At 39.9% G+C, this 72,089-nt stretch overlaps 2 protein-coding genes across 2 annotated transcripts; one reads left to right on the top strand and one right to left on the bottom strand.

The window, feature by feature from the left end:
* Positions 1-8,638: 8,638 nt before the first annotated feature.
* ajm1 (apical junction component 1 homolog) lies at positions 8,639-11,917 on the top strand (the record flags this gene model as incomplete). Its single annotated transcript, XM_080047326.1, has 1 exon — positions 8,639-11,917. One exon carries the CDS (start codon positions 8,639-8,641, stop codon positions 11,915-11,917), a length of 3,279 nt encoding a protein of 1,092 aa, XP_079903452.1.
* A 9,253-nt stretch (positions 11,918-21,170) lies between these two features.
* On the bottom strand, positions 21,171-69,127 carry mapkap1 (MAPK associated protein 1). The gene is made up of 12 exons (XM_080046910.1): positions 68,976-69,127; positions 60,522-60,980; positions 55,003-55,095; positions 54,612-54,760; positions 53,630-53,802; positions 53,365-53,541; positions 44,556-44,665; positions 32,011-32,118; positions 23,121-23,261; positions 22,819-22,956; positions 21,859-21,956; positions 21,171-21,737 (listed from the first exon to the last, which is right to left on the bottom strand). The coding sequence occupies exons 2-12, from the start codon at positions 60,805-60,807 to the stop codon at positions 21,615-21,617; spliced, it is 1,596 nt and encodes a 531-aa protein (XP_079903036.1). The 5' UTR covers positions 60,808-60,980; positions 68,976-69,127; the 3' UTR covers positions 21,171-21,614.
* Between the last annotated feature and the right edge of the window lie 2,962 nt (positions 69,128-72,089).

Raw genomic sequence — 72,089 nt, 5'->3', positions numbered from 1 at the left:
TCACTGTATGAATAAAGAGAGATTTAACATTTATATCAACATAAATAAATCACTTACTTCACCTTCAAGGAGAAAATGTGTTTAAGTAGTGATTATGATTATCGTGACTAAAATCGGCAGTGGCGGCTGCCTCCAAAATGAAAATGCAGGAAAAACCCTGGGTGTATGCTCTGACAACGTGCGCTAAATAACTTAAGTGCATTTACTCAAAGACATTATGCAAAAGTCGGCAACATGATGCGTAAATACTACACTTCCTTGATTAATGCGGATGGGTTTCACACCAGAGATTAGGGCTGCTCGATTATGGCAAAAATGATAATCACGATTGTTTTGATTGATATTGTAATCACGGTTATTAAAGACGATTATTCATTGTAGGGATGCACCAAAATGAAAATTCAGCCAATTCTTTCAACATTACATAAACAAAACTCCCAATTGTGCTCCTCAAACATAGCCTACAACTAAAAAGCCACACAAAATAAATAATCAGTAAAACCTTCGAATCTAAGAGTAAAATTAATATTTTACTAGGAATGTGATTGTGAACCATTCATTGATTTGTACTTCGACTTATAAGAGGAGGTAGGCTATGAATCTACAAAAAGATCGACTTATTGCCTTCTTTTTTTTTTGCAGTGCACATTGAGTTGCTGTAAAAAAAACTACACCACAGCTGACACCGTAATGTTCAGACTTCAGAATTTGCATCAGAGCGCTGATCATAAAAATTAGACGCTTTATTTAAACGAAGTCCATGCTTAGGTGCTGATTGTAACTTTTCGTCTGTAGACTGAAACTAACGGAGGGGGTGCGTCTCACTGTATATTTGCTCTTGTCGCGCAGATAGTTTGCCGACATGGCACAATATATTCAGGCTCGAGAAATGCAATCAGAAAGCGGAAGCCTTTCCCCTCAACAACGTTAACGTGCAGGAATCCCCGACTATCATTTTACCCGTAAAACCACAGAGCTTTTCTGCGCGGCGGCTCACACCGGCAAGTTCTCACAGTGAATGACACCGTTAAGGCTGTAACATACTCCGCGAGAAGAAAGAACAAAGTTCTCGGTGACAGAGCTGCGAGAAGAAAATGACGTCATTTCTTCTCTCAGCTCTTGTTTAGCTGTTCTCGCAGCTTGTTCTCGACACATCACCCGGGCCGAACTTTCTTCTCGCAGCTTGTCCGAGAACTATTGTGTGATTGGTCAGTCTGAAGTCAATGAGGAAAGCGAAGTGAAATCAGCTGGCGCTACTGAGTCAAATTTCCATGGTAACAATGCGCCGCGGTGAGGAGTTCGGCAGTTGAGTTCTCGTGAAGTATGTAATGTCAGACCAGAAAGAACTTCTCGCAGCTCTGTCACCGAGAACTTTGTTCTTTCTTCTCGCGGAGTATGTTACAGCCTTTACCCACCGCCATCACAGTGTCTCACTCACACCATGTTTCACCGAGTGAAACGCTGCTTCAATCGCGCAAGGCTTTTGTGCTTCGGTGTAACATCCTGGACGAGCGTTTTAACTTTATGCTGAATAAACAATTGCACTGGAATCGCTGAAAGCGACAGTGTTCGGGCGGGGGCGGGGCGGAGCGCAGGTGGAGACAGAAGGGTGCGCTGCATTTACTACACATGACCTGGCGTGCCGCACAATAACCGTTTTATTACGATTATCTTGTTTTCATGATCGAGGGAAGCCAAAATTGTAACCGAAATCGAAATTCAATTAATCGCCCAGCCCTACCAGAGATGATCCGCTCTCACTTGCAAACGGCCCCAGACCACCTCTTTCAAGCGGAACAGAGTCCGGTTGTTTAGTGCGCACCAGAGTCTCGGACTGTGTTCAAACCAAATGAAGCGTACCAAGGGCTTAAACGATCCAGGGTTAGTGCTGCAGTGTGTCCAACGCATCTCCAGTGCCACTTTGAGGATTCGGGCCACTAATCCGCTGTGGCGACCTGCCATAGCCCTGGTGCAATCCTTGCCGACTTTGATACGCTTTCTCATAGTTATAGTTCTGGTCTCCAGTGATTGACATACATTTTAAAGTGTTCCTGAGCTGCACAATCATATTCATATATGACGTACATAACCAAATTGGCCAAAGCTGCATCATCATTATAGCGAATCATTTTAAAGTGCTAAATGTGTTTTTATCGTCATCCGCCATGGCCCTTATTAGGGTTGGGCGATAATACGGTAATACCGTATACTGGGGTATCTAAAAATAGTAACGTATTCCTTTCATTACCAGCATTACCGTCATGAAAATAATGTCTGTGTAATGTGCATAGGTTTATAATAAATGCCTTAAAGGGGACATATTATGAAAAACTGATTTTTCTGGTGTTTGGGCACACTTTTTAGGTTATTGGGGTCCCTACCAGCACACACAAACTTCAAAAAGACAAATATGTCAGTTTCTTCTGGGATGGTTATTTCGAAAAAGGGGGGATTTGATGGTCTGTTCCAAAAATACACCGACTGATGACGAAATTGGTCGGTTTTCATTAACATATTATACTCCCACGGGAAAGCTTACCAGAAACTCGGCAGTTGATTGGCAAATCAAGACGCCCCCGTTGGTAACCACACACACCTGAGCCTCCACTCGCTAATGCAACAACAGAGTAGAAGCAAGCTGCAGTGTGAGCTCAACCTCAAGCTACCATCACACCCCAGCCTCCAAATTCCACTATGGCCAAGACCAAAGAGCTGTCAAAGGACACCAGAAACAAAATTGTAGACCTGCACAAGGCTGGGAAGACTGAATCTGCAATAGGTAAGCAGCTTGTTGTGAAGAAATCAACTGTGGGAGCAATTATTAGAAAATGGAAGACATACAAGACCACTGATAATCTCCCTCGATCTGGGGCTCCACGAAAGATCTCACCCCGCGGGGTCAAAATGATCACAAGAACGGTGAGCAAACATCCCAGAACCACACAGGGGGACCTAGTGAATGACCTGCAGAGAGCTGGGACCAAAGTAACAAAGGCTACCATCAGTAACACACTACGCCGCCAGGGACTCAAATCCTGCAGTGCCATACGTGTCCCCCTGCTTAAGCCAGTACATGTCCAGGCCCGTCTGAAGTTTGCTAGAGAGCATTTGGATGATCACGAAGAGGATTGGGAGAATGTCATATGGTCAGTTGAAACCAAAATAGAACTTTTTGGTAAAAACTCAACTCGTCGTGTTTGGAGGAGAAAGAACGCTGAGTTGCATCCAAAGAACACCATACCTACTGTGAAGCATGGACGACTGATCCGTGTAAAGGAAAGAATTAATGGGGCAGGGCATTGAAGATGAAACGTGGCTGGGTCTTTCAGCATGACAATGATCCGAAACACACCGCCCGGGCAACGAAGGAGTGGCTTCGTAAGAAGCATTTCAAGGTCCTGGAGTGGCCTAGCCAGTCTCCAGATCTCAACCCAATAGAAAATCTTTTTAGGGAGTTGAAAGTCCGTGTTGCCCAGTGACAGCCCCGAAAAATCACTGCTCTAGAGGAGATCTGCATGGAGGAATGGGCCAAAATACCAGCAACATTGTGTGAAAACCTTGTGAAGACTTACAGAAAACGTTTGACCTCTGTCATTGCAAACAAAGGGTATATAACAAAGTATATATATTTTTTGTCCATTAAATGTCAGGACAATCTTTACATTTAAACCTATTTGAAAAGTACATTGTAACAGTCTTCCCAACATTAAGTGTAAGATGAAACACATTGGGGTGAGTGCGATCGTTGTGCAACCCATTCAACAGATGTTTTTGCTGTTAGCTGCTTAAAAGTGCCTTCACAAAGTGCACAGTGGGCGTAAAGTAAAGCTCTTGTCCAGTAACTCCACCACAATCACTCGTTACATCATTCCTCTGCAAAGTTGATCGGACAGCTAAAGCTAGTTAGCCTAGCAGCTAAGGGGTACGAGTGGCTACAAGCCATGGCCAAAACAACAACACTTGCTTAGAGAAACTAAGTTTTTGGCCAATAAGCTGACGGATGATAGAACTCCTGTAAGTGATTTACCCTTAATTTTTTAAAAAGTTACCTCAACCTCAAAAAAGGACAAAGCTGCTTAGACTCGCTCATACTTGCGCAACACAACACTACATGGTGATGAGTTCAAGTGCTGTAGGTTCAAATTAGTATTTGACGGAGGTAACGTCATCGTGATTAGTTCAATATGAGCTCGTAAAATGGAGTGTAATGCGCAAAACTAAAACAAATAGGCTACAGCTTAAGTAGTAAATAGAAAAATTAATTATAAACATTTATAAAAATATATGTATTAATTTAAAAAAAGTAGAAAATCAAAGAAATATATATATAAAACATGTAATTACACAAAGGTAATACCGTATATAATTTGAGAAAGGTTTAAAGGTATCAAAAATTGGATACCGCTCAACCCTTGCCCTTATTCTGTGTTGAATGAAAGTGGCTACACGTATAACTTATTGGCAGACTTTTCCCCACACATGATTTTTGTCATGTCTTTGAATAATGGTAGACTCAGTTGTTTGAGGCTTACCGGCTTATAGGGGAGAACGGGGGAATGTGAGCCATCGGGTAATGTGAGACACCCCCTGTATCTAGGCAATGGAACACATTTTTGGTCATGTGAGATATATGTTTTCAAGCCCCTCTAATTTCCCCTTGGCCATGAAAGAGAGGACCTCATGGTGATGTTGTAAGCATGTTTTTTTCACAAAAATTTCTTGCTGTCAACTTAATCGATTGTTGTGCCCAAGCAAATTCATTCAGGTAGAAAAACTTCTATCATACATGTTGATGAACTACCAACATATGAAACCATGTGATGATGATAACTGAAGATTAGCCTGATTTGCTGAGAGAGGTAGTTTTTTCTCAAATTGTGGCAGTGGGGTAAAGTGAGACAAATGCTGTGGGGTAAAGTGAGACAGTGTATGTGCCCTCTTTTAATAAATCCATTATAGTTGAGGCAGCAAGGAGACTAGTTTGAATAAGACAAAAATCAATGTGGGCTGGAGGTGGGGGTTGATGGTTGAAGGGGTGTCAGCAAGGGCATGGTTTGGCACATATGTACGTGGGGGACAGGAGAGTGACCTTTAACTTCAATGGACTCTAAGTAATATCAATCAATGAATGATCCCAATAAAACAAATGCAGAAAAGTATTAATCAAAGACTCAAAAGATGGAAAATGACAGCTGGATCTAGTCCTGTGTTCTGAGTCCCAGGCTGTTCTAGCTGGTTCTGATTGTTCTTTTCCCCCAGACACTAGCTGGCTCTAAGGGTCCTGTGTTCTGACCCCCAGACTGTGTTTTAATCTAACTGGTTATATCTGTCATTTGAATGTTAATTATTGAATATGAACTATATGGTGTTTTTGATCAGTTACTTTCAAGTGTTAAGAAAATGTTTTTCTTAATTGACCAAAACCCAATGATTCTGTTACTAGTCCGACATTAGTTTTGGAATATTTGGTTTTCAATCTAGCTGTCAGGATTATAACTGTTACAACATGTGTTGTTATGGTAGTTTCAGAGTGGAAAAAGTAAGTGGATCAGTTTACCCCCTTGATTTCTATGGTCTGTCTCAGTTTACCCCACAGCTGGGGTAAACTGAGACACAAGACAACTTTTTTTAAACAATCATATTTTCACTGCCCTTTGTCATGAATACATTCTGCTAATGCCCTTTTCTAGGAAACATCCTGAATTAATGGGAAATGTGTAAATTTGACTGATAAATAATTTTAGCTCCCTTAGAGGGGAGCAAATGTAAAAAGTGTCTCACATTACCCCGTTCTCCCCTACTATGCAGAGGCTGGCACGATACAATACTTCCTGTGCTTTGGCTACATTTGTAACAGGATTAAGTCATTGACTCGGACTGCTTCATTTATCGCGTTTTCTTAGAGAAAAAAATCACTGGCTTGTCTTCAAGCACTGTGTGTTGGTCGCTAGGTGTCATTTGAGATGCGTCCGTTTCGACAAATTAATTGTTGTGAACCTCGCAACCTCTATCTTGAATTCAAAGGTAAGCTCAAATGGGTCTACAACGTTCATGAACGTGACTTATCTTTTTAAATTATATCTCAATGATCTCATATTTTAAGTAGTTTGATTTGAATTGTTGTTGTAATGTGATAGAATACATTTTTTTATAAGATGAATTATTTCCTTTTTTTTATTATTGAGATTTCCCATGAACCACTAGAGGGAGGGTGCATACCACTTGTGCCATAATAGGGAATCAGGGCTAGAGCAACACAAACCTAGAGCAACACAAACAAAAATTGTGGTGATTAAATGACCTTCACTCAATTGTTACTGCGTCAACTCTGTCAGTTGAACTCTTTCAAAATGATATTTACAAAAGTTTGCTTTGCTGCAGTTGTTACAAGATTTTAGGAAGACATCAGCCATGTCAACAACCTATTCATTCTCCATCTGCTCCAGTCTGAGCATCTGCTCAACCATTTGCGCAATCTGGGTCAGCTCCTGCAGTGCAGTGGTCTCACACAGGTTACAACAGCTTGCATTTATTATTATCATATAAACCCAGTATTGGTAACATCTTGAAATGTCATTCATTTATTAATATGTTTTTCTTGTTTAGAATCATCAGGTTTATTCTCTGTTCTGGCTGGCCACAGACAAATCCCACCAGCTCAACTGCATCTTTTAGGAATGCAGAGCGTTTCTCACTTTTCTACTGCTGCCTCTGAAATCATTTGTTAAATTCATGCCAATCACGTTTTTAATGAGTGCCATCAGGTTCACCAAATGGCATACTTCACCATTGACCAAGCTAATATATGAGTGACAGCCACCAAAAACAAAGGCTTGCCTTTTTGTAATCTTTGACATAATAGAAATCAATAAGACATTTCTGTATATTACAGAAGTAATAACAAAGTAGATTACAAAGTAAAATCTGAACACATTTTTTTTTTAAATGGAAACCAACCATTGCATACACCCTCAGTACAGAGTATATAATAACTAAATGTTTGCTTTCCTAATTCTTTTACAGCATCAGCAGTGCGGCAAATGTGCCTGTATTTTCCCGAATGGGGAAACACATTTTCTTTGGGACATGAATACTATGTCTACACTATACAGTAGTTACGGTATATTTGAAAATACATGAGTGGAGCAGACTCTCGGCTACCATAGCTTCGTGACATGTCGTGTTGTGTTTTGGTCCTCGGCTTTGGAACAATTTTGTTTATTCTGACTACTGATTTTGGATTACGGCCATTGTACTTCTGTTGACACCCAGTATATTGACTGGTTTTGAGACACTCGCTTTTGGAACATGAAACGGTTTCTTCTTAAACGATATTTGAAAGGTATCAAAAATATTCAAATTAGTGCTTTTCACTGATGACATCCTTTTCTTGTTCTTGGGGGTAATTAAAGACCCTACTGGAGACTCACCTCAGAAATGTGCAAATTAAATAGGTGGTTTGTCGGAAATAAATTATCATTAAACTTAAGTAAAACTAAAATCATGTTATTTGGTCATTGTAAAAGGAGAACTGAAATACAAGTACAGATACAGGTAGATTGTTTGGCACATTTAAAGTGTAACTAAAAATAAAGGTATTGGTGTGATAATAAATGATATAATAAGCTGGAAATCTCACGCACAAAACTTGTACACAATAAACTTTCAAGAAGCATTTCAGTACTGAGGCACAACATGTTCTGGACCACAAATCACTCGACATTATTTACTCTTAACTGGTTTTACAATATTTAAATGACTATGCAGAGGTTTGGGGCATTACTGTAGCGACTAGAGGAAGCAATCCCTCTAGCATCATGGCACTGTTAATGTTTTAGTTCAATCATTGTTATAGTGCTGCCTGTTCCTGTTTTGACTGCATTTGGATTGTTTTATGTGTTCCCAGTATCTGTGTGGTTATGGCAGCTTAACCTTTATGTGGCAACCATAACCAAGGTTCCGGTAATTATTAATGGAGTGTGGCCATGTAACGTTGATTTGATTGTCTTTAAAAATGCAGTGTATTGGACACAGGTGAACTGTTAAAACAAAAGATATTGCATAATCCTGAACATACAGTAAAGGCCCTTCCCCACCCTAAACCCAAACACATTTTCTGTTGGAAACACTGGAACTAATACTCATAATCAATAACTGACATATCAAGATGTCATTATAGGCTTCAGCCCTTTGTGATTTCTTATCCATAACGATGGCCTCATACAATTTTAACCACCAATTCAAAACCTCAATCAGAAAACACCAAAATAATTTTTATTGCACATACCTGTGACAACGTTTTCACATAAAAAACAATTGCAACAGAAAATCCTTTGACTCAATTTGCACCATAGCTATTTTGTAAGTGCCACAGCAAATCCAAAGAAAAGGTTCAATATGTTTCACAGATCAATCACATATTTTAGATTAGGTTTAATATGTCTGCCAAATCTTAGGCTAGAGACTAACTTGCTAAAAAGTAACCAAAACTGAATCCTATTTCTTCTTTCTGCATACTTTGTGTAATACATTAGTATTGCTTGGATAAATGTCACTAACCAAAATTATTTCTGCTCCTCCCCAGGCCACATCAACATTTAAGCAACTTGATGGCGGAAGCTAGAGGCGGCCCTTTAAGATGACACGCACAGACCCACCTGACATACTGGTTTCAACTGTGCATCAAGACATTAAAGTGGTCCCTATTTCTTCACACTACAAGTCCTTGCAACCCTCCAAACCATGTGATTTTATAAATTACAACACACTGGAGGACAGTAAGAGCAAATTCAATAAGAGGCACTGCCGTAACTTTGACTATAAGTCATTGGAGTACCCAAAACCATATAAATATTCAATGGAGTCCCCGTACAGGAAGGCTAACAGGCATGCCGCCAACCCAGATGTTGCCTGGAATGCCTTAGGCCGCCAGCAGAAATATCGCTTCTCTGCTCCGGACATTTTCAGCCATAGGTTAACCCCTACACCGATGCCTGCAGACATGGCCAGTGAGGTAGCTGTCCCTGAACAAAAAAAAAGGACCAGGTCAAAAAGTGCCCCTCGGGTCCAGACCAATCTCCCCCCTTTGTCTTTTGAAGGGTCTTCATCTTCGGTAAGGAAGGGCAGGGAGTCCCAAAGGGCTCCAAGAGACTCTCACTGGAGACCAGAAGTATCACCACGTAGGGAATCCTCCTATGCAGCAACTAGGGCTCATATGCATGACGTCCATCCCATTAAGTTGCAGCCTCAAATGAGTGACAGCAGTAAATATTCACCTCACTATGCTGCTGATAAGTCTGAGGATGGAGGGCTGGATAAACCAGCAACTAGTCCTCATGTCAGGTGTCGGGTGGACATCAAACCTGATGATGCAGCATTACATCATTCAGGACGAAAACAGGCTACACCTCAAGTGGACATACCCTGGCAGAGGCACCATAGTGGGGGGAGTAGGAGTCTGACTGTGCCACGGCATTTCTCTTACTGTAGGACACCAACTCCCACTGATTCCCTAGGTACAGAGGGTAGGCAAGCCTATCAATATTCCCGCAGCATGCCAAATAGTTACTTACCACCCACAGAGATTCCTTTGCAAAGAATGCCGTCATCGAGTGAATACTATGGCAGGGAACGCAGAGCTCACTCCAGTCCTAATGTGCCAACCAAGTTCTTTTATGCTGATGAACCAGGGAGATATGTCACTACTGCTCCTCCTCAACCAAGTTCGTACTTACATGATGAACGTTATACACCAGGACAAACATATCCTCCAAAAGTGCAATATGTGCAAGATCCAAGGACTCGTATGGTTCATGCTGTTGCTACAAGAGCCTACTATCCTGAGATGGATAACTATCCATACACTGTGCAAGCAGGGTATCCCAAAGCCTATGCAGCAAATGAACCAGGGTCATACATCATACAGACACCTCCAGCAAGAATATATTATGGAGAGGATCCAAGGTCTTATCAAATCCAGACTGCTCCTCCAAGGTTTTATTATTCCGGTGACATGTATGCTATGCCACCAGAGCATCATATCCCAGCAAGGGCATATTACACAGAGGGCCGGAGACATGCTAGAGTCATTCAGGCACAAACAGATGACTGGTATGGCTCAGACGCATCTGGTTATTCCACCAACCCTGCTTCTTATGTATCTCAAGTCACTCCAACCAAAGTCCGTCAAGAGCCTGTGTCAACAACCTGGTACGCCAACCCATGTATAGAACCCCAAAGAATTGGCGCAGATTCCAAATCGTACTCAAGGTCCTGGGATAACATTCTTAATTCTCGTGTGGAGAGGGAACAACCTCTTACTGTACAGCGGGGTCAGAGCTATGATGACCTTCTCGAGTCAAGGAAGCCTGCAGCAGCCAAAGGTGACAAACCAGAACCAGTGGTAGTCAATCTTTCCAGTTCACCAAGACGTTATGCAGCCTTATCAATGTCTGACAACTCATTAATTGACAATAGTCCAACTGAGACATCAAAGGGCCCTACTAGTAAACTCTGGTTTGTCACTCCTGAGATAACAATCACTGATAATGACATTCGACCAGGGAAACTCAATAAGGCTGAAGGACGATCTGCTAGTTGGGACATTCTTGACTCCAGAAGCACCGATGGTCCTGAAATGTCTCAGCATGACTTTCATAGCTCAACCAAAGAAAAGACACATGACAACGCCTCGCTACAGCAAAGCCTTGAACAACTTGACGAGCTTCTGGCAGATCTTGTGACCGATTACAAACCACCCAGTAGAAGGGCAAGTGAGGACATTCTGGATCAACTAAAGAAGTTAATTGATGAAGAAGAAGCAGTATCTCTGTCCAGAAAGAGTTCTAGAGCAGGTACAGAAGAACCAGCTCCTCTTGACAAGCAGCCAACTTCAATACGAATGAATCCCGATGCTTTTAGAGACATGGACGGAGCCAGTGATGCAATGAAGAGTACAGATGAGTGCTCCCCGGATCAAAGCCCAGATGAGGATGATACAATGATGTGCTCTAACAACAAATGCCGGAGGACAGAGACCCTGTTTAATGCTTGCCTATATTTCAAATCCTGCCACAGCTGCTACACCTACTACTGCTCTCGTAACTGTCGCAGGGAGGACTGGGACATTCATAAGGAAAGCTGCCTGTATGGACGAATTGGCAGCATATGTCGTCACATCATCAAACACTGCAGGGAGACTGTTGAAGTTCACAAAGCCTTCTCCCGCATTGCCAAAGTTGGCTTCCTTTCTCGAGGTAGAGGAGTTCTCTTCCTCGGTTTTCCAAACCCTGCATCATCCAGTCACTTCCTGCAGTATGGCCTGGATAGTCTACACATGTCTCCTACATACCTTTCCCTCCGAGAGCTTGAAAGCTTCAAGGACAACTTAGGGGAGTACTGTAAGGAGTTACAGGAAGCTGGTAAAGAGTATGACCCAAATGAATGTTTTGTCTTGAATGTATCAATTGCTGTTGGGGACCAATTGCCTGAAGGGCCTTCACCAAGGAACCATGCTCCAACTGTCCGAAAATATGCAAAGGTAGCACTGGCATCCTTCAGCCCTGAGAGAAAGGTTCACAAGAAAGAGAGTGATATGGAAACGCTGATCCTCACTCCACCCCCAGGAACAGCCGATATGGATAAAGAGGGAGAGGAAGGCAGGAAGGCCAGGGAAATCTGTTTCATCAATATACAACGGGAGTTAAGGATTCGAGGAGTTTTCCTACGCCATGAATTCCCACAGGTGTATCAGCTGCTCTGTGAGTTTGTAGAAAGTAACAGAAGGTTCACACCCACTACTATTTATCCTATTGATAAGAGGACAGGTAAACAGTTTATGTGCATGATTATGGCTGCCTCCGAGCCCAGGACGTTGGACTGGGTAGGCACCCCACATCTCCTTGATGACATAATTTAAGTGCACCTTTTGTTGTAATTATATATGTATAGAAATACATATATATTGTTACACATATTTATATTAGGATCCAATTACAAACATTTGTAGATAAGTATTTTGTTATCAAGATTATATATTCATGTCTGCTTGGTCAGTATTATTCTTTTTCAGAATATTTCCTGTCAGGTGCAGATTGAGTACAATGCATTATTTATTTTAATCTTTTTAACAAGTATACTTTGTATCCACCATAAATCATTTATTTGTATCCTGGTCATCTATTATTTGGAAAGATTCCTTTTGGTAGGGATTACCTAAACTGAAATTCTAGTATTTTTTCAAATTATTAGCACCTGTATCTTCTTTAATACTTAACTTCTTTTAAATGAATCAATTTCTGTAAGTTAGTACAACATGACTATTTTTCCTATGTACTTTAATGGTATATCAGACAGAAAACATCAAACATTATTTTCTTAGCTACGTTAATACTTTCTATGCAAAGTTGCTTCATGATTAAGAACAACATTCTTGTAGAAGAAGTTGTTTCTGGTATATTAGATAATATTATATGATATCATATTATATTATATACATTTGTAAAGAAAGTTTTTGTTTAAATTGATAGAAGATGTTGAAAGTTTTGGTGGCAACGTTAATCCTCATCATACTGTCAGTAAATAATGAAAAGTGAAAAAGAGACAGTTGTTCTACCTGGAACATTTATGACAAACAGGCACAAAGTCGTATTGTTGGTAGGGGCTATACTGGAAATAAACGTTTTTCTCTTCTGATCTGATGGTGTATTTTGGTGAATGGCTAAATTCACAAGTTATGTTATTCTACGCTGCAGAATTACTGAAGCACCACTGGACTTGAAAAACAACCTCCACGGTGGATATAAAATGGTGCCATTAAACCAGCCACACAGTAGGTGTTGGCCTGTACTGTTCAGTTCTTAACACTGTGAATATGAAGAATGATCTACTACAAAAAAAAAACTTGGTATAACATCAAGAAATCCTGCATTTTACCTATAATGCTGAAGTTGATGCGTTGTATTTTTAGATATATTTACAAATGAAAATATATTAATTAGCAGCAGGGGTTATTGTCCTTATAAAAAGGTGAGCCAGATTTGGCACAGTAGCTATATGCTTGAAGAAGACATTAGTTGTGTGTTTGTGCTGCACTAGGTTTACTACATGTGTGATCTATATTGTCCTTTTTGGTTTTAGCAAATCCAGAACCATTGAAATGCTCATTGGTTGCAGAAGTTTTAGAAACACGTATCAGTGCAACTTAGCCATGTTGCTTCATCACTCTTAATACAGTTAATTTTTTGATTTTGTTCTTGCCGTGCCCTACTTACCAAATTTCCTGCCAGCACACTGCTGATAATTTGAAAGTATTTTAATTGTATTTATCAACAGTTTAGCAGGAACATATTGTATCCAAATATAATGCCACACTATTGGTTTAAAAAAATAAAAATTCTCCCAGATTAATTCTTCCCCATATAAACGTTTTCCTTGTGATATCAGATGTGATATTAAGTTTGTAATAAACTTGAAGCAACGTATTTGAAAGAACGTGGTGTACATATTCTGTGAAAAATTGCTGGCTGCATGTGTGTCTGTTTTCTATGCTCTGATTTTACCATGAGATGGATGATAATAACTTGCTTGATGAATGGACTTGTGGAAGAGAATACTACTATGCTGTGGGGGAAAAAAATATTTTACATTTTTGTCAGTCATACAATTAAAATATCGTGTCAAAGACAATGAAAAAGAGACCTCACTAAAAAGTCTAGTAATCTTGTATTTTTTTATACTTTCATCATATGTGTCTGAGTGTGTCTATTTATAAACCATAACAAATAAAAGGAATGGAAACTCCGGGTGCTGCTTTCTGCTCGTTTATTACGTGAAGAGCAAATAAACTGTGCAAGCATGTAACAGTCAAGTCCTTCATATTTTTTTTAAATGATGGTAAACAAAGGTGGGGTTATAAACAAGAGTAATTCTGATTTCATCCTTTATTTGTACTTTATGCACAACATAACATTTCACATACCCCAGACAAAATAAAATATTTGGTGCAACATACATATGTCAATGAAGAACTAATAAATATGGGTCACAGTAAAATGTGTGTGTGGCAGTGTGGAATAAAATGTAACCATTGACCCTCATGCCACCCTGGGACCATTTTCTGCCATTTGGCCTTTTTTTTTGTTTTGTTTTTTGAATAACTTTGGCTGTGCTTATGTTAGCCTAATACATTTTGGCCAGGGTTAATTTTTATGCAGATCATTTCTGAATTTCTACTCAGCAACTTCATAGCACCTATAATAAAGGCAGGACATTTTTTTGTTACACAGAAGACCCTGGGACCATTTTCTGCCGTCATTGACTTCCATTCAAAACGGCTGTTTTTTCCAAATTTGATCCTGCTGACAAACCAGCATAAAATGTATTTTTCTATTATTTTGTGCTTTCGTCCTTGACAAAAGGCATCAAAATTTGTGATTTTCACCCCAACTACTAGTTGGTGCCCTATAGGTATATTTTACATGGGGTTGAATGACAGGCTATTTTCCTGGTTGTCAGTCCTGCAATATTGTTGCCCCCCAAAGGTCAATGTCAAAAAATATTTCAACCTAAATGGTGTTGATGTGTTGGTAGGGATACCAGTGTGTGGTGTATATGTAGATATTGAGAAATGATGGTTTGTGTGTGTGTGTACAGACAGCCAAACTTCAAACACCCAAACTTGTATGTAAAAAATGGCTCAATTTGAAAGCATTCAAATCTGTAAAAACTTATCTTTTTCAAACCATAGCCATATTGACAGACATACAGTTGTGTTCAAAATAATAGCAGTGTTTAAAAAAAAGTGAGGCAAGATCAAAATCCTTATCATAGCTTTTATTTCCAAACACGCAAATGCATTGGGGACATTGCACATTCTATTCCAAATCCCAATACGAAGAAACTTTTGTCAAATGTTTCTTTACAGAAAGTGAAGAAAAAGGAATATTAGACTGTTCAAAAAAATAGCAGCGTCTGCATTTTTCTTCACACGGTACACTTTGAAGACAGTGAAGCATGGTGGCACAGACATCATGTTATGGGGATGTTTCTCATACTATGGTGTCGGGTCTATTTATCGCATACCATGGATCATGGATCAGTTTGGTTACATTTAAATACTTGAAGAGGTCATGTTGCCTTATGCTGAAGAGGAAATGCCCTTAAAATGGTTGTTCAAACAAGTCAACGACCCCAAACACACCAGTAAGCGAACAAGATCTTGGTTTCAGACCAGAACAAGATTAACGTTATGGAGTGGCCAGCCCAATCCCTGGACCTTAATACAATAGAAAACCTATGTGGTGACATCAAAAATGCTGTTTTTGAGGCAAAACCAAGAAATGCAGAGGAATTGTGGAATGTAGTCCAATCGTCCTGGGCTGAAACACCTGTTCACAGGTGCCATACGTTGGTCGGCTCCCTGCAACACAGATGCTCAGAAACAGAGGTTATACAATTAAATATTAATTCAGTGATTCATAGGAAAGCTAAATCTTCATGCATTTTTCAGTTGATACAGTAAATGTTTGAGTTGTAAAGAAAAATGCAGACACTGCTATTTTTTTTGAAAAGTCTAATATTCCTTTTTCTTCACTTTCTGTAAAGATGAAGAAACATTTGACAAGTTTCTTCGTATTGGGATTTGGAATAGAATGTGCAATGTCCCCAATGCATTTGAGTGTTTGGAAATAAAAGCTATGATAAGGATTTTGATCTTGCCTCACTTTTTTAAACACACTGCTATTATTTTGAATACAACTGTATATTCATATTAATAACAGCTCTGACTCAAAGGCCATGGAATTTTTTAATATTCTAGAAAGTCTATATTTGTATTTTTATAGAGGGTTAACTTGTTCCCCTACTTTTTTCAGTATACAGTATATGCTGCCAATGGGTAATATTACCAGGGAACACAACATATCTTTCATAGCTATGCCGATGACACTCAATATGACATTTCTGTCACGCCAAATGACAACAATGCACTATGCTCCATGACTACCTGCTTGTCCGTTATGACTCAATGGATGAGTACACATTATTCTTAAAGTTGAATGAAGAAAAGGGAAATATTATTAGTAGACCCAAAAACCAGGAAACATCAGAATAAAATTGAGGTTACAAGTCTGTGTGTAATCTAAGACTGAATGAAGTTTCCAACATTAGCAAGGTAACCAAAACATATTTCCTAAACCTATAAAAGGTTGCCAATGTGAACAGATGCTGAAAGCTCTTCCATGCATTTATCTCAAGCAGATTGGACTGTTGTAATGCTCATTTTACATGTCTTCAAAAAAAGATCAATTGATAAACTTACTTCTGCCAATTTTGAACTCTGCTGCCAGACTTTTAATGAAGGAAAAGAGAAAATACTCCCATATTGCCGTATTGGCTTCACTGCATTGGCTCCATCTTGACAATAGCCCATAGATCTTATGGTGCTCAGGTCAGGAGAGTTGTCTGGCCAATCCAGCACAGTAATGCCACGGTCAGCCAAACAAGTTACTAGTGGTTTTGACTTTGTGGTCAGGTGTCAAGTCTAGCTGGACAAGTAAATCAGCATCTCCATGAAGCTTGACACTAGACGGAAGCATGAAGTGCACTAAAATCTTCTGGTAGACGACTGTGTTGACTTAAGGTGCTGTAAGCGGAATGGTTCTTTTAGCTAACTTCCTGTCAGTTACTGCAGTTAGCAGTCCCCTCGCTCGTCCCTACGTCACCACATTAATGTACTGCGGTCTTCAAGCAGCAAGTTATCTAGTATCATCTCAGATCCATAAGTGTGATAAACATGATAAAAACCATCAAAACAGACATTGGGAAGGATTTTTACCTGCTCCGCCATTGTAGGCACATACACATTCACCCATCTGTTGCTCTGGCGTGCACCGGCAGTGAGACCATGGAGTGTATACACTATATATGAGTGAGACGAGTGTCGGTTTGTAGCGTTCTCTCTTCTGATAAAAATTTTGGGATACTCCAATAAGTTTATTTGCCGATTACATGCAAAGCAGCTGACAGAGATCGGCTTTATGAAACGCGCACATTATGTAAGTGATCACTGTATGAATAAAGAGCGATTTTACACTTATATTAACATAAATACACCGCTTACTTCACCTTTAAGACTGGATAAAACACAGTGGACCAACAGCAGCAAATCATCACTGACTGTGGAAACTTGACAGTGGTCTTCAAGCAGCTTGGATTCTGTGCCCCTCCAGTCTTCCTTCAGACACTGGGACCTGGATTCACAAATGAAACGCAATATTTCATTTGGATAAGTGATGGTTTGTGCCAGCAGTGCCACAGGCTGATCACCTCCATACCACACCGCATTATTGCAATCATTCATGCAAAAGGAGACCAGACCAAGTATTGAGTAGATTAATTAACAAACTTTTCAGAAGGTTGACATTTCTGTATTATGAATCCTGTTTTTGATTGTCCATATGGAAGATTCTAATATTTTGAGATGCTGGATTTTTGATTTTCATGAGTTCTGTAAGCCGTGATCTGCCAAATGAAACATTCTTCAGGGACCTCAGTAGGACTTGATGGAGCCTCAGACTCTGAGGAAGAGTTGAAACCCTAATCACTGATCTGGGCTCTGACCTCCAACAGTCCTTCATCCCTGCATGCCAACTTCGATTTCACAATCAATAAATCATTGAACTTCCTTGGGCATGGGCTTTGTTACACGCGCGTGCATGCGTGCGTGCGTTTGTGTGTGTTCACACTGAATATACACCATGACAATGAAAGAATGTAAAGCAGTAAGGGTACAGAGGCATATACCTTATTCCTCTGTCTGGACATCAAGCCGCTAGGCTCAGCATCTTTGTGACTGCTGGCGGTCTGACAGATTGTGGAGGCTCTGATAAGTGCAGCACATTAGTGCACTAAAGTTCATTGAAGAGATTGCTCTTCTTGCTCTGAAAACACACCAGTGAACGCTTGTGTTCCTATATGTTCACACAGAATGTAGGCCATGGAAGTAAAAACGAATGAGGAGACAAGGGCTTAGATCTTTGACTGAGCATCAGAACAGTGCACTACACAGCGGGCCTCCTGGTCGATTGTATATAACATGACAATACATTTGGGATGTGGACCCAAAATGTTAAAATGTTTTATTCTCAGCCAGGAGTTTGCCACAGTAGACCTATGGTTGTAGAGGACCCTTGCAAGAAATAGAAAACCAATAGTTGCTTGTTTAATTATCTACATGCATTTAATGGGCAAGTGACCTCTAGTGGTTCAAAGAAGTATGACGTGCATCTAGCCGTCTCCAGCAAGACAGGGATGCATTAAAGGGATAATTCAGTATTTTTATAGTGGGGTTGCATCAGGTACTTAGGCATAGTTATTGTGTTACCTTATAGAGATGGCAGTCAGTGCAGTCACTATAAGGAGGTTGGGGGAGACGTCGCTGTAGCGGAAGTCAACTTTGTACTGTTGTAGAGGGGGCCAGAGGAAATAAGTTTTTTCTCCCTGTATATAAATGCTAACCTAAAACCTAAATATCAGTTTGATTTTTTTTCACAGCTTTAGTGTGCAGCCAGACCGCCCTTGAATTTTTTTTATCACTCCGCCGATCAGCCTGTCCACTCGGAGCTACTGCGGGTTATTCAAGTGACAAGAAAACAAAAAAATTATGCTGTCTGGCGGCAAACAAAATTTGAGTTTAGCATACAACTGAAGCGATATTTAGGTTTTAGGTAAGTATTTACAGTATATACAGTATCTCACAAGTGATTACACCCCTCACATTTCTTCAAATATTTCATTATATCTTTTCATGGGACAACACTGAAGAAATGACACTTTGATACCATGTAAAGTAGTCAGTGTATAGCTTATATAACAGTGTAAATGTACTGTCCCCTCAAAATAACTGAACACACAGCTATTAATGTATAAAGTGCTGGCAACAAAAGTGAGTACACCCCTAGGTTAAAATGTCCAAATTGTGCCCAAAGTGTCAATATTTTGTGTGACCACCATTATTTTCCAGCACTGCCTTAACCCTCTTGGGCATGGAGTTCACCAGAGCTACACAGGTTGCCACTGGAATACTCTTCCACTCATTCATGACGTCATCACAGAGCTGATGGATATTAGGGGCCACTCACACTAGGGCCGCGGCCCCGTGCCAAAGCTCATTTGCATACTAAAGTCTAGAACGTTTGGCTAGTGTGACCACGCCAACTGTATTCCAGCACGGAACAGCCCCTTGGCCACGGCACACCTGGGAGAGGTGTGCCGTGGCCAAAGTACAGATGCTAATGAGATGACACGCGCACAAGCAAGCGCACAGGCGGCATTCCTGACGTGAATTTATTAAGGATGCATAGTCCGTTAACGTCCGCTGCCTTACTAGTCGGCACCAGAATTGCCCACCACTTGGACTTGTAGCTACATAAAATGTGTGAGAATTAACGTGTGTGTAAGCCTAGGTGTGGGCTAATAAAAGAGGGAGAGAGCTAAATAGGTGAGCGCAGAAAGCAAAGCAAAAAGGTTTTCGCGTTTTCTCACGTTCGTCAGATGATTTTATTTTTTTTCCTCCCGTCATAACTGCCTTTACGCATGGCGGTGGAGACGCACCCAAAACAATCACTGGGCCGCAACAGTAGCCTACACTAAGGTTTAACAAGAAACTTTATAAAGACACTTAAAAAAACGATCTCTGCCCATACAAAAAGTTCTGACTTGGATTTGATGGAGCGATGTGTGTGTGTATAAAACCATCCGGTACGTATGGTCTGATGACGGGCCGTTATATTAATAATAAACAGCGTGCTGCACAAATATGAGACTGTCCACCGCGACCTATTACGTCAAGGCTACATTTAAAAAAAAAAAACAATAGCTTTAGGATTCTCGTTGCTCTAATGTGGAAGTGGAATATTTGATGCAAATTTGGCCGGATGAAAATATTCACAAACAGTCGTATAGCCTACAAGTAGACTACGCTCCAAATCCTAAACGCGCTCGGTGACGTAGGCAAGGTGCAATCGTGCCCAGGGGGGAGGGGGAGGGATCGTGCTAAATCTTCCTGCAGCACGGAACAGGCAAACGGCCCTAGTGTGAGTGCGCCCTTAGAGACCTTGTGCTACTCCACCTTCCGTTTGAGGATGCCCCACAGATGCTCAATAGGGTTTAGGTCTGGAAACATGATTGGTCATTCCATAACCTTTACCCTCAGCTTCTTTAGCAAGACAGTGGTCATCTTGGAGGTGTGTTTGGAGTCATTATGATGTTTGAATACTGCCCTGCGGCCCAGTTCCCGAAGGGAGGGGATCAAGCTCTGCTTCAGTATGTCACAGTACATGTTTGCATTCAATGAACTGTAGATCCCCAGGGCTGGCTGCACTCATTTAGCCCCAGACCAAGACACTCCCACCACCATGCTTGACTATAGGCAAGACACACTTGTCTTTGTACTCCTCACCTGGTTGCCACCACACACGCTTGACACCATCTGAACCAAATAAGTTTATCTTGGTCTCATCAGACCACAGAGATGGTTGCAGTAATCCATGTCCGTAGTCTGCTTGTATTCAGCACACTGTTTGCGGGCTTTCTTGTGCATCATCTTTAGAATAGGCTTCCTTCTGGGACGACAGCCATGCAGACTAGTATGATGCAGTGTGTGGCGTATGGTCTGAGCACTGACAGGTTGACCCCCCACCCCTTCAAGCCCTTCAGCAATGCTGGTAGCACTCATCCGTCTATTTTCCAAAGCCAACCTCTGGATATGACGCTGAGCATGTGCATTCAACCTTCGTAAACTGGGCTGCAAATATGCATATTTTAATCGACTATCGCGAGCATCGCTTTTGGTATAAACGCACCTTAAGAGACTAATGGTCGAGGATCGTGTTGGTTCGATTGGCAGGTGTCTGCCGATCATACTCAGCTCCACACTTTCTATAGTAGCAGGATTTTGATAATACTACAATAGTTTTAGTAAGGTGTACACGAAAAACTGGAGACTGATAGAGATATTGTTAAGGTTTCACTCTCTGGATATTGTGAACATGATTCAAAGGATATGTGTGATCTTTAAAAAAAAAAAATCCAGACTCAGTGATTTAATTTCATCATTATTTCATTTCCTGAATGTAAAATCTCTATGTACAGTACATTAAAAAATACGAAGATTTTCTTTAAATGTTTTTTTTCTGTTAATCAGTGAAAGATGGAGGACAGAAGCAAAGATTTAGCATGTAGCTATTATTTGTTGGGTGGAGACATAAGCAAATATTTAGAAGCTGTAGAAATTCATCCAGAAGGATGAAGCTTAAGTTCAGAGGCAGTAGTGTGAACAAGAACTGACGGTGACATGGCAGTCAAAACTCTCTCCCACATTACTTCAAAGTCTCTTTCTGTTTTTACAAATAGAAAAATGACTTTGATTTGGCTCATGGACTCTCTTGGCTTTTGAACGTTTCAGAGGCTTCCACCTTTGGTCAGCTGAGCCCAGACATGGCTTCCTGGTCTCCCTTTGACATAACGTTGCTGTCAAGTCTCTGCTTGTGTTTTAGCCTGATGCTGCTATCAGGCCTTTGTTTATGCATCAAAGTGGCAGAGCATTTTCAGTGTGTCTACTGTCCAGCCTTCTTCTCTTTCTGGAAACTGAAGCTGGTCCGGCGGCTCAGTTTGCGCTGCTTTTGGGCAAAGTAATCAGCCCGAGAGGTGCTAGCACGCGACTCCAGGATGTAGTTCACCTAAAAGCAAAAAATAAAAAGTAGGAAAAACATGTCATTTAAAACATACAGCCATCCGTGACACTGTGCCTCATTTGTTTGAAAAGAGAAAGAGGGCACAGCACATCAAGCCAGAACTTACCTTTAGCACTATTTCATTGACGGTGGCAGCGTCGGACTCAAAGTAGAGAGGCTTGTAGTCGTGGTTGCTAAGATAAAGGAGCTTAAATATTGCGTGACCTGTAATACACAGTGAAATTTTTTATTTAATAAGACAGAAATTGACATAAACCATCACCATGGTTATCCTCAGACATGTATTATCTGAGGAAAGACTAATGGCTGGAGGATGTGAACCAACAAAAACAAAAATATAAATTGTGGATCGGTGCAAAGCAAACATTAATTTAGAAGGAAAGGGACTGAACTATGAATATCATGTACAGTAGGGCTGGGCGATATGACCAAAATCTCATATCCCGACATAGGTCATTTCATATCCTGATAACGATACATTTGGACGATAAAGCATATTTTCTGTAAATTCAATTAATAGATATTTCATATAAATGACACATGACAAGGCCTTTCTCCTATTACATTTTGAATTATTACCCTTATTTGATTATTTTATCCTTTTATTCAAATGCAAATATTCAAGCATGCAACAAAATAGAAAAAAATCACTGAAGTCCATGACCGACCAACTAAATTATCTAGGTCTAATTACAGCCAGAGTATGTGAGTCTGCAATAGTACTGTTCTCTACAACTTGTAATTCAGTGTATTTTTTCTAAAATATATTAATTTCCAATTCAGTGCAAATAGCCCAGAAATGTAGGCTATATCCCCTCCACTCCTAGAACAGCATACACAAACATAATTGGAACTTCCTTTTTTTTTTTTAAACCAAACTATACATTTTCAGTGTGAATTAACAGTAACTTAATTGCGAGCTACATGTGTAGTTTGTGTTGTGAAGAGTGTGATTTGCAACATAAAGAAATAAACAATATTGCATAAAATGAAACGATAAGACATTTTTGTTTGGTCAGACGATATAGATCGCACAGCCCTAATGTACAGATGTCGGTTTACTCACTGGGGCTCCTCTCCTCTATGAGGTCACAGGCACAGAGGTGGTCCGAGTCGATAGAGATGGGTTTCTGACGAATCCAGAACTTAGTACTGGCCTTCTGATTGGTGACAGGATCAATCTCAACTTTCTCTCCTGAAACGCCTTAATAAACAGTTGATGGAGAAAAAAACATATTTAATACACATGATGACCATAATTGTTAGAATACAAGTAAAAGTAAAAGCAATCTGATAATGCTAGTTGTCATTAAACAGTTTGCGTCTGTGGCAGTCTGCTAGAGGCAGTCTGCTAGCAGCAGTATGTACCTAGCTGAACGTCTGTGGTGAAGCGCAGCTTGTGGATCATACTGATCTTGAAGGACTTATAGTGGTGACTGCTCAGCATGTCCTGGACTGTGGTGATGTCAATAGGTGGGTCTTCCTCTGAGCTCTCCTCTCCCCTGGAGCCTGGGGATGAAAGGAATACCAATTTTAAAAAGTAATTTTATTTTCATGTCACAATGTTGTGATCTTTGAAGGGTTCCTGAGGATCACACAGGGCTACACTTGACAGCAGACTCTTAGACCCTGTTTCCACCTGGGATTAACATCTGACTTTTTGAATCTGGTTACAAGTAGACAGCTCTCAGTACGTGTGTTCACACTTGTATTTTCAAATGTGACTTCTTTGCCTACTTGTGATCCGATTCCATTTACCCGCGCTGTATTTAAATCAACACGCACATAATTTCCGTTTACATTGCTGTTTTTAACCGGTGGGGTTCAAACAAGTAAACATACAGGGCTGTACAGTGCCACAGTTTTAATCACATTTGCTATTAAAATGCATTACATGCAAAGATAATTACAAGTCTAGGTTGACGAGATAGGCTACTGTCTCATTTAGACAAGGAGGAGCGATGCACAACACTGCCATTAACACTCGCCAAATGCGGCTAAATATCATAGATATCAGGGTTTCCCCCAGCACTATCTTGTTAAGGCGGCCGCCTTAGCAACACTAGGGCCCCGCCTTGACTACCAATGTATTGAAAAAAAAAAAAAAAAAAAAAAAAGTTTAAAGAAAAAAAAAATGGCATTGGTAATACTGTTTACAACATTAGTCGTGCCAATAAAGCTTTTTGAATTTAATTGAGACGGCGGCATCTGGTGGTTGAATATATTGTTGCATAGTCTAGCATAGTCACCTGTCAATCTACCGCTGATGCTCTGTGGTTAATTTGAACGGAATCCGACATAACAAACTGTCATCTTCCGAGGCAGATTTTTCTTAAAAACGGGCTTAAAGCAACAAGGTAAGATCATTATTAACCTTAACTCCATAAAATTCAAGAATAAACTTAACTTTACGTTCGAATTCTTAAAGTTGAAAACATAGGCTACAGTTATTGAAACCGTACCTGTGCACATGGTTTTATCTTGCAATAGGCCAATATAGCCTAGCTTAATGGATGGCGAAAGACACCCCAAAATTTCGGGCTTCTTTATGCAAAGAAGCAGGCCGCCGTCGTCGGCACCACCTCCTCCGCCTCCCCCCCACCCCCGGATCCACCGCATTCCTCTAAACACAGAGTTAGTGGATGGAACACGGAGTGGGCTATGGACCAAAAATAAGCCAGTTGGCTGTATCATACTGAACACGGTGAGTTTTATTCATTTATTATTAATGAATTAATGAATTTCTCTTTTGATTATAACATTGTAGGGCTTATTAAATCACGAGTCATTGCGTCATTCCTAGGGATGTTCTGCAGAGTAGATTTAACCGTCAATCAGCAACACGCGGCCCTTCACAAAGGCCATTCATAGATATCCCATGCACGAACTAAAGACGTGATGCCTTCGATCAGCACATGACATCCAAGAACCACTCTGCCGTTGCCATCACAGCCCAAACCAGCAAAAGTAAGTGTTTCTAAATGATAAATGAATTAACAAACTAAGAATATTTTATTTATTTTATAATAATAATAATAATAATAATAATAATAATAATAATAATTATTATTATTATTATTATTAATAATTTATTATACAACTTATTGAATATTTCTTAATTAGGTCTGTCAATCAGTGAGGCATTTCAACCGATTGTCAACATGGAGCATGAGGCCATAATTGGTGGTTTTAAATGCCTTTACTGGCTTGTCAAGCACGAGATTGCACACCACACCAACTACCCTGCATTGCTTGATCTGGCAGACCTTCTAGGTTGCGAATATTTTTCCAAATTGAGGGTAAGATTTTTCATTATGAATGTATTATGACTGATGACTGAGTATGAATGTCGTTATGACATACTTTTGGTAAAATTAACTGTTAACTGTTAACTGGCACAATTTTTTTTCTTCTAGATTGATCAAAGAACCAACTACAGGTCCCACAAAATTGTGGACGACATGCTGCAGATTTTGGCTGAAGTGGTGGATGAACCCATTTCAGCAGCAATCAAAACCTCAAAGGCTGTAGGCCTGGAAATAGATGAGTCCACAGACATTTCAGTCTTAAAACAACTGGACATTCATGTCAGGTAGAGTAGTTTTCACCTCTTAAGCGCCTTGTGATGTCCTCTCTGTGTAATATAACTAGGATCACATTTAATGATTTTATACACATTTCAGGTATACTGACAAAGAAGGGCAGCTCTTCTGCAAGTTCCTGGATCTGGTATCCATACCAGATGGCATGGCAAGAACCATTGCCGAGGCAGTGAAGGAGGTCATTATAGAAAAGGGAATTCCTCAGGATCGGATTTATGGCCTTGGCACGGACGGAGCAGCAGTCATGACCGGTAGAGTGAATGAATGAAGGGAATTTACTTTGAATTTAATGTTGACTATAATGAACAAGTTTGCCTTAATCTATAACTTTTAATGTTTTTATTTTAGGAAAACATAATGGCACAGCCAAATTACTGGCCGACACCTGGCCAGGATTAGTGACAGTGCATTGGGCTGCTCATCGCCTCGCCCTCGCTTGCAAGGATGCTGCAGATGGAGTGCCCTACATGAAGACCTTCAGAAAGCACCTGCAAGACCCTTCATCTTTATTTTAGGAATAGTGCAAACCGCACTAGTGCCCTCAAAGCAGCTGCCACTGTTCTCCAAGTAGCCGCCCTCAAAGTGACAGTAAGAGAAACAACTTAACATCGAGTTCCTTAAAGCAATATGCATTTAAATGATTCTCCTATTAATCACCTCACATTGCCATCCCCAGGAGGTTAAGGACACTAGGTGGCTGTCTCAAGAAAAGGCCATTTCCAATCTGCAACGGAATCTGCCTGCAGTGCTTGCAACACTTGCGGAGGAGGCAGATCTAAAGAAGGACCCGGTGGCAAGAGGGTTATACACATACTATGGCATAACTTCATGGCAATTAAGAACCATGTAAGTTGTCATGTTTTTTCAGCTGATGTTTATTTCAAGTCCTTAATAATTGCATGTCAGTTATAGTCATTAAAAATAAAATTATGTTTGATTTGCATGTGTATTTAGGTTCCTGTCACAATTGGGACACTGAGGCAAATAAAGGCAGCAGGTGACAAGCAACCTGAGGGCTCCTTTTTGGCTCAGGTCAATGAAAAGGTCAACAACCTTAACATTGACGCAGAGGAAGAGAGGGTGAGACGAGACAGAGGTCAGCCCACATCCACCGGGAGGTTTTGGACAAAGTTTCAGAACGAGGTAAGCTCAACGATGAATATATAGAATAATCTTTGAAATATATAATTAATTATTATTTTCTCACGTCCACTGTTTAATAGGTCATGGAACCCTACATCGACCGTCTCGTGGAACACCTGGAGCTGAGGTTCCAGCAAGTGAGCATTCTGGGTGCCTTCAACGCTCTGGGACCACCAGGTCCACAAGCTGACGAGGGTCAGGCCATCTCGGACCTTAAGATGTTGGCGAAGCAGTTTCAGGTCATTCAAGAGACGCCACTGCTCCATGAGTGGCAAAGCTTCAAAGTGCTTGTGACTACTGGAATATTAAAAGTGAGTATTTAAAACCTATTAAGTTGTTTGTATATGTTAATGCATATCAGTCAGACATTGACCAATTGTTTTCATCCATCAGGACAAATCCCAACTGGAAATAATGAAGGCAATGACATCTCAGTATGATGAGCTACATCAGCTGTATCCAAACCTGTCCCTCCTGTCAGCGATACCAGTGGCAAGTGTCAATTGTGAGCGAGATTTTTCTGCCGTGAATAGGGTAAGCCCATCATCTTCTCACTATCTTAGTTCAAAATTAAAAATATTAAATATACAACATTGACTTAATTCACTCTATGTGTAGATAAAGACAGACCTGCGAAACAGGCTGCAGGGCAAGAGTCTTACAGCTAGGGCTGGCCCGAATGCCATTTTTCAGGCTTCGAATATTCGTTGGTTTTTCCGAGCGAATATTCGAATATTCGTTCCAGAAAAACACACCATCAAAAACATAAATTTTTTTTTTTTAAACGTTAATAATTCCTATATACTCCCTGGAACCGATTTTGACAGTATCTGCATATTTTGTTGAAGATTTACGTGCTCGGAGGTGAAGTAATGGATGCGCTATGACACTTAGTGATGTAATATCCTCCTAAATGAGCAATACTACTACTACTACTACAATATTACTAACTTTTATATCCAAATATAAAATTATTTGATGACATTATATTGCAGTACTAGCTTCTTGCAAAAAAAAAAAAAAAAAATAATAATAATAAAAAATAAAAAAAAAATAATAATAATAATAATAATAATAATAATGATAAAAAAAAAAAAAACGAAGCTCCGAATACTAATTTAAGCTCCGAATACTAATTTTCCGAACGAGTATTCGAATAATTCGGGCCAGCCCTACTTACAGCCTGCATGAAGATCAGCATCAATGGCCCACCAGTGTCTAAGTTGAATTACAGCAGGGCGCTGGAACTGTTCTTTGCACAGCCACGCAGAATAGCATGCACTGATGCCTCTTGTCAGCTGTGCCGCAAATAAGAAGATCCAAAAACTGTAAATAGTTGAATTTGCCATTTTATGTGCATACACAAGTTAAGTGTATTGTCCATTATTTGTATTTAATTTGCACTTTTCTTTAATTTTATTTTGTAGTGTCTGCATGTTTGCACAACATTTTTACCTACTGTTGTTTATTTATATTGAAATAAACAGTTGTTTATTTCATTAATGCGTACTGGCATCTTTGAGCAAAATACCCCCAACATTTTTCGCCAACAGCACCCCCGTCTGTTTACCACCTTGACTAAGACATTTACTGGGGGAAACACTGGATAGTACAGTCAGAGGCGGCCTTAACGATCTGGGGGCCCCATTCAAGACCTAGTGTGGGGCCCCCCACTTTTTTTGTATTTTCTTGAAAAAAAAAATCTTATTTTTTTTTTTTTTTTTTAATACACATTTCTTGTGCATGCTTGTGCATGCTTCCCGCAAAAAGAAAACAGATTGTAGAGTTGTATGAGATGATGGGCCACTGGGTGCAGACTCTTAAAGGGCCCCCCCACTCCTACCTATCCAGTCAGGTACACTGACTTTTCAGCACATATACAATTAATGGTAAAAACATATTAATGAAGTCAGTTTTTCTCACAGGATTTAGGGATACTGTGGGAGGGACCCTAGTCCTTGTTGGAGGGTCCGGGGGCATCCCCCCCGGAAGAAAATGTGTGCCTTTTGAATTAAAATGCATCAATCTGATGCACTTTGAGGGGAAAATTTAGAGGCTATATCAAATCCTGAGATGCAGCAGGAACATTATGGTTGCGTTCCGAATCGCATACTCTTTCTTTTTTCTATTCTACATACTACATCCGACGATAAAAAGAATCTAGTTAGGATGCAGTAGGCATACTATTGGGACATACTTTACTCTCTTATTTCATCATAACATTGCGCCTTGATCTTGCCTCTTGCTTTTATATCCGTCGCATCCCCGTTTGTTTTCATATGGAGGCTTCGTCGATGAGACGTCACTTCACGTGCGCACTGGATTGTGGGTCAGAATCGCCCAAATAGGATGCACTTTTCAATACTAACAATCTTGGCCGCATGAAGTAGGACATCCGGGTACTTCTAACCATCCTAAATCTGGCCACAAGAATCGGGACATCCTAAATCTTTTTTCTACATACTATATAGTAGAAAGTATGCGATTCGGAACGCAACCTATTTTTCAGATTTTTCTTAATCAGGCAGCACTCTTTACTCTGCTACTGTAAAAACAGTACAGTAGATTGGTCTGCAGACTCATGTTCTATGATGGAGAGACTTATTTCAACAGATACAGGGTGGATAGCTACTTTTTATGAACAGCATAGAATTTACACATATAAATCGTATTGCTGTATGTGTGTGGGGGCCCTAAAGGCTCATCATGAAGCCCCTTAGACAGAGCTACTAATGCTGTTTTCTTATGCTTTTGTATTTCTCCCCCTACTAGTTGAGGGGCCCATGATGATTTATTTCCTTATATTTAGGCTTATTCCTTTTTGGACCCTGTTATTGACATGAGTGACTGAGCTCTTTGACAATGCAACATGAAAAGTTACTATGAGGCCTAGGGCCCGGTAGCCTGCTCAAGAATTATTTATCAATTTTTTTTTTTTTTTTTTTTTTTTTTAGGAGGGGCTTGGGGGCCCCCCAGAGGGCGGGGCCCCATTCAATTGAATGGGTTGAAACATAGCTAAGGCCGCTACTGAGTACAGTCATATGAAAAAGTTAGGGACCCCCTTCTAATTTTAGGGATTTTTGTTCATCATTAGCTGGGATTTCAAAGAAGCAAATTCCTTTTCCTATATGACATACCTTAGGGAAAAAGAAGCAATTCAGCAGTGTCATTTTGTTTATTGGAATAATAGAAAATATGCAATAGGCATAACAAAATTTGACTGGTGCATAAATTTGGGCACCCCAAAAGAAAAATGACATCAGTACTTAGTTGAGCCTCCTTTTGCAAAAATAACAGCCTCTAGACGCCTTCGGTAGCCTGTGATGAATGTCTGGATCCTGGATGTAGGTATTTTGAACATTCTTACATACTAAAGCGATCCAGTTCAGTTAAATGTGATGGCTGCCAAGCATGGAACGCCCGCTTCAAATCATCCCATAGATTTTCGATGATATTCAAGTCATTGTACTGCAACGGCCATATCAGAACATTGTACTTTTCCCTCTGCAGGAATTTGAACTGTGTTAAGGGTCATTGTCTTGTTGGAATATCCAACCCCTGGGCAACTTCAACTTTGTGACTGATGATTGAACATTATCCTGAATAATCTGTTGAAACTGGGTTGAATTCATCCGACTATCGACTTTAACCAGGGCCCCAGTCCCTTAAGTGGCCACAGCATGACCAAATTTGACAGTAGGTAGCAGGTGTTTTTCTTGGAATGCAGTTTTCTTCTTTCGCCATGCAAAGCGCTTTTTATAAAGACCAAATAACTAAATTTTTGTCTCATCAGTCCAAAGCATTTTCTTCCAATATGAAGCTGGCTTGTCTAAATGAGCTTTTGCATACTCCATGCAACTGTATCTGTGGCGTGGGCGCAGAAAGGGCTTCCTTCTCATCACCTGGCCATACAGATGTTTTGGCGCAAATTGCGCTGAATTGTTGAACCATGTACAGATACACAATCTGCAGCCAGATGTTCTTGTAGGTCTTTGGAGGTGATCTGTGGGTTGTGTGCAACCATTCTCACAATCCTCCACCTATGCCGCTCCTGTTTTTTTCTTGGTCTGCCATGCCTGGGTTTAACTGCCACTGTGACTGTGTCCTTCCATTTCCTGACAACGTTCCCTACTGTCGAAATTGACAATTGAAACCTTTGGGAAAGCTTCTTGTAGCCTTCCCCTAAACCATGACAATGAATAATCTTTGTTTTTCAGATATGTTGGGAGCTGCTTTGATGATCCCATTCTGTCTCAATTCAGCAGAGAGCCAAAGAGAAGTGCAACTTGCATTTAGGCACCTAAAATACCTTTTCTCATGATTAAACAGACATTTCTATGAGGTTCAAGGCTTAACAACATAAACCAACCAATTTTGTGTTTAAAGTCATCAGTTTTACATGCTGTTACATGCATTAAAATCAACAAAACCACAAGGGTTCCCATATTTTTGCACAGCCAGTTTTTCACATTTTATTTAATTTCATAAAACTAAATACTGCTTTTCAAAAAATCATTGTTTGGAAAACATCCCAGTACTTAGCTGTTCCTGGTAAATTAAAGACATACCACTTATCTTTTTTTGTGAAAGCAGAGTCATTATAATGCCGGCTGAGAGGGGTTCCCAAACTTTTTCATATGACTGTATATAAAAGTAAACACTCTTAGGCGAGGCGAGTAAGGTATTACGCCACTTTGGCTGGTGAAAGATGTGTGCTTGCCGTGCGGCTTTTCTAACGTCTGATACACTCTTCACCAGTACACGGTTTTATATGCAGTTGCGAACGTGCGAACAGAATATTGCCTGTGCGCCTTCACATTAAAAGCCTGTTACTAGCCAAACGCGAGTTGACTTATATTTTTTAACAGATAAGAACAGGAAGTTGTTGCCTTGCAGCTCTCCAGTCAATAGCAGCAATTTTCGTGTTTTCAGATTTACGCAGTGAAATGAAAACAGAGGACAGAAAGCTTGTCATTTGCAATACTGGCGGATGCAACTAACGTTCATGAGGCTTCTATAAAAGCTGCATGAACGCCAGTGAAGCATTTTCAACGTATTTCCACTCAGGCAGGTGGCGGCAGTTGAGTAGGAGGTCCCTAATGTGGACAAAAGTCACATTGGTGTTCCCACTACCAAATGAATGCGGACACATCCGACACAACCGACGTAAACCACCTCCGAATGTGGTTTTTGTGATCCGATCTCAATGCGTCTTGAGAGTGTTTTCACCTGTAGTTAGAGCTGTAATCACGTGATCGGATCACAAAAAACACATGTTAAAGACAAATGGAAACGGGGTCTTACCTGCTGGAGTTTAAAGGTAAAAAAAAATAAAAAGATTTGCCAAAAGGCCTTTCTGTTTTGAGGCACAAGCTACATATAACAATTAGTATTATTTTTTAAACATTCAGAGAAAATATTTCTCAAAATATGAAGATAAGTGGTTTAGTGAAGCCTGTGTGATGCAACTAGCTGAGGAGTCAGAAGCCAACTGGCCGACTGAGATGACTTACTGTTTTCTCTGACAAGGCAAAACTCCAAGGTGCTTTGGCTCTCCAGTGTGGAGTCCAGGTCTACTGCTACATTGGGCTCCGTCTGCTTCTCCAGACGGTACATTGGCCCTGTTGGAGAATGACAGAGTCAGCACACAGCAGGCCAGCTTAGTACAACTCGCAATGTGGTTGAGGTTGCAAAATTCATCTTCAGGGACCGTTGTATTTTCAGTTTCAGTTCAGTTTTTTGCAGTAAGTCCTGTTTATAAGATAATAATAAAATCATCCTAAATACATTTAGGCTTAAGTCTTGTTTTGTTGCCAACCTATGTACTTCTGTCTGCTTATATTTTTTTTGACTTGTCTGACTTCCTTTTATTGATGTTCCCCTATTCTAATTTATTCTCAAAGTACAATTTTATACTATGGTAATGAAAAGCAAGGTTTCAGCCATTCTGGACGCAGGTAACAGAGGGTGTATTCACACCAGGAAAGTCCGCTAGTTCACTTTCTTTGGTCCATTCTTTTTAAGACGTCCTCTTCAGCTGGGTCTCAGAGCGCTTGTTTGGTCCGCCCCCGAGTGCGATTGCTGTATTCACACCTGCCTGAAAGATGAGAACCGAAGGCGGAGGAGTACCTGAGTTTGTTTCAACCGAACTAAAAACTACAGATGTGAATACTGTTGAGATAGGCAAGAATATTGCAACTTTTCATTGTACATATCTTGTTCTTAGGTGAATGGGAAATGTATACAGTCCCCTACAAAAGTATTGGAACGGTGAGGCCAATTCCTATATTTTTGCTGTAGACTCAAAACATTTGGGTTTGACACCAAAATATGAATATGAGACAATACTGTAGATCAACATTTCAGCTTTCATTTCCAGGTATTTACATCTGGATCTGATACACAACACCTAAGAAAGCATTATTTTTAAAGGAACACCACATTTTAAGGTCAGCAAAAGTATTGGAACAGATAGACACAAAATAAATTAAAGTGAATACAACTTAATATTTTGTTGCAAATTCTTCTCTTGCAATAACTGCATCAAGCCTGTGACCCATTGACATCACAAAACTTTTGCATTCTTCTTTTGTGATGCTTTTCCAGACTTTCACCACAGCCTTTTTCAGTTGATGTTTGTTTTGGGGGGGTTACTCCTCTTTAGCAGGTAAAATGCATGCTCTATAGGGTTTAACTCTGGAGATAGACTTGGCCAGTCTAAAACCTTCCATTTATTGACCCTGATTAACTCTTTGGTGTTTTTGCAGTGTGTTCTGGGTCATTATCTTGCTGCATCATGAAGGATCTTCCATCAGTTTGGTTGCATATTTCTTTAAATTGGCAGACAAATCGTTTGTGTAAAGTTCTGAGTTTATTTAGCTGTTGCCATCATGTGTACATCATCAATGAAGAATAATGAGCCCGTCCCAGAAGAAGCCATGCAAGGCCAAGCTATGACATTGCCTCCACCGTGTTTCACAGATGAGCTTGTATGTTTGGGATCATGAGCAGATCCTTTCTTTCTCCAAACTTTAGCCTTTCCAGGGCTCCAGACTAACCTATTTTACTAGGAGCACTGGCGCCCCTAACTCAGAATTTTTAGGGGCGCAAGCAGAAAATTTAGGGGCAAACATTAAATAGACCTGCAACGCATCTATTAAAATGTTTCCCAATTTTAACTATATTAGGCCTATTGATATTGTATTGCCAGCATGTTTTGGACCACACTGACAACAGATGATACAGTTCATTGTGTTTTCGATTTTGCATCACCATGTGAAATTCTTCAGACATTCCTTTAGGAAAAGGATTTTTTTTTTGTGCCCATTTTCACCACAACCACCTCTACATCCAAGCCCTCTGATTTGTCCTACTCTATCTCTGCTGACTCCAGGAAAATAGCCTAGTTATTGGCCCAAAAGTAACTAGTAGGAGCTAGGTGACATTATCAACTAATTTGCATTATAGCCTATGCTATTCTGAAAGAGGCGAAATGAACAGAAAATGCTGACCAGGTAGTTTACAAATTAACTAGGCCTATTTACATATTTACAAACTCACTTTACACACTTTTTTTGTTGCCATATTACTACAAGGTTAGCTTTTTATAGATATGCAGTGGCCTATTGAATGTGGACATATCAAACAATTTTCGTGTTCACAAACTTCCCCTGACACACGGTGCTGTCTGCTGCAGGTGGCGGGGGGTTTCTATCAGACTGCCCGTGTGACTGAGTGCTGTCAGCGGTGAGGAGTAGACAGCTCCGTTGCTACTCTGCTCTTGAGCGCGCGGTTAAAAAATAAATCTTAACAGCCTTATCGCTATGGCGGAAAGTCTAATAATAATGATACAAATGTCGGCGAATTTTCCGTTCGCGCGCGTGCCCCTAGTTTTAAAAACTACTCGCACTGTCTCCAAAAATGGTCGCAAAATGCGAGCATTTGGTCGCAGTCTAGAGCCCTGCTTTCCATCACTTTGGTAAAGGTCCATCTTGACAACAACACAGTACCACATGATAGCAGCAGCAAAATGAACTTATAAGTCTACAGAAACATTCGGTCTGCCAATTTAAAGAAAGATGTAACCAAACTGATTGGAAGATCCTCCATCATGCAGCAAGATAATGATCCAAAGAAACTGCAAAAACAACAAAGGAGTTCATCAGGGGAAAGAAATGAAAGGTTTTAGACTGGCCAAGTCAATCTCCAGACTTAAACAATATAGAGCATGCATTTTACCTGCTAAAGAGGAGACCGAAGGGAGTAACCTCACAAAACAAACAGCAACTGAATGAGGCTGCGGTGAAAGCCTGGAAAAGCATCACAAAAGAAGAATGCAAAAGTTTTGTGATGTCAATGGGTCACAGGCTTGATGCAGTTATTGCAAGCGAAGGATTTGTGACAAAATATTAAGTCTTATTCATTTTAGGTCGATCTGTTCCAATACTTTTGCTCACCTAAAAATGTGGTGTTCCTTTACAAATAATGTTATCTTCTCAGTTGTGTATCAGATCCAGATGTGAATACCTGGAATTGAAAGCTGAAATGTTGATCTATTGTCTCATATTCATATATTGGTGTCAAACCCAAATGTTTCCAGTCTACAGCAAAAATAAAGGAATTGGCCTCACCGTTCCAATACTTTTGTAGGGGACTGTATTTCTTGTTTTCGAAGGGAAAAGTATGATATTTTGAATAAGACAGGCACGGTAACAAGTGACCTTTAATATTAAGGTAGAATCACTAAAAGTGTTGTGTTCAAGTTTTTATCCTGAAATATAAACACCTTGTTCCAAATTATTATGCAAATTGGATTGAAGTGTCATAAACATTTAATGTTTTGTTTTTCAATTAAACTCATGTATGATATTGTGTCTCAGGACGCCTTGGATCATTGAAATCAATCTCATACACCTGTGATAATTAGTTTGCCATTTGAGCCCAATCAAAGGAAATCTACTTAAGAAGGACGTTCCACATTATTAAGCAGGCCACATGTTTCAAGCAATATGGGAAAGAAAAAGGATCTCTCTGCTGCAGAAAAGCGTCAAATAGGGCAATACCTTGGACAAGGTATGAAAACATTAGATATTTCAAAGAAACTGAAGCGTGGCTTTGTTTTAGCGTAGATTTGTGGCTGATTCAGAGCACAGACGGGTTGGTGCAGATAAAGGCATAATGAGGAAGATTTCTGCCAGACAAATTCATTGGATTAGGAGAGCAGCTGCTAAAATGCCCTTACAAAGCAGCAGACAGGTATTTGAAGCCGCTGGAGTCCCACGAACCTCAAGGTGTAGGATCCTCCAGAGGTTTGCAGCTGTGCATAAACCTATTATTCGGCCACCCCTAAACAATCCTCACAAGCAGAAACGGTTGCACTGGGCTCAGAAATACATGAAGACTAATTTGTGCTGTGCAGCCCTGGATGGCCCAGATGGATGGAGTAGTGGATCGTTGGTGAATGGCCACCATGTCCCAACAAGGCTGCGACGTCAGCAAGGAGGTGGCGGAGTCATGTTTTGGGACAGAATCATGGGGAGAGAGCTGGTAGGCCCCTTTAGGGTCCCTGACGGTGTGAAAATGACCTCGGCAAAGTATGTTGAGTTTCTGACTGACCACTTTCTTCCGTGGTACAAAAAGAAGAACCGTGCCTTCCGTAGTAAAATCATCGTCATGAATGACAATGCACCATCTCATGCAGCAAAGAATACCTCTGTGTCATTGGCTGCTATGGGCATAAAAGGAGAGAACCTCATGGTATGTCCCCAATCTTCCCCTGACCTCAACCCTATTGAGAACCTTTGGAGCATCCTCGAGCAAAAGATCTATGAGGTTGGGAGGCAGTTCACATCAAAATAGCAGTTATGGGAGGCTATTCTGGCATCCTGCAAAGATATTCAAGCAGAAACTCTCCAAAAACTCACAAGTTCAATGGATGCAAGAATTGTGAAGGTGATATCAAAGAGGGGGTCCTATGTTAACATGTAACTTGGCCTGTTAAGATGTTTTTGATTGAAATAGCTTTTGATTTCACTAAATATGACCTCCACATTCTGCAAATTCAACAAATGACTATTTTTAGTTCTTTACAACCTATACAATGTTTTGAAACTCTGTTGTGCATAAAAATTTGGAACGGTGCATTTTGAGTTTTTTATTTTTGAAAAAAATACTGTTATCATTGGGAGGTTTGTTCAATAAAATTTGAATCATACTCTAACGATTGATGACTTGAAAATTATACTGACTGTCATTAGCATCGACTATTTAGGAAAATCTGAGAAAAATATAATTTGCATAATAATTTGGAACAAACTGTACATAATTGTGAATTCATAAGGCCTCTCTGAAAAGGCATGCCTGGGCTTGTCCTGGGACAGGTCAGGGGTGAGGGAGACAAGGGGGGCAGTGGGTCCTTGAGCTGGAAACACACACCCTCATCTTTCCCCCCACCCTCTCCCTCCTAATACACACACACCCACTCTCTCTGTCTTCAGACTATTTAAAGCCAGGGTTTTGAGCAAGAAGGTCTGGTTTTGGGAGAAGTTTTGACTGATCCACTTTTTTGTTCTTTCACCATGGACGAAAGACTTAGAAGAAAAACTCGAAAGAAAAACTCTGAATCTTTTTGAGTGCAAAATACTTAGAAATTGAGGGCTGTTCATTTTTTGTTCTAGAGAACCAATTCTTCTTTTTTCCGAGAAGATTGGTAAGGAAACATTTGGGTTCTATTGACTGGCGTAGAGTTTAATTAACTTTTGAACAGTTGTTTTGGCTTTTCCTGACTCTTTGTGCCGCAAAATGTCTATGGTTTTAAAAGTTTGAAGAAATACAGATTGATAAGACTGTAGTAAAAGCTTGACCAGAGACTTGGAGAATATAAGGTTTGAATATACTCTTGATTGCCCTCTAAATTGGTTGATTTACTGGGGACAGAGTAAACAAAATACTATTCATAAATAGGAATTAATTGATGAACCAGGTTGCGGAATGGCATCGAGTTGAAGTTGAGCTGTTGAGACCAACCTTTCCTGATTCTCTGTGCCGTAAAATTACCATTGTGATAAGAGTTTGAAGAAATTCAAATTTCTAAGACTTTGGTAAAAGCTCGACCAGAGACTTAGAGAATATTGAAAGTTGTGTAAACTGAGAACGAGAAAACTCATGAAATAAATTCAATGTAACAACAAATTACATAAAACAAATAAGCTAATTCTTATACTTATCTACATATATTAACCACATTAATGGGAGTGTAGGTCCTTATTTTCCTTCCTTTAATTTTTTTTTATTATCTTTCTTTCTATATAGTGGACGTATAATCTTTTTATATTGGTTGAATAAAAATTTCTTGAAAACGTTATAAATCCTGTGCCTGATTTTTAGTTTAGAGTTGGGAACAAGATCCTAATTAGGGTTTTTCTTTAAAGAGATCGAGGCGCCTCTGAGGTAAGCAATTCAAACCTACACTACGGCAACACCACAGATAACAGAATACACATCCCATAACACACTCCCTCATTAGGGAGGGAATTGCATTTTATCTACTGGCCTAGTTCATCCAGGTGTATGAAGTTAGTGAGGACTAGTTGGTAGTCTTTTGAAGTCAAGGGTAATGTTCGGTTCCTCAGTGGCAGGGACCTGCCCATTCAACAACTCATCGCGGCGTGTCACCTTCTCCCCCGCAAACTAATCAACACGCAGCAGCCTCCGGCGATCTTAATACGATTTGTGAGTAGTAAACATAAATCCGAGTTACTGAAGCTAGGACGCAAGCTGAAGGGGACCGGTGTTTACCTAAACGAGCACCTCACGAAAAAAAATGCGGATATCGCCAGAGAAGCCCGCAGACTCAGAAAAGAAGAAAAAATCAAGGCAACATGGTCAAGGAATTGTAAGGTCTTTGTTAGACTTAATGGAGCCTCACCGGAGGAAGAAAAGGTGCTTGTCATAAGAGAGATCAATGAACTGGAGCAGTATGAGGAAACTTAAAGGACGGCTTGTCTGTCACTGCAGCTGGCCTTCTCCCGCGATCACCGTGATCCATTATATTTTATTTAAATGTTATGGACCGTGTCTTCACCAGTGTCTGGCCAAATGTTTTCCTTGTTACTCAAGAGACCCGCCCCACAGGTATGAAACTTTTCCTACTGTATGTCCTCTACTGACTTAATCCCTTTAAACGCCGCAACAGTCTCTCATGCATTCAACCCATTTGAGCTCAATACGGACAATGATGGAATTTATGAGACTTTCTTTAATCCCGATATGATTTATAATGCCTCAAACACTGCTAAACTGTCGTGTGATTATTTCACTGAATTACAGCTCAATAATATGTTTCATGAGGGGGATAAATATTTATTTTCTACTCTCCATTTGAATATCCGCTGTCTGTCTAAAAACTATGATTGTTTGAAAGTACATTTATCAACATTGTCACACTCATTTTCTGTTTTAGCTTTTTCTGAAACATGGTTAAACGATGATATTGTCAGTATATAACTATAATTCCACTCACTCCTGCAGAAACAACAAAACAGGAGGAGGAGATTCTTTGTATGTCTCAAATGCTTATAATTTCATCACAAGAAAGGATTTGAGTGTTGAGTTTGATATGACACTTGTGGAAACTGTATTTATTGACATTGCATTAGGTAAAAAAAAAAAGCATTATAGTCGGCTGTATTTATAGACCACCTGATTCAGATATAAATATGTTTAAAGACGCATTGTATTCTACTTTAGAAATCATTAACAAGGAAAATAAATTGTGTGCATTATTGGGTGATTTCAATATTAACTTGCTCAGAGATGATCTGGTATCCACGACATTCTTTCTGAACACACTTTACTCTGTAAATTTCTATCCTTTAATTACCAAGCCATCTCGTATTACTAGATCATCAGAATCTTTAATCGACAACATTCTTTTCTTGAAATCACTTCGGGTTTATTGATGCATGATATTTCAGATCATCTTCCTGTATTCCAGATTGTTCATGCTATTGATCCTCCTAACTCTAAAAAGATATCGATTCCACTTGTGGCCAATTTAAATTTCGTAAATTCACTAGAAATAATCTGGAATCTTTCAAAACAGCCATCAGGTATGTCTCCTGGGATGAGGTTCTTGGGCTAAATGATGTTGTTGCAGCATACCACCTATTCATAGTACTTATTAATTCTGCTCTAGAATCATCTTTTCCTTTGATCAGCCCTAAATCTAAAACTGATTATTCTAAAGGGAGCCCTTGGATTACTGAAGATCTGAAGAAAGGCTCCCGTAAAAAAAATAAACTCTATAGGAAAGCTATTACGAACGCCACCCATTCTAGCATAGAAATGTATAAGAAATATAAAAACAAATGTATAGCTGATATATGGAAAGCAAAAAATATATATTATGCAGTAAAATTCACTCAAGCTTCAAACGATATCGAGTCAACCTGGAACCTCATTAATCAGTTGTTGAATCACAAGAAATCAGAAGCAACTGCACCTGTAGAGATGCGTGGGAAAGAGAGAATTTTCTCAAACCCTAATGAAATAGCTGATGGCTTTAATAATTGTTTTGTTAATGTTGGTTGTGATCTGGCATCAAGTATCTTGGGTACAAATGAGAACCCTTGTAACTTGATTAAGGGGCAATATCCTCCTCTCAATACCTTTGTACCTCCAACTACACAGGAGGTCCATAATATCATCATGGAATTAAAGAATTCAGCCCCAGGTCATGATGGCATAAAGAGCATTTTGTTAACAGAAACCACTGATCATTTAATTCAACCGCTAACCCATATTCTTTCTTTATCACTCCAATCTGGAATTATTCCCCTCCATCTTAAAATTGCTAAAGTTATCCCTATTTTCAAAACAGGTAGTACTGATGATTTCGGGAACTATAGACCTATATCAATCCTGCATCTCTAAATTATTGGAGAAATTAGTTTATGCAAGAATATCCAAGCACTTAAACTGATAATAAGATCCTATATGCTCACCAGTATGGATTCCGTAAAAAACATTCAACAGAGCATGCATTACTCCAGATAACTAAGATAATTTCAACTGCTATGGACAATGGTGAGTTTGCCATTGGGATATTTTTGGACTTAAGCAAAGCGTTCGATACGGTTAACCACAGTATTCTGATAAGCAAATTAAATAGATATGGAGTGGAGGATATTGCCCTGAACTGGTTTAAGAATTACTTAACTAACAGAGAACCATATGTGTCGCTTAATGGCTATTCTTCTACCAAGTCCAGAATTATACATGGGGTGCCACAGGGATCAATACTGGGCCCTTTATTATTTTTGATCTATATAAACGATTTAGCCATGTCTTGCAAACATATTTTTCCTGTATTATTTGCTGATGACACTAATCTCATAGCAACTCATAATGACTTTAATTATTTGATTGACTGTGTGAATGATGAATTATGCTCTATTGCCAAATGGTTTCAAATTAATAAATTAAGAAGAAATGTAACTTTGTGATCTTTTGCAACATAAACAAGTCTTACCCCAAAGAACAAGCAAAAGTACTTATTAACGGATCAGAAATTATGCAAGTAAAGGCTACCAAATTTTTGGGAATTCTAGTTGACGAAAGACTTAATTGGTCAAATCACATAGACCTGGTTTGCAAAAGGTCCACGAAGATGATGGGCATATTAAGGAAAGTTTGTCCTTTAATTCATCCTTCTGCCCATTTAACTTTATACTATAGCTTTTTGTTTCCTTTCCTGAACTACTGTAATCTGGTCTGGGCAGCTTCATATCCCAACCATCTCAAAATTATGTATTATTCAGAAGCGATTTTTAAGATTCATCTCACATTCAAACAGATATGCTCCGTCAGCACCACTTTTTATATATTTCCAATTCACAAATTGAATATCTATCACATATGTTTATTCATTCACAAGTTTATTTACAGAAACCAAGATCTCCCGGAAAGCTTTCAGACTTTGTTTACTTATTCATTTAACGTACATTCACATCGCACTAGACAAAGCAACAATAACAACTTATCTTTACCCTTTTCCCGCACATCACATCATCAATTTAGTATATATTATAGAGGCCCGGCTTTATGGAATGTCTTACCTCCCCTTCAGGGTATCTGCAGGTTTCAGCATGTCAAATTTAAGACTTTTTAAGACCTTTTTAATACCACCTTGAATGAAATTTAAGACCTAAGACACAATAGATATAGGCGATATTTGGGGGGTCCAGCTGTATTACAACCCAAGCATAGCTTGTGTGTCACTCAATGAGACTCATTCAAGTTTACTTTTTGTCTGTTTATTGAACATAAAGTGATACTCATTTATATCAGAAGCTAGGAAGAAAGTAGCCTCTCTCAGGGTATCTGCACATTTGAAGACCTCTAATGAACACCAATACCTTGGCAACATAAATCTACAAACTACACTACAATACATGCTCTGTAGAGTTTTATTAAGTTTGAATATCAAATATTCAATGCACTTTAGCTAACAACTGCTGTCTAATTACAGAAAATAAAAAATGTTCAGCAGTCTGAATGAAGACAATGTCCCCCCGCATTTACCATCAAATAAATATAAGATCACTGTAAAGGCAACGTGAAAACCCATCATTACCACCTTTTCAACCTATTATAGAGCTGTATCAATTGATTGACATTTTCTGATTAATCGAGTCAGAAGAACAGTTTAATCAATAAAGAAAATGTGTTAGCTGCAGCATGCAGTATTAGAATGAAATACAAAAATCTGGTCATTTATGGGGAACAATGTCCTTCAAATTTTAATTAGCCTACTTATTCAATAAACAACAAACTAAAAATTGGTTCCACAGGTGAATATTTTTGCACTTTCAAAATCGGGAAATAGGCCACTGTAAAGTAGGCATAGCATAAGCTACTGTATGCAGGTTTGCATAACTGGGGGATGCCCACGGGACCTGCGGTAATTTGCAAAATGTTTTATTTTCTTCATATTGTTACAGGCAGCCAGGTTAATAAACTGCGGGTATTAGGGTTGTACCGAATGGTGATGGAAATGTAGTCTACTGTCTCCGATTGACGGGACGATCGGCAATAGTTCTTAACTAGCCGTCAGAGAGCGAGGGCAGAGTGGAGAGAAAGAAAGCGACAGACAGAGAGAGAAGCAGAGACTCGCGTCTCACTCTGTGAGCTCACGGCAACGCGACCCGAATGACCGTCTGATGAGCAGCTATTAATGAATAAATATAGATACATAAAAAATTTTACTAAACACAATAACTCTGTTTGTTTCTGTGTGAGTTGCGTTTGGGTCAGTAGCCTACCTACATCGCCAGCGGGCGGGTGGTTGCACACCTACGGAGTAGCGGCAGTGTGTGGTCACGGGGTGAATAAAGCCAGCCATGATATTTGTCGTCCAACCTCCACCTCTCACTGAATTTATAATAGCAGGGCATGCATTTCGCTGGGTCGTTCTCATGGTCGTTCTCCCCTTTCTTGCTTTCACGCGACCGACTTCAAATTCGGAGGCAGGGGACACACATTCTTCTTCTATGCTACATTTAAATGCGGATCACAGCCACACACGGCCGTACTGCCTCTAGCGTAGTGTCTGACTTTTATATGAGCAGTTAGTTAAAAGTAGCCTCTCTACATCTCCTTCTCGGAAAGTCGCGGAAGAAAAAAAATATATAACATTGAATAGTCCTGCCCCGACAAATTTAAGACCTTTGAGTAATGGATTTAAGACCAGCATATCACATTTTTAATGAATTTAAGACTTTTTAAGGCCTTAATTTTAGATACTTGAATTTAAGACTTTTTAAGACTTTTAAGACTTCCGCGGACACCCTGCCCTTTTAAGATCCATATCATCCCACTCACTCTTTAAAAAGCAGCTTAAAAAACATCTTATCTTTTTGTGAATCTTCTAATCACCTCCTGTCTTCTCCATTGCTTTTTTCTTTTTCTTTCTAATTTTTTCATTATCTTTGACATGTATTTATCAAATTTTTTTCCATCTATTTTTGATTATTTTGAGTATTTATGTACCTTGTCTCCTTAATTTCTAGAGTTTATTTGTTAGCCTGAATATGATTTTATTGTGATTATTGATAGGGGTGGAACTCTGTACAAGCCCATTGGGCTTCGTTCCCTCCTTGCACCATTAATTGTTAGTGTGCTAAATAAATAAATAAAATAAATAAATAAATAAAAATAAATGTAAGGTATTCAACCACCAGAATCATTAAAACCTATTGTCTAATCTCCTCCTTTCTAAAACCTATCTGAGAAAAGATCTGAAATCTGGATTTAACCTAGGGTAAATTAGAATTGAAATTGTATTGGTCATTAGGGGACCATAAAAGGGGAGATCTGGAGATAGGCAGGATTAAAAGGGCCACATGCTTTAAACCAGAGCCTTTAAGGTAATAATGGTGTGAAAGTTCTTGGTGAAAAGTAAAACCTTTTGGGAATTGTGTGAAACGGCTTTGGTTTATTCAAGGAATAAAGTTCCTTAGTTAATGTTTAATACGCATTAACTAAGCATTTACTAACCGTTATGCTTAGTTAATGTTTACTAAGCATTTGTTAAAGCTAGGGTTGATAATTTTTTCACTGTAATATTTGGCAAAACTGTCATAATAGCCATTCAGCTATATGTAGGTAAAGTGGTCTGAAAATTCTGACGAATGTTGAAAAGTTAACTGCTAAAAGGGAGACGGAGAGAGCTCGAAATAAAACCAGAGTAAAGTCGGAGTGTTTCCACACCGGCCATGTCTTCTTGCCCTATCATGTCAAGACCTCTCCGACCGCGACCTCGTCCCCTTCCTCTGTCCCTAGGCTGCCTGCCGCTAGCAGCAGGACGTCCGCTGGCCCTATATATCCCTCGTCCTGTGTAGTGTTGCCAACTCATAGCGATTTTGTCGCTATATTTAGCGACTTTTCAGTCAAATATTATAATAATAAATAATTGATCTACTCATCACGTTACTGGTCCATCTACTCTACAGCTTCCATGCTTACTAAGAGGGCTGTCAATTCTATTGGTCATCATTACCTGAGCCCTTCTGTGAGCCTTTCCTTTTCTTGAGTGCTTTCTGGAGAAGTTCCTTCATGGTTACCTTCAGACTGTCCACAGGGATTAAAGAGAAACCATGCGCAGCATTTCTAAAATGGAAAAAAAAGCAGAAAAGGTTAATGATGCCTCTGTAGATTTATTTAAAATATCCAGACAGATGAAAATGTACTACCGTACTTTTCGGCCTACAAGCCGCGACTTTTTCCCCGTTTTTCGACCCTGTTATTACACAGCACAGTATATATTCTGTAGCTACTGGGGATGGGCGTTAGTAATCGAGTACTCGAGTACTCCTCGTTTCAAATGATCTTGATTGGTGGATGAGGAAAATAGTTTTTTGTTTTTTTTAGTGTTTGTAGCCTTTAGGCCGGCCGCCCCTATTTTAAAGTGTTATATACGTGTACAAAACGGCACAAAACGGATATAAAGTTTAACAAAATTAAATATTTTGATCCAAGCTAAATAAACTAAGCGTTGTGTCAAACAGAAACCGCAAATAACTGCCACCTCCGTGCAGCGCAGCCAGTGTGTGGTCTCCACAGCACCGCGGAGCTGAATGCGGTGCTGGAAAACTTGGAAAGGCACGTAAAGAAGCCAGGCTGACTTCGGGCACATTCGAGCAAACAACATTTAAGAAGCCTTTATTATGGAATATAGGATTGAGATTCAAAAGCCGACGGTGTAACGCTCCGTTAACGAGGAATTAGTCGCGGTAATTAGTCACGGACAGGAGTGAGCATTACGCGATTGGATATACTAGCCTACTACTTCTACTGCTTTGGTGAGTTATTTAGCCTATCTATGTGTTTAAATTGTAGGACAATAATTGTATTGTATTTGCTGCCCTTCTTATTTTAAATGTCTATTTTGAATGTTAGCCAACTACAGCCCATGCTTTTTTTCTCTCTCTTTTTTCTCTCTCCACCGCAGACCTACTCGATCGGTTTAAATTGTGGCCCGCTTATTTAATTACTTTCAGTTAGGAAAATGTGTTTTAAACTTGTGGAAAATAAATCCTTAATATCATATGGCAACTGTGACTGTTTGACATAAGCATTGAGCGCTTTATTGCGGTCAACCGTTGTTCTGTAGACAGATGCGTTGCGTCCTAAAAATAGAAAAAAGTTTAACGAGGAATCGATTGATCCTCGAGGAATGCAAGCGATCACACGAGTAGCGAAAACACTCGTGCCCATCCCTAATAGCTACTATTGCACAAAATGGTAACACTTACGTACATTATGCAAATATGCAACTGAAATGTGGGAGCTTCCTCAAGCAGCCATCTCTTTCCCGACAATCCCCTCTGTGCACGAACTCTTACATATGGTAATTAAACATTATAACACCTGCGGCTTATTGTCCAGTGCGGCATATAGTACGGAAAGTACGGTATACAATATTCCACTGGACCTGAATCAGTACAGTTGAAGACACCTGGCTGTTTATTGAATGGCTTCTTCAGTTCAGATTGAATAGATATGTAGGGTTGGGTACCGGTTGGGTTTTTTCCGATACCGGTTACTACTCGGTACTTTTGAAACGGTTCCGGTGCTTAAAACGGCCTCAAATTGTACACACTTTGTCAAAAAATAATGCCCTTTTATATCCAGTGCCAAATTTAACACAATTAACTTTAACAATATAATTACGAGTAACTTACAAATAAACAATTTTAAAAGTTAAATAAAATAAAATTCACACAATTTACATACTATCTAATAAAACAATACTGTTTCAAACAATATAATAATGGAAATGAATGTGGAGACTACCAGGTAATCTAATCTCCATCTTAAAACTTTAGCTAAAAGTAATAATTTTGATAAGAAAGAGTCCTTATGACCTGAACAATACAACACCTTAAAAATTAAAATAGATACACATATAAAACACCCATATGAAATTAAATGCAGTATTGGACTTACAGTAAGGGAATAAGGGAATAAGTACACCCAATGAGAACCACAGACTGAAAACAGTTAAGGAAGAGCGTGTGCCTTTTGGAATATTAACAGTGCTCATTTGCGTTCAACTTGAAACAAAATTCAACTGACATAAATACAAAGAAGTCTTCTGTAAAGATAAGACCACTATCAACGTTGTCAAATTAACTATTTTTGTGCAGAAAAATTATCTTGTTTGAGTTCTCAGGAAGGATACGAGATCTTTAATGTACATGCTGTTCTAATGTACAGCGCGCAGTTTATTATTAATATAACGGCCCGTCATCAGACACATGTAGGCTACCAGATGGTTTTATCGATCGCTCCATAAAGTTATCCAAGTCGGAGCTTTTTGTATGGGCAGAGATCATTGTGTGTCTTTCTAAAGTTTCCGGTTAAACGTTTCCATATCACTGGACCGCCGTGTCCCGCTGTGTGTTTTTTTGGGTTCGTCTCCACCGCCGTGCATAAAGGCAGCACTATAACAGCTGACGGGAGGAAGCATGCAAGCGGCCGCTGCCTCATCGTCAGCCTACACGTGCCTAATACATCCGTGACAATACTGCTAGATCGCGTCATTCGCAAAAAGAAATGCATTGCATTGCATTTAAAAAATAGTTTGACATAACGCGATCAGAGTCTGTGAAACTGCGAACGTGAGCGAGTGTTGAGCACTCGCGCCTCAAGACGGTCGGGCTCATTCTCGTCACTCACAGCCCGGTGAGAAATGCTCCTCGTGGTGTACACAGAACAGCATCCGCGAGCGGAAATGCTTCATCGGTCATAACATAAATAAAGAGCGATCAGTCTGTCAAAATACAAACGTGACTACAGCAGGGAGCGGCACCGAAATGAGGCACCGAAACTTTCGTTATTATTCGGTCTGGTTACTACCGTTTACGTCGGAACCGGTGCCATACTGGTACCGGGTTTCGGAGCCCAACCCATAGATATGTGGACCGTTAGTTTCACAGCTGTAAAGTGGCCATTAACTCTGTTCAGAGAGACAATATACAGCTGTAGTGTAATGTGTTATGAAACCATGTATCAACACACACATTCAAGAATCTCAATCCAAAGCCAATCAGGACGGGAGTATTAAGGGTAGGACTGTCGGCAACTAAGAATTTACCTCAGATAATATGATGAATGTCTTGGTATTAACAATATAGGTTATACTAGGGCTGCTCGATTATGGCAAAAATGATAATCACGATTATTTTGATTGATATTGTAATCACGATTATTAAAGACGATTATTCACTGTAGGGATGCCCCAAAATGAAAATTATGTAAATTCTTTCAATATTGCATAAATTAAACTCCCAAATGTGCTCCTCAAACATAGCCTACAACTAAAAAGCCACCCTAAATAAATAAACAGTGAAACCTTCCAATCTAGGGATGTGATTGATTGTGAACAACTCATTTATTTGCACGTTGAGGAGGTATGAATCTACAAAAAGATCAACTCATTGCCTTTTTTTTTTTTTTTTTACAGTGCAGGTTGAGTTGCTGAAAAAGAACTGCACAGCAGCTGCCAACGTAATATTCAGACTTCAGAATTTGCATCAAAGCCCTAATGATCATAAAAACAAGAGGCTTTATTTAAACGATGTCCGTGGTGGTTATTGTAATTTGTTCGGTTGTAGACTGAAACTAACGGAGGGAGGCGGATCACTGTATATTTTCTCTTGTCGCGCTGTCAGTTTTGCGACATGGCTCTGTGTATCCAGGCTCAAGAAATGCAATCCGATCGCGGAAGCCTTCCACATCAACAACGTTAACGGGCAGGATATCCCCGGTTCATTTTAGCCGTAAAGCCACAGGGCTTTTCTGTGCGGCTGCTCACACTGGCGAGGTGTCACTTTGAATGACACCGTTACCCACCGCCACGGAATTTCAACTGGCAACTTGCTATTTCGCTCGCGCCAGGCGTTTGTGATTCGATTTAACATCAGTCTTGGACGAGTACTTTAACTTTATGCTGAATAAACCATTGCACTGCAATCGCTGAAAGCGAAAGTGTTCAGGCGGGGGCGGGGCAGAGCGGAGCGCACACAGAAGGGTTCGCTGCATTTACCACACAAGACACGGCGTGCGACACAATACTCTTTTTATTACGATTATCTTGTTTTCATGATCGAGGGAAGCCAAAATCATGATCGAAATTGAATTTCAATTAATCGCCCAGCCCTAGGTTATACACACTGCTACCCTTGGTGTGTCACATCGCCCAGATATGCCCGCCTCTAAACCTTTGATGCCGTATACCCAGCTCCACTGTGACGTGCTCCGCTCTGAACTCAGTCAGTGGAAAGTCCAGCACCGGCGGACAGCAGGAGGCAGAGGACTTTCCGTGGTACTGAATTATGCCCGCTGTGATCACACAGGATAATACGATGTATGGTGTGTAATAAACAACATTGGTTATAAGCACCATTACCCTTGGTGTGGCACACTGCTTAGTTCGATCCTCCTCCACCCCGTAAAACGTTTGATGACGTATACCTGAGCTCCGCTGTGCCGTTGGCTACATGGTGGTGAGCGAAGCGCAAAGTTCTTACTTGAAGGACGCTTAAGGAGATTGATTAAAGGCTTTTTATTAACAGTAATATTAATAGTTTGATCTTTATACCACAATAGGTGATGTATAATGATTTATTGGGAGAAACCAAGCAATTACATGTACAATCAGACATTCAGCACCCCCATATAGCCATAATAAAATGATCCTTTGGCATAAACACATTTTGCAACTATTAGGCTCTGAGATTGGCAGTCAAATCAGGCTCCCCCATCGTCGTATAGTCGACTTCTCGGGGTCAGCTCAAGCCCCAACCACAGCAAGTTCTATCAGCATCCAATGCGGAAGTGACAAATTTGAGTTCACCGAGTGGCCACTAAGGGCAGGTTTCAAAACAGTGCATTTTCTCATTGACTCTCATGTTAAATATGCTGTTTTCACAGCATTATCAAACCTTTTTAAGGCCTGATACAAAAAACCATTCTAGTCTGTATAGCCCCTTTTACACAGCCAGTGAAAGCCGGGAATATGCCGGCCTTTCGGCCCTCCGCCCTGCTGTATAAATGCGACAGTTGCGGAACGAGGGAAGAAAGGTGCGAGAGATTGTTCCGGGAATTTTACTACCTCGGGGGGTAGTAAGATTCCCGACACAATCAGTTCCGCCTCTCTGTTTAAATGCTCCAGCTTGTTGTTGCGGAACAGGAGGGCGTTTGACGTTACATAGCCTACGTTCTAAACATGCGACCATGTTAGCAGTTGAAGGACGTGTGTAACCACGGCGGCCTGATGTCCCGTAAAAATCACCAAATAAAAGGAACGGTGTATAATCTAGTTGATCATAAGGTCCGTTGCTCAATCCAAACCCCCGCGCTTCATTTTGCAGAGTGTATGAGTCTATTTCTGCCCAGGAGAAGTTGTACAATGGGAAAGCTAGGCTAGGCTAAGTAAGGGATAAAGTATAGCGAACGGGTCACTTGCTAGAAATAAAGACCGACAAGCTGAAGCAGGAGCCCGACGCGCAGCGGAGGGCTCTTGTTCAGCTTGAATGTCGACCTAGTAACGGGGGAATAGTCTGCTCGCCCCGCTAGACTGTCTGCTTCAGCTGACTGAAGGCTCCGGCTCAGCTGTTAGCCACAGAGCTACTGTTTTGCTAACACATTCCGCCGCCGCTATTATTATCCTAAGTCTGAGCGTATATCCACACTTCATTTCTGTCTACAGTAACGTGACTTCACACACTATGTGTATGTTTATGTCTGATTGGCAGATCTCTGGCCTCACAAAGACACACACACACACACACACACACACACACACACACACACACACACACACACACACACACACACACACACACACACACACACACACACACACACACACACACACACACACACACACACACACACACACACACACACACACACACACACACACACACACACACACACACACACACACACACACACACACACACAGAGAGAGGTGAAGTGGTCGGATTGATTTAGTCAGTTTGGTTAACTGTCCCAGTGATGTTGGACTCAGCGCGTAGCGAGATCAACTGGCACATTGTGGGGACAGTAAAATACGGCCCTCTTACTGCAAGCTTCAGCACTTCTGCTCTCAATTCACCGGCCAGTGTTGTTGTAAAGCAGCTGACCGGCGCGGCGCTAAATGTTTACGTCACACCTGACGCTGTTTACAAGCACCTCTTTCATTCCGGAGCGCTGTGTAAAAGGGGCTACTGATGCGCCAGCAGGCCGGCGTTGCTTGGTTCTGTGTAAATAACACAGAAGCAAGCAAAGCCGACATTTTGGAGTGATGTTGTTCCGTCAATATGCCGCAATCTCTGTGTAAAAGGGGCTTATGTTTAGGTCATATCTCCATGACAACACTGAGGGGGGTGACATGTTTTTCTAGCAGGCTAGTTTTTTATTCTTTTCGAGGTTAAAATGTATGAATAATTAGGGGCGTGATCTCTTGAGTGACAGCTATCCGCCCGTTGTCCCTCACTTCGCCTCGTAGGTATAGGTCAGCTAGATATCTCCCTCCCCCCGACGTCACATCGATGCCCTTTCTCGGTAAGAGGAAATGAGGTGGAGTAAAAATCTGACAAGATGGCGACGCGCATAGGCCAGGACGATTGGATGCAGTTGGAATAACTGAGGTCAGCCCATATACTATCTATGGGTCAGGCCTAGCCTGGCTCCGCCCGCCTACCTACTTCCACTCAATTTTCATTTCACTTCAGTAGTCAGTCTGGGGCTGCCGTATATTCATGGGTTCCTTCTCCAGCCAGACTTTTGGCGGTCGAATCAGCAAACAGAGCGAGTGGCTGAGAACGATGACGTCGAAGTCGCGCTCCAGTTTCAGTTGAATGCTGCGTTCCATTATACTCGGAACTCGGATATTTCCGACTTGGTAGTTCCGAGTTCCGACCTGTCTGTGTTCCGGTGCATCTACTCGGGAAAGTATGGACGCCTACAACCTTTCTCATCCAAATAACTAAACGTTAGGCTCTAGCAAGTTACCGTTGTCAGGTAGATCCATAGACTACAATATGTAGTGAAGTCGGAAATTTCCGAGTTCCCAGTACAACTGGAATGCACCGTCAGAAGCCGGCTCATGACATGCGTCACGACCAAACGTTATGCGATTGGTTGGCTGATCCAGAGTGGCACTGGGCAGATCCAATAGCTTTAAACTTCAAAAGACACCCACCTCCACAAATGAAATGAAGTACGATGGTCTGTTTGGACCAGGTTAGGTCAGCCCTAGTTGAGCGACAAATTAACCAGAATGCATGATTATTTGAAGCTCACTGTAATCAGTCTATACATGCATACATGCACTTCACATAACCATACACCCCTACCAGGGTTTTTCCTGCATAGAGAAAATGTTGGCGCCCGCCAAAGCGGATTTATCCAGCGCCAAAAGAAAATCAGGAGCGCCAAAATTATAAAGATTGAGAATAAATATAGCTATTTAAAACCTCTCCAAATTCAGCCCAATTTAAGTCATCCTTCTTGAGGGGTTGGGCAATAACTTGAATTTCATTTTCGATTACTATTACAGCTTCCCTCAATCACGAAAACAAAATAATCGTTATTAAACTATCATGGTTCCACACGCCGGGGCATGCAGGCTGTTAATTGCAGCGAACCCTTTCAGCCGAGCGGTGTGCTCGCTCTGCCCCTCCCTCACCTGATAATTTAGCTATCGGCTGGTCCAGAGAGTACGAGGGAGATGTTGCGCATTGCCGGGTGTTTTGAAAAACTTCTAGATGACGAGAATAAAATGTAAAACTAATTGTGTTGTCTGAAAACACTTCAGACTCACAACAAACTAAAATAATGTGCAATATTTGTCACGCGCGGATGGATACGCGAGTAACGTGAAATACGCGACCACGAGAGAGAGAGAGACAGAAAAAGGTATACGACCTGATCTGGACCTCTAAACATCCCGACCAATTTGTTTATTCACTTTAAGTCGAATCATAGTGGTCTATGACCAAGCAATCAATGAATAAAAAACACAGGAAGTTTAAACCTCCTTGACTCCTGCCACCACAACTGTCAACACTACAATGCAACTGCCTTGACATAAATAAATCATGCCCTTACGTTTGATGCTATCAAACACCATTTACAACGGGTTATTTTTATTTTGACATATTTATTTTATTCAATTATTAAAAATATGTTTCACTTATTTAGCCTATTTCTATTCTCCCTGTTTTCAGTTCAATTAGGCTTTGTTCAAAGTCCAAAGTCATGGTGTTATTAGAAAGAAAACCTTGTTAAAAGTAAAATACATACACAATGTTCTTAAATCAATGATTAACTGTCTTTAATAATCGTGATAACACAATTATGTGATTACTCAAAATAATCATGATTATGATTGTTTCTTTCTTCTTGCAATTTCCATGGTTTAGATCAATTAGAAACAATTAAAGTATTAAATAGGTAGGCCTAGTCATTATTAGTATTTTGACTTCATACCTACAGGTTGTTTATTGTGATTTCATAAGTGTCAGTGAGCTCCATGGTTACGCAGTGATTGACAGGCAGACTGAAATGCTCTTGAGCTGGACAGAAACTCCCCTCTCCCAACCCTACACCCTCTTAAAATACACAAACCGTTTGCCTTTACTGTTGCACAGTCGCGAGGTTGGTCCGCGTACTGACCCCCCAAAGGCCCATTCTGAGCCAGGAAAAACCCTGCCTACTCTCCTTTCTCCTCCTCGGACAGAAATCTGTCATTCCTGTGATTCTAAGTATGAATACCTTACTTATTTCTTACTTACATCCTGACAAACAGCGACTGTCTGGAAGCGAGGCCAGGTGAAGAATACTTCTCAACCAAGGCCAGAGTGCTGAAACCAAACTTGTGGATTGGCTCATTGGAGTCCAGTGGCGGGAAGTCAGTGTCCACCTCCCCATCATCCTCTGCTATGTGAAGGCAGTAGGCGTTCACATTCTCACTGTGGAGTGACGCCACACAACAAGAGTTTGGTACACAGACATTGACATGTGTTGAATCAAACTGATGTTTTTAGTATTTGTACTGACTTTAGTTTGGGTTCCCGGGCCTCGCTGGTGTACTGCCAACAGATGAGCCCGATCAGATCGTGCACGCGGGCGTTGGCAATGGTCACCACAGTCATGGGATGGACTTTCTCCTGAGCCATCTGCATTGAGAGGTAGACATCGATCTTTTTGGTCGCCGTTGTGCCAATGTGGCCCTAAAAGGTGAAGAGACATTTAGAGAGACCATTATGGCAAAAATCATAATCACGATTATTACAGACGATTATTCATTGTAGGGATGCACTGATATGAACATTCTTGGCCGAAGGCCGAACACAGAATGTGGCTTTTGCATTTTTTTTATGCAAAAGCCACATCTTTCAGAATTGCATAAATTAAACTCCTAAACAGAGCCTACAACTAAAAAACAACCCTAGATGAATAAAGAAACAGTAAAACCTTCAAATCTAAGAGTAAAACTAAACTAAAAATATTTTACTAGGGATGTGATTGTGAACCGCTCATTGATTTGCACATTGAGTTTAATCATTATTATTCATTTTTATCAATACCAGTATTTTTTATATGAAATAACAGATGTCTGTTTATCAATTCCACATTTTTCTTTTCCGTAAATTAATTGTTAAACCAAATAATTTGACAACTTTTGTTGAGGACAGCCCTACTACGCATTTGTACCTGATGTATGTTTTACACTTTAGATTAGGGGGATGCAGACAGGTTTTTAAATTACTCATTAATACTTTTTTTATGAGAATTTCATGATTTACTAAAAGCTATATAGATGACCTACAGCACATTTGTTATATGTTAACATAGCACTTATTAATCATCTACAAATATATATTACTGTTTTGTAAATCATTAGTTCATCATTATCTCATAACTTATATATGACTTATGAATGACTTTTGAATGAACATTATTATAAAGTGTTAGCAATGATAGATGAAGATTTGCTTGTTTTAAATGAGTTTACGGAGCATCATGTAGAATAGCTCACCTTGCCATCAAATTTGGAGTATTCGTTAAAGGGGTTGTTGAGCTGCTGGGGACACTGCTCCAGGCGCAGTGAAAGGGTGGATTTGGTCCCTGTCGATCTGGGCCTATCTTTGTAGTCCCGTTTTTCAAAAAGCGAACCCAAATCCTCCGCTGGACAAAAAAAACATACAATAAGTTTTTTTTTTCTTCAATAGAAGGGACATATCCAGTTAAAAAGGATTTCCTGGCGTAATGCACAAACTGTCACACTGTCAAAACTAGAAAATTGAAGCATATGTTAATATACAAGTTTTTAAATGTAGGAATTTTGTGGTCAGTTCAAACAAAAAGGAGATTTTCCTTCTTATTTTAAATGCATTTACAGAGGTTCTATTATCACAAGAAAATACTACCTGATTGGGAGGAGGATGATCTCTCTTTCCACTGAATGTTTTTACATTTGATTTGGTTCTGCCGTTCTTTCCTTAACCTCTCAAGTCTTTGGGCTGCAAAAGGAAGAACAGCTTTTAAAATCAAGCAAACCAAAAGTTACTGAAAGTCATATTTTTCGTTGTTATGGGAACAATGTGAGAAGAAAGGACATTTTCTTTTCAGGAAGACACACCCGACTCCCTGCCTTGTTCTATGTTGACTGACATGACCCACACTTTGAAAGATATTCCAGTACACAAATTCCTTCAACCTTTATTCATACTGGAGAGATCATTGAGGGGCGATCCTCATTTCCAATGACGTCGAGTCAATCAAAACAATGCAAAGTAAAAACAACAACATAGAGGACGTATAAACAAAGTAAGTCCCACAAGAAGTGGAGAAAAACAGCCAAAACCATTGAAACATTTAATATATATATATATTTTTTGTTAGTTCAAAAAAATTATCTGTGTAGTACACACGCCATGAAGAGCTGACATCTGATAAAATGTATATAAAAGGTCTTGTTTCTCCCTCTGATCTTACCAGCAGCCCCAGGTTTCTCGCGGCTGTCTTGTTGTTGTCCTGGTGAGACAGCCACCACAGGTCAGTTTGGAAAAGTATTGCAGTGCTTCTACTCACAAACCCACAACAGTGACCAGCACTTCACAAAACCAGTCAAGGGAGCCTAAAGGAGACATCACATCTGCCTTTGGACTCCCTGGATCCCCAAACCAAATTTTACTTCCAAATAAAAACACCTGTATATAGCTTCAAAACGATTCACATTCTTTTCATTAGATTCAACTCACTGATTTCACTCTATACAGATGCCATATTACACTAGGGCTGGCCCGAATGCCATTTTTCAGGCTTCGAATATTCGTTGGTTTTTCCGAGCGAATATTCGAATATTCGTTCCAGAAAAACACACCATCAAAAACAACATAAAAAAAAAATAAAAAAAAATAAATAAAAAAATTTAATTAAAAAAAAAAAAAAAACGTTAATAATCCCTATATACTCACTGGAACCGATTTTGACAGTATCTGCATATTTTGTTGAAGATTTACGCGCTCGGAGGTGAAGTAATAGATGCGCTATGACACTTAGTGATGTAATATCCTCCTAAATGAGCAATACTACTACTACTACTACTACAATATTACTAACTTTTATATCCAAATATAAAAGTATTTGATGACATTATATTGCAGTACTAGCTTCTTGCAAAAAAAAAAAAATTATATATAAAAAAAAAAAAAAAACGAAGCTCCGAATACTAATTTAAGCTCCGAATACTAATTTTCCGAACGAGTATTCGAATATTCGAATAATTCGGGCCAGCCCTATATTACACACCCACATCCCAACCCCAAACACAGTGAACTTATGACTGATTTGATGTTAATTAGGGAAGCCAAACCTTGATATTCAAAAGGCTAATACAACAACATCTGGTGACTGAGTCTGAACTCTGACAAAACATTGTCCTTGAAAATGAAAAAAATTAAATGTTGGTACTGGAAATGTTGTCATTAAACAAGTCATCAACCAAAAGGAACTGAATCTTTCACACAAATTGTTAGAATTCTGTACTGGAGAAGATTTCCTCATTGATTCATTCAAGGGCTCAAATTGTTTTAGTTCAAGTCTCTGTTTAATCCGGTGGACTCTGTTATAACCCACTGTTGTTGAGTGCTGCTGACACACTGAGATGCAGAGAGCAAACAAACATCATCAGACTATTAGTAGGGGAGCCAATGTATCCAATCCAATGTGTCCCTCAATTTCAATTGTTCATTTTTGGAGATTGTTATAGATTCTTGTGGTTCCTAGGATGTCAAATAAAGATATTTTTTGGGTTGGATTTAGTGAAATTTATTGTAGGTCGAATTCAGCAATGTGTTTTAGCCTCAAATCCTGCATTCTGATTGTGCCAAAAAGCACTACTATTAGTATTCCCAAGTGAAAATTAAATACATCTTAGTGAATAAGTATATATAGTATACTTTCTATGTATTTAAAAGCAGTATGAAAATGTAATTGAAACATACTTTGACATCCTAAATAGCATTTTAAATACCCATTATTAGTATATTTATTTTTCACTTGGGTTATTATGAAACCCCAAATGCATTTGAGGTGTTTGACGCTGGTATTTTGAAGTAGGCCTATTATTGTAATAAATGGCTGAACATGCATCAAGTGTTTTGAGGCACAGCTCACTTCCTTTGACGTGAGGCTACTACTCTGAAATTCTAATTCGATCAGAGCATGGAATCTTAAAATAGTTTGTGTTGAGAAATACCATGTATGCTTAAACACTCAGTGCGTTTCCATGGCACAACTAGATTGGATTATCACATATATCGAACAAGACACTCGAACGGACCGTGTCACTTGTCCGAGTATACATGGCCTTTCAGAAATCGGATAAATGTCCGATGCATGGCTGTCTCCACTATGCTAGGTGGCGCTGTAGCCCTTTCAACCATGCTTTCAACAAGTGGTTTTAGAGCCACGTCCGCTTCTCTTCCGTCAATAACCCATGGTGTAGCCTATCACGCGCAGGCACACAAGCACAGAACAAGAAGTCCGATATGCAATTTCCGATCCCTGTATACATGCAGAGAGAAAGCCGACAATGAACGAATTATCTAGGTGTTCTTATCCGACTTCTCTTGTCCGTTATTGTGCCGATTTGTGTCCGAAGTAGATCGGATAAAGGTGTTTACATGCAGGTTAAAAGTCCTGTTGAGGTCTTATTCGTTTAGTTATCCGATTATGAGTCTGCATGTAAACGCACTGAGTGATGTCCATGGAGAATTAAAATCCATCTAAAAAGACTTTTAAAGACGTTAAGATACTGTCTAAAATTCTGGCCTCTCGAATAAACACCATAGTATCAGACATCATTTCAAATTATCAAACCGGTTTTGTGAGAGGCCGCCACTCATTCATTAACATTCGTAGACTCCTGAATGTGGTGCATTCTCCAGCGTCTGGGGAAGGACCAGAGGTGGTGGTCTCCCTAGACGCGGAGAAGGCATTCGACAGAGTAGAATGGGATTATATTTTTGCTGTAAATTTGGGTTTGGCTCGAAATGTATGTCCTGGGTTCGTCTATTATATTCATCTCCTAAAGCTGCAGTAGTCACTAATAAATTATGTTCACAGTATTTTCCTTTATCTAGGGGCACGCGTCAAGGCTGCCCACTTAGCCCATTACTGTTCATTTTAGCGATAGAGCCCGTCAGTTAAAACTACACCATCCATACATGGCACAGAAGGATGGAGATGGAATATAAAGCTTCCTTGTATGCTGATGATCTCTTAATATTTTTAACGGACCCGCTATCCTGTAAATCTGAACTTTTGAAGATTCTGGTTGACTTGGTGGTTTTTCAGATTATAAAATTAACTATTCAAAAAGTGTGTGTTTCCCTATCAATGATAAGGCAAAGCAGATTCCAGACATAGACTTGCCATTTTGTATATCACATTGTGGTTTTAAGTATTTAGGAATAAATATCACCCCTTCTTTTTCTGAATTGTTTAAAGCCAACTTCACACCTATAATGGAGAAACTAAAATCCGACCTCCAGAGATGGAGTGCTATTTACCTTTCTTTAGCTGGAAAGATCAACTGCGTCAAAATGAATGTGTTGCCTAGATGTTTATATTTGTTTCAAAGCATCCCAGTTTTCCTGCCAAAATCCTTCTTCCGTTCACTTGATGCCCTACTCTCAAGTTTCATATGGGGAGGTAAATCTTCAAGACTTTGTAAAACATTGCTTGAAAGGCCAAGAAAAGGGGGTGGGCTTGCTCTCCCAAATTTCAGGGTTTATTATTGGGCAGCGAATCTGCAAAAAATAATGTACTGGTTTCAGGCCACAGAAACGGATTGGTGCAGTGAGGAGGCAAAGCTCTGTAATCTGTCATCACTTCCTGCACTGTTAACAACAAAACTTCCTCTCTCCCCATCACAGTTTTCCTCAAGCCCGGTAGTGCGCTAAACCCTAAGAATTTGTATACAATTCAGGCAAACATTTAAATTGTCTGGCCTTTCTATGCTAAATCCCATATGTAATAACCACCTTTTTCCAGCTGCTGAACTCGATGTCACATTCATACAATGGGACACTATGGGTCTTACTACATGCAAGGATTTTTTCATAGATAATATTTTTCCTACTTTCACAGATTTGGCCAAAAAACACTATTTCTAAATCCAGTTTTTTCCGATATCTTCAGATACGCCACTTTATTCAAACGTACAACCCATCATTCCCTCAATTACCTGAAAGTTCAAACTTGGATGTCATACTAAAGATTCCCTTAACTTTGAAGGGCCAAATCTCTAATTTATATAATTCAATTATGTCGTTTAGTAGTGTATCAACAGACAACATTAAGACAAAATGGGAGGAAGAATTAGGGACAGTCATTTCAGATGAGACATGGGTTAGGGCTCTTAGCTGTGTAAATGGAACCTCTTCTTGTGTACATCTCAATCTGATTCAATTTAAAGTTCTCCACCGTACTCACTATAGTAAGGTCAGACTTGCTAAAATATACCCTGAACTAGATGAGACGTGTGATCGCTGTAAAGCCACCAACGCAGACCAAGCTCGTATGTTCTGGTCGTGCTCCAAGTTGGAAGAGTTTTGGAAATCAATCTTTGGGATTTTGAATGTTGCTTTTGGCCTACATCTACAACCTAGCCCTTTAATGGCTATATTTGGGGTAAGGACTGACGACACTGTGACAGCCACTAACAAGAAAATTTTTATTGCATTTGCAACTCTAATTGCTCGAAGGAGAATTATCTTGGAATGGAAATCCCAATTACCACCGAAGGCATCTGTGTGGCTTTCTGATATGAAGTAGTTTTTAAAAATTGAAAAAATTAAATACTTTCTTAGAGGATCAACCGAAAAATTCAACAAAGTCTGGGACCCTTAACTGGTTTATTTTGACAAACTTGTCACTCTCCCCTCTCATTAGTATATAAAGCACAAACACTTTCATCTTAGGGGAACTCTCCCCCCTTTTCATATATATATATAGATATAGTATCGCAAAGTCCTTGACGATACCCAGCCCTAATATCAAGTTTCACAAAGTGTTTATTGCATGCTGATGGCATAAAAAGAACAATTTGGCATTGACCACTTGATTAAAAAAGTATAACTGGCAGAATACATTTGTTAATGTGGTCTTTCCTACTCACCTTAATAGCACTTAATACAAATTCAGAAAGTGATCTGCAATTTACCCCCATGCTTTCCACTTGTGCAGCAGTACCCTTCGATTCCAAACAATTTGACTTTGAGTTTCACTAAACCACTGGCCCAGATTAGACACACAAACCCCCTCCAAACAAACAGCAGAACAGGCTTTGTGACTGTGGCCACCATAATGAAAGGAGGGAGGTGAGCCCTGACAGAAAGCGTGCCCTGAACCAGCCACACAGCCTGGAGACAAAGCCTACCTGTGTTGGAGCGCCGGCGGATGCCAAAGTCCCAGCTGGAGGTGATGTCCATGGACTGGGACAGGTCACAGGTGTGGTTCTCTGTCACACTGTTTCCACCTTCACTCAGGGCGCCGGAGCCTGTGGACCCAAAGCTGCTGCTGCCGGGCACCAGAGCCAGCTGGCACTTCTCCAGATCCACATCCTGGTCTATTAGAACCATCTCACACATCCCCGTGTCATCACTGGTCACATGGGACTGTCTGATGTGGGCCAGGATAATGGCTGGATTGTCCAAGAAAGCCATTTTCCTCTGCTCTATTAAGTGGGATTTACAGCTTTGTCTCACTCCGTAGCCTGTGTGACAAGAGGATCCCCCTTCACTTCCTCTCACTTGTTAAAGTAGAGGAGGGAGGCCATCTTTTCCATCTCCTTATCTAGCTGATTCTCTGTATTCCACAAAAGGAGAGGTGCAAGTACCTGTTGGGAGAGTACAGTCATTACATGGTGCAGTCTGCATATTGTAAATTCTGCTTGAGTTAAAAGGCACAAAATGTAATGTTCTGCCACTAGGGGGCGGAGTTTGATGACATCATGTCATGGGCCATTGAAACAGCTTTGGTGAGAGAGTACACAATTGCGATGGAGTAAACAAAGAAATACAATACAACAATATGAAGGGACTACTTCTTCCTTTACTTTTAAAGCGCGGTTGTGGTTTGACTTTTCCTTCTTGACACAACTGTTTCTTAGCCTGGCTCCGCCCGCCTACCTACTTCCGTTCAATTCTCATTTCACTTCACTTCAGTAGTTAGTCTGGGTCTGCGGTGTATTCGCGGGTTTTCTCTTTAACCGGTCCAATCAGCGAACAGAGCGAGTGTTTGAGAACGATGACGTTGAAGTCGCGCGCCAGTTTCAGTTGAATGCTGCGTTCCTTTATACTCCGACTTGGTAAATTTCCGACTTGGTAGTTCCGAGTTCCGACCCGTTTAGGTTGCAGTGCATCTGCTCGGGAAAGTATGGATGCCTATAACCTTTCTCATTCAAATAACTAAACGTTAGACTCTAGCAAGTTACCGTTGCCAGGTACCGGTAGATCCATAGACTACAAATTCTATCCAAATTATAATGCAAATTAGATTTTCCCAGATTTTCCGAAATAGTCGATGCAAATCACAGTCAGTATAATTTTCAAGTCATCAACCGTGAGAGTATATTTCAAATTTTATTGAACAAACCTCCCAATAATAAAATTATTTTTTTCAAAAATAAAAAACTCCAAATGCACTGTTCCAAATTATTATGCACAACAGACTTTCAAAACATTGTATAGGCTGTAAACAACTAAAAACGGTCATTTGTTGAATTTGCAGAATGTGGAGGTCATATTTAGTGAAATAAAAAGCTATTTCAATCAAAAACATCTTAACAGGCCAAGGTTCATGTTAACATAGGACCCCTTCCAGGGTTCAACATAACTTTTTTTTCCTACTGGCCCGCCGGGCCAGTGGATCCGAGTTTTACTGGCCCCTTGTATATTTTCACTGGCCCTGCACACACTTTTTTTTCTTCATAATTTAGTGTCAATAATTATAATACCTGTATTAGAAAAATAACCAGATCTAAAGGGAATATCTATACTGTAACAGTATAGATATTCCCTTTAGATTTGGTTATTTTTCTTTTAGTTAATCATATGAAATGTTGATATTGCTCATACACATAATATAAAACCAGGCAAACATATTGAATTTGAAGCCTACAACTGAAAGTATGTTGAAAGAGTGGGCCAGTATTTTAAAGTCCAGTAGTTTGATGGTTGTTTTTATTCTTGAATTTGGGCAGTTTAATGAATAGTTCACCTGCAGAAGTCATGTTCAAACATTAAAAAAAAATAAGAGATGAAGGTCTGATCATTCTTTGTGGTGTGGTAGGCTGTTTTTATTACTTTCTCTATATGCATTAGGGATGTGAATGTGTCGACCGAATGACCGGTTTTCCACTTGCGCTCAAGTTGACTTTAAAAATAGAATAGAAGTCCGAAAATCAGTGGGTTATGCCGTTTTTTTTAATGGGAGATTTCACCGTATATGCGAGTTCACGTCTGGTCGTGAGCGCGTTGCAGGAGTGTCACTTCTCCATGAAGTGTCAGCTTCACATAAGAGTCCGGTGTGGGACCATTTTTTCAAACTATTGATAAAAAACAATGCAGTGCAAAATATGCAGCATAAGTTAAACGCTCGTCTAAGACTATGACGTTAAATCACCTTAGAAACACACAATGCCTTCGTCCGATCACAGCAGCGTTTCACCGTGTGATCTCACCAGCGAGTGAGCCGCCGCGCAGATGAACTGTGGTTTGTGGCTAAAATAATAACCGGGATATTCTCCCCGTTAGCGATTTCAATGGGAAAGACTACCGCGATCTGATTGTATGTCTCGAGCCTGAGAACACAGTGCCAAACTGCGCGACTATAGGAACTGTATAGTGAGTAGGGGTGTGAACGTTTACAAAAATGCCTAACCGTGTACACGACACATTTTTTTTCGTGTACACGGTTAACCGTGACGTCATTGTCCTCGTGCCCCCGCCGTCTTGTAGGCGCGCGCGCGCACACACACACATACGCGTTCGTTCGCCTGTAAACACACAATTGACATGTACTACGCTCGTTTACACACCTAATAGGTCCATGGTACACACACACACACACACACACACGTTCGCCGTCATAATCGCGCTTCATTCATTTCCTGATTAATATAGCCTATCGCTTTCTACATGTCCACAGTTAAATGCATGTTGAACAGGTGTTATGAAGTTCGGGCTACTTACGAGCGTAGTTCACGTCAACCGGGTAACTTTAATCTTTAGGTTATCTTTCATCACTCTTCCGTGGCTGTGAGTCAAGCCCCAGCACGGCGACTCCCCGTGTGTGTGTGTGTGTCACACTCACTCACACACACACACACACACACACACACTGACTCGCCGAGGGACAGACAGATTCTCGGCAGACTAGCTTTTATCCTCCCCAATTAGTTTATTAATGATGTAAAATCAATAAACGCGTCTCCAGAACATATTTAAAAACTTTGAAATTTGAAGGGAAAAAAAAACGGTTTTCGTTTATTGATTTTTCCTAAACGGTTATGATTTACTAAACGGTTACACGTGTACACGTGCACACCCCTAATAGTGAGCGGAGTCCCTCCGTTCGTTTCTGTCTACAACCGACACAATCACCGGAGACGCATTCACAGCGTTTAAATAACGCCTCTCATTTGTATTACCATTGGGGTTTGGATGCAAATACTGTAACATTACGGCGGCAGATAAAGGAAAAGTGCAGTTATAATGTTCTGCACCTCAACCTCTGCTGTGGGAAGAAAGACAGGGGGCAAAGCAAGTCGATTGATTTGTCGACTCGCAGGCGGACGGTAGGCACTGCAGCTCTGCCAACGGAGCGAGAGTGCACCCACCGTTTGTCCACTGGCCTTTCATTAAAAAATATAATTTATATTAGGTTTATTATATTGAGTCTTAAATAAACACTGCTTTCATTCCGACTCTCAACGCGCATTTCAATGAACCATGATATAGTCTACAAAAAGATACTGAACTGTGCCCTTGCCCTGCATATGATTTTACTGGCCCCGGGCCATCGGGAGATACGTTATGTCGAACCCTGCCTTCTTTGATAGCACCTTCACAATTCTTGCATCCATTGAATTTATGAGTTTTTGGAGAGTTTCTGCATGAATATCTTTGCAGGATACCAGAATAGCCTCCCATTGCTGCTGTTTTGATGTGAACTGCCTCCCAACCTCATAGATGTTTTTCCTGAGGATGCTCCAAAGGTTCTCAATAGGGTTGAGGTCAGGGGAAGATGGGGGCCACACCGTAGGCCTTTCACACCGCAGCAAAATCGGAGCTGGTTCCGGGCTAGTTCGGAACTAGAGCCAGTGTTTTGGTTTCACAACGCCAAAGAACTGGCTCCGGCCTGTAAACCCCAGGATTGAGCTGGGCTTGAGGTAAGAACTGCCTGCGCCAGCGGCCGGGGGAGGGATTATCCTGACCAACTCAAACCTCATGCCCGCCATATTTTTTTTTAACAATATATTTATTGGCTTTTCCTATTTTCAACAAAAACAACACAAAGAAGCACCACAAATACACAAACAACACCCACAAACAAACAAAAACAAACAAACGAATACAAAGTACAGCTCAAGTCAACAGAGACTAGGCCGAGGCCACAGGAAACAGCTCACATTTCAGGCCGATCAAAAGTCACCGTTCACAAGTTCAGGTTTAGGAGACTCCTTGTGCAATAATCAAAGAATGGTCCGGTCCAAGATAGTTCAAATAGGGCTGCCAGATTTTGTAGAACTGGTGTGATGTATAATATTTGTGAGATATTCTAAAGGAATCAACTCCAGTAAAATCTTCCACCAGCCATTAACAGAGGGGCTCTTATCATTAATCCACTGTAACAATATATTTTTTCTAGCAGCAAAAGTTAGAATGTTGTATAATCATTTGCCAGATTTAGAAGGTATACTTCTACTTGGTAGACCTAATAACAAACACATTGGATACATTTCTAATTCCATACCAAATATTTTTTCAATTTCACTTAAAATGTCAGACCAGGACCAAGCGCTTGGCTGTGTGATGTCATGATATATAGGCTTATATGAATTGTTGTTGGTTTTATGTGGTCAGGATGAGACAAGTAAGCAGTGTTTGCATTTAAGAGATACGGTTCGCTAAAATGTATAATTTCATTAGCCTATATATTAGGGTTGCCGCGGTAGTAGGTGTTACCGGTGTTACTCGGTGTTGAGGCTCACACCGGTGGGAGCCTCAACACCGAGCAACAGCGGATAGTCTGGGCCAGGGGTGACAAACTCATTTTGGTTCGAGGGCCACATACAGCCTCTCTGATCTCAAGTGGGCCGGACCAGTAAAATAATGGCAAAATAACGTACATATGTCAAATCCAAATCTTTAGCTTTGTTTTTCAGTTATATGCTTTATAACTCAGCCTACATATGTAACCAGTGCAGCATCGTGAAAGTCCTCCTGCATCCACATTATTTGCGCTCTACTTTAGTATTACTATATAAACATCTGGTCAAAGATCAAAATCCTTCGTGATTTTCTCTACTTATGACATCTATTGCAGCATGTCCGTCCTGGGAGAGGGATCCCTTACTTTGTCAACTCTCCCTGAGATTTCTTCAAACATTTTATATTTTATTTTTATCATCCCGGTACTGCGGGACTTGCTACACAGTCTCTCGTTTGTTGATCATCGCTGCTTTGAATGAATGATGAGACGGTGCCGAGCCCGTCTGCAGCGGCAGCGGCTCAGTGGACGGAGTTTTTTTTTTTTTGGGAGACGGAGTTGAAGCGGGTTGAAGGAGTTTCTTCAAGACAGTCGAAGGTACAACACTTGTACACTACCAGGGACTGAATAATACGCTGTAGTAGGCCTAATTAGTTGAAGATGACCCGACTCTACTCGATAGGCCCATTTAAAAATACATCATGTGACCTACTGGACTCCATAGCGGTATCGATAAGCTCAAACGTGATCGATTTCTGGGTTTTGAATATAGCGGAACCAGGTCCGTAGCCTAATAGAGCCGGCTTTCGGAACGAAGAAAGCGAAACTGCGCGCACACAGGCTGTTGTGTGTGTGTGCGAGAGAGAGAGAGCGTGATGCTGCTGGCTGCCGCGCGTAGCTGCTCAATTGCAAATATAGCCGATCTATTTGGTGTTAGTTAGCGGAAAAATAATTGTTTTGTAGACTCAAAAAGACATGAATAAATAGCCCAGACTACTGACAACCCCTCTAAAATCCACTTGCCCGTTCGGGCAACCAAAAAGCAATCTGAACTTGCCCGAACATTATTTTCAGTTGCCCCGGGAAAGCGGGCAACCGTTAGTGTCAACCGCTGTCTTCTACTCCCCTTCAAATGTGGCCATCTGTATCATAAATAAACACTTTTGATTTCAGGGATGGTCTGATCAAATGAAGCTCTGTAAGTGCAATATCAACCTTCAGTCCGCGGTATGGTTCAAGTTCTAAAAACATTACAACACTTATTTCATCAAACCAAACACCAAGCCAGGGAATACATATCACTTGGGTGATCAACACAGCATATTTAAAATTCAACAGAGGTGGAAAGAGTACAAAAATATTCTACTCGAGTAAAAGTATGATTACTTGGATGAAATTTTACTTAAGTAAAAGTAAAAGTACTGGTCTTTTGCTAGCAGGAATGTGAGGGCATATTTTATTTATATCTCATGGAGCTGGCTGGATAAGCAAGTTGCATTGTAGGCTACAGTGTTCTTAATTGATGACTGTTGTGGTGGCAAGAGTCAAGGAGCTTTAAACTTCCTGTGTTTAAATTTCCTGTGTTTTTTATTCCTTTATTGCTTGGTCATAGACCACTTGGATTCGACTTAAAGTGAGCAAACTAATTGGTCGTGATGTTTTGAGGTGCAGCTGGGTTGCATGACTTTTTTTCTCTCTCTCTCACGGTCGCGCATGTCATCTGACTCGCGTGTCCGCGCATAACATATCTTGCACATTAATTTAGTCTATTAGTTTTACCTTTCTTCTCGACCAAAACCAAGTTTTTCAAAGCTCCCGGCAACACGAACCGTCTCCATCCTACTTTGCACTGTTAAAAGCTGAAAGCTAAACACTATCAGGTGAGGGAGGGGCCGATCGCAGGGCTGGATGAACGGTTCGCTGCATTTAAAAGCCTTCACGTCTTCACGTGCGGTACAATGATAGTTTAACTATGATTATTTTGTTTTAATGATAGAGGGAAGCAATGTTTGTTGTTATCATTTAGTCGCAATGATCCTGTCGATCATTCACTGTGTTAGTTTCCGGTATTGTGCCGTGAAAATAAAAGCCCCCCGCGATATTTCTTTTCTTTTCTCTCCTTTAGCCTAACTATTTTTTTACTCAGTAACGCAGGTGATATGAAATGTAGCGAAGTACAATACTTCAAAATAAACATACTCAAAGTAAAAGTAAAAGTATAGGTTTAAAAAATCACTTAAAGTACAAGTACACAAAAAAACTACTCAATTACAGGAACACGAGTAAATGTAATTCGCTACTTTACACCCCTGAAATTCAATTACATATGGTTTATTTGTTGCTAATGAAGACTGAGGCTCTGTAGAAATGTATTGTGTCCAACGTGAGGTACAGTAGGTCTAGTGGATGTAATCTAATTATTTGTTTTTTTATACCCATTTTATTTCTGTTCTTTATTATGATAATAGCCAAAAATGATTCTGTGCTTATTTTCTGTATGCCTTTCTTACTGGAAATAGGTTTTGGTTTATTTTTTTCCTTTGTAAGCACAGTGTTAAGAAAGGTGCTATATAAATGTAGTGTCTGAATATTTAGTACAGAACATTACAATCTGTATTGTGTGTTTCTGATAGGGAGAAAGTAGATTGAAAATGCCCTGTTACTTTATAAATCAATGTGCCATCAAACATGGCATCGACATATTAGATAAGGCTAATCAGGGTGAAACGGGCTTGGAGCCACTCAACAGTCAAACCAATTATGCGATGTTGTGTAAGTCGTAATATTGACGTATGCATCACTGGACACTTGTATTGACGCGTAAACAGAAGGCCTCTTACAAAACAGACAGTGCCCTCAGTATTTACACTGTGAACAAAAAGGTGTTGGTAATTTCAACACGGTGATGAGAGCTGTGAGGACGGCCAAAACATCCCATCGGCATCCCATGGCTCTTAAATTAGCCTGCCTGAAATTCATGTCAAATGCAGGATGCTGATACACTAGGACTTAATTTAACGTTAGCAAACAAAAACCACGTGCCCAGGCAGCAACATATATTTACAATCATATCCAACTGTCCCCACTGTGTGTGCGGAGCTTTATTTCATATTATCCTTACGCTACCTGCAGCTAATGCTAAGCTGCAGTGGAATGACAAGTTTGCCAAGTTTGCGTTGTCATTCAAAAAAGCCATTGCATATTGACAGTTTCAAAGATAGCTTCTCTAAAGGACCAATTGCTTTATATTCTATTTGAATGCCCAGTGAATAAATACCTTTACCCGACAACCTGGTAAACTACAAATGATTCCCGTTAGCTAGTTTGATGCAAGCTAATGTAGCTATTGTGTTCCCTAGTTATTCTAAACCTTGCTAACCAGCTAACATTAAACGCCTACACATTAGCTAACGTTAGGACAGTGCCGAACTCCATGAAGTTGCGCTAATGTTTATACTTTGTGTTAAGGCTGTAAACATATCAAAAAACGAATGTCAGTGTTAATAGCATTGCTTATATTCTTAGCTCGTAAGATTGTTTATGCTAACACCACTAAAGCCTTTTAGTGAAGCTTCCTATGGTTAGCTGCTAACACTGTCTCCCAGGGTGAGCGTCCTACCTTTCAAAGTCACATTCGATGAGTGGTAAACAAATGTGCACATTGCCCCAATGTATCCATGCGTACTCCTAATTATGTCAATAACTACTTTCAAAAGTTAAAACACTATGGCAAAATCACAATACAACTTCAAGGCAATGCAAGCTGCTGTGTTCTGTCTGTCAGTAGCAGCCGGGCTTGACTTCCGGTTCCCTTTTCTTCAGAATAAAACTGGACGAATAAGAATTATTTATTTGTTTTTTCGTCATTAATGGAGTCATTCCATGAATCCGGTACGATTTGGACTTAGACATTTTTGGATTTTTGACCAAAATGTATTACTTTTCTGAACATCCCACAACATCAAGGACATATTTAACCCTAAGAAACAGATATTTTCCCATCTCAGGCATCAAAGACCTTTAATTATTGGCCATTATTGTATTTTATTGGCACCAATTTTTTTCAACCCCGTTATGGACACTGTGACACCTGTCAGAATATGTTTATAAAATGTAATCTTTATAAAATCTACATTTTTGTACTATTCAGATGTCCCCACAACTAATGCAATATTTGCAAATATAGAAATTACACAACATGTCACTTTTCAGCAATACTTTACCCTTATGCCCTATTAAAAAAAAGTTACACTGGGACCGTTAAGTACATTTTGTGTATTTTGACCTTTAAACTGCATTAAAATGATGAAAGATCAATATTTTTTCACAATTTATTTTTCCATTTTTTTCATGAAGGGGTTGTTATTCAATCTATGTCATGATTTAATTAATCAAAATTAAAAATTAACCCTTTAGATGCCAGTTTTGATCATATACCACCAACCGCTTTATTGAAAAATACACTAAAATTCAATATTCGATTTTTTTTTTAACTTTGATTATTAATAGTATCACCGGCTCACCCATCTGAATACTAGGTGAGAAAATTGAATTTGGTGCATTATTACTTTTTGTATAATGTCAGATTGAATAAAAAAGTTACACTGGGACCGTTAAGTACATTTTGTGTATTTTGACCTTTAAATTGCATTAAATTTATGAAAGATCAATATTTTTTCACAATTTTTTTCTTCATATTTTTCATGAAGGGGTTGTTGTTCAATCTATGTCATGATTTAATTAATCACAATTAAAAATTAACACTTTAGATGCCAGTTTTGATCATATACCAACAACCTCTTTATTGAAAAATACACTAAAATTCAATATTCAAATATTTTTTTTAACTTTGATTATTATTAGTATCACCGGCTTACCCATCTGAACAATAGGTGAGAAAATTGAATTTGGGGCACTATCACTTTTTGAATAATGTCAAATTGAATACGAAAAGTTAGATTTCTACCATTGACTTACATTATAACGAAACTTTTTGGCAACCCGCCTTTAAATTAAAGTGAAACAATTTTTTTTCCTCTGATTTCCCATATTAGTGCAGAAAACACAATGCAGTTGGGTAAAATGAAAGAGAATAGTAAAATGTACCCATTCTATCACCTCTTTTATCATCAAAATATGAGTTTTTATGATGAAAACCACTCACTAAAACTACAAAATAACAGCTTTTTTTTTTTTTTTTTTTGTGTGTAAGTGTGTGTCTATGTGTCTGTGTGTGTGTGTGTGTGTGTGTGTGTGTGTGTGTGTGTGTGTGTGTGTGCAGGTGTAAGTGCATGTGTGTGTGTGTGAAAGTGTGCTTGTGTGTGTGTATGAGAGGAGAGAAATTACAAGGGGTACAGATTTACAGCCCTAATATCGTATGACACATGCAAACACACACACCCCCACACACACACACACACACAATCTTATTTTGTCATGGACATGCAGACATCAGTCCATACTATCCATATCAGAACACCTTTGACATTTTTCTTTAGATTTTTTGTCACATTGGCCAGTAATCCTGAAGTTTGACAGAAAATATGAAAATTTCAAATTTTTGCTCGTTTGTGTCATTTGACAGGGCTGTACGCTTATTTTTTAAAGTGGTAGCACTGGTGCTAGCAAGCAAAAAAATTCAGTAGCACAAAAATAAATTTGGTAGCACACAAAGTATGATCGAAAACTTGCATGACCCTAACCCTTGCATTTAGCTCTAATTACCTTTGAGCATGTCATCTTGGTTTTATTTGAGATTCTCAATGAATATGATATCCTAGTGTGCAGTAATAATTGTAGAAAAATGAATAGGGGTGCACTGATTGCAATTTAGACAAAAGAGTCTAACCTGCCAATGGCAATTTTTTTGCTGATTCAGAATTATTTCCCCCCCATAAAACTATAAAAATAATGTCTATACCTATATATTTTTATAAACATATCATTATTATATTAGGCTAATAATAACAAACATTTTTAGAACATTTCATTCTTTTAATGAAAACCATACTTTAAAACATTGAACATATAGCCTATTAAATAAATTAGTAAACATAGTTGTACAATTTAGGCCAAGTTAAATAGGTTGTGTCAATCTTTGTTTAAATCATAGATAGTTACTGCTGTTGGCTGCTTTCTTTATAGGTCCATGGTTGACTGCAGGGCTGTGAAGCGCTAACTTCCTGTTCTTACCTGCTTCAAAATAAGAGTCAACTCGCATTTGGCTAGTAACCAACTTTTATTGTGAAGGCACACAGGAAATGTTCTGTTTGCACACGCACTAACTTGACTGCCTTAATGTAAAGAGAGCCGTCTCCTTCCTGTTTTTAACCGTTGGTGAAGTTAGACACTATAATCGCCGCACAAGCACAGATCCCGAGCACACATCTTTCACCAGCCAAAGTGGAGGGTAGACTTAATAACTTACTCGCCTAAGACTACATTCACCCGCATTTGGAGAGTGTTAATGTAGAGCCCTCTAAGCAGTATTGTGCATAGCTCCTCTGTGTCTCAAACAGACAGCATCTGCTCATTAGCACTGGTGCGACTGGACTTGTATTCATCATCGCACGTGATCAATTTCAGGAGCAAATGCGATCAAAACTGTCGCACTGTACAGCCCTGGTCATTTGGCATGTTTGTTCCTCGGTTTGAGACCATATGAAATGAATAAATCAACTAGAAATGGGTTAAAACCTAAAATGTGATGTCTTACCTTCAAAATTAATGCAAA

The sequence above is a fragment of the Ammodytes marinus genome (genome assembly GCF_949987685.1).
Source record: "Ammodytes marinus genome assembly, chromosome: 18".
In the NCBI taxonomy this organism is placed as follows: Eukaryota; Metazoa; Chordata; class Actinopteri; order Uranoscopiformes; family Ammodytidae; genus Ammodytes; species Ammodytes marinus.
Note: the sequence above shows the minus strand (reverse complement) of the source record. Positions and strands in the feature narration are given on the sequence as shown.

Excerpts from the sequence above, each read along its gene's own strand:
- mapkap1 (XM_080046910.1), bottom strand. The coding sequence starts at position 60,807 with ATGGCTTTCTTGGACAATCCAGCCATTATCCTGGCCCACATCAGACAG. Across the intron at positions 53,803-54,611 it reads ACTCCAAATTTGATGGCAAG|GGCCACATTGGCACAACGGC; the intron begins GTGAGCTATTCT and ends TTCACCTTTTAG. Across the intron at positions 21,738-21,858 it reads TCAATGAAATAGTGCTAAAG|GTGAACTACATCCTGGAGTC; the intron begins GTAAGTTCTGGC and ends TTTTGCTTTTAG.